Genomic DNA, 72,089 nt, shown 5'->3' with positions numbered 1-72,089 from the left:
TTATTATCTAGCAATATTGAGTACAAGATTAACAGTTTAAACATTATCTAATAGTTAGTATGGCGACTTGGTACTTTTGATGTTTTTGAGGTGAATTATAGGGAGAAAATAAACATAAGTACGGTAGAAACAAGTGCAGAACAGGAGATATTGAAGGTACATTAAAAAGGGTTCATTAATTGGATACAATCGAGTAAAAACACAAGTGAATTCATCAAAATTAATGACGTTGGCATTGGTGCAAATTTTGGGTTTCATGAATCCATCATCTTTTCAAATCATGTACCCTTCATTAGGTCTGAAACTTGGTTGTATGTCCAAATGTTGCTCTCCTCTCTAATCACAGTTCAAAGCCTGTACTTCTGGAAACACTTTCAGGGGTTTGAGCCTCTTCTGTAGAGTGTTGCAACAACAACCCATCCTATCTGTAGCAACATGACCAGCGGCCTTCATTGCTCATTTGCTTGCATATAAGACACGGAGACGCAACCCCAGCATAACCTGGAGGACAAAAAACATAAAACAAGACACTCTCGCCTCTCATTTACCGTTTATTTGGTGAAATGCTGTGAAAAATGTGTTGTTCTCGCCTGCTTCTGTTTTGCACTTCTCCCTGCCTCCTAATTTAGCCTCTTCACTCCTTTCCATACATCCTCGTGCTTTCTTCCTCTTGATCCCATCTTTACATCAATGCTCTCATCCGCCCTGCGTCCTGCACTCTCTTCTTCTTCTCCCGCTCCGAAAGCTTGTGGTCTTGCTTAATAATTGATTCCGGCTGTCACAGTGTGCTGACAAAGACAACAGCGGGGCCATTAAAAGTTCCTCGCCTGTTCTTTCTTCCTGTTTTTCCCCCCTTCGCTTCACACACACACACACTTGGGATGTTTCTCAACGTCGAGTACGCTTGCTTGGTAGCACATGTCTTCCGAGTCACTTGCTTCAGAAGCGAGGCAAGAATACTTCCTGGCATTCGGAAAACAAAGAGTGGAACAGGCGAGCAAGTGTGCAGGTGTGCGTCATATGAGAGGCCCCGCCTTACATCTTCCGCCACAGATTTGGGGAAATTGGTCCGTGCGCAAAGCATTGTGGGAATTTTAAGACCGCGGAGTCTACACATGTGCAGCCTAGAAATTTCTCGCTACGAAGTACGCCGGGCTCGGTAGATTTCCAAGTATGCTGGACATTGGAACAATCCTTCGGCGCCACTCGATGACGTAGTATGCTTGAAATAGTGGCTCTGGAGCAGCTTTACTCGACATTGAGAAACACCCATAGTCTCTTGTCCCTCCAGTGGGAATATCTCTCCCACACCGTCCCCCCACCTGACTCCTGGAACATAGTGACATCACTATGTAACACTCATGCTTCTATTGGCTAGTACTGCAACACAATGTAGGCGATATGTAAAGGGGAGGGACATCTCCGACATCTCTCAGGAGGTGACCAATCTCAACGGAGCCGGCCAGCTAACCAATCAGAGCAGACTGGGCTCTGGTTTCAGACAGAGGGTGAAAAGAGGTGCTGCAGCACAAGCAGTATGAGCAAAATAAAGAGCTTTTGAACATTGAAGCATGTAAAGATGTCACAGTAGAGGCACAACATACAAATATGAACCTGAATATAAGTATAATATGTCCTCTTAATAATTCAATTGGATTCGTATTTCTGACCAACAATACATTGCTTATAATTAAACTATCTGAATTATATATGACCTTATTATTTCAATATGTATCGCCACAGATACACACTGTGCATCCCTCTTGTTAAATTCAGATTCTCTTACTTCTCTTACAGATTCTGCTCTTCCTCTTCCCTCACTGTCTTTTGTTCTTTGGCTTCTCCTCCTCGCTTTATTCCCTCCCCGCTGTTTTCCCACATGTCGGCGCATACCAGAATACACACACACATATTTTCACTTCCACCTACATTCTAAGCGCATGTACACACACCTGCAGTGCAAACTGCATACCGGATAACACACACATGTGTATGATCCACACACACACACACACACACACACACACACACACACACACACACACACACACACACACCACACACACACACACACACACACACACACACACACACACACACACACACACACACACACACACACACACACACACACACACACACACACACACACACACACACACACACACACACACACACACACACACACACACACACACACACACACACACACACACACACACACACACTTCAGGGAAAGAGGTAACAGCACTAATCTGTCACGCTCCGTCTCTCCCATTCATTGCCGGCACTATAATCCAGCACACCTCCGATGTGATCAGCCTCCAATTAGAAATCCATCAAGCCCAAGGTGCGTTTAATTGCCTTGTCGGCGCCACACTTCCCAAAGCCGCCACCCTTCTCCCTCCCAACTCTTTGCTTGGCCCCACTCTGAGGTGTACTCCTCCCAGGCAGCAGGATGTAATTTCACATTGACGGTGCCACGCTGTTGCCTACATGGGTGTTTATCCATCAAGCGTTTGTACTAACATATTCAATACGGAGCTCCTCACTAATGAGCTCATAGATTGAGGTAGTGTCGCACAGGAGTGTTATTCTCTCTATAGCTTTGAGTCAGCACGTTTGAATCTACTACGTGCAATATTTGGTCATCAGAAATCAGAATTATTATTATTACAATATTTTGTTTCCGACTTAATAAGGGGCTCCTAAAAATTAGGTGAACACTATCTGGCTCAACTTAGCAGTATTTGGTCAAGGTTAAAAAAGGCTTGAAATGTATATTCTTCAAACAACATCTGTCCAAGCCAGAGCAAAAACACAAGAGGTTAAAACCAAGCGAAGAGGAAAGATTACGCCCATGTAAAGTTACACCTCAGACTACATCCGCTCTTATATGATTTCATTTGAAACCACATGACTTATGCTATGGTTATTCCTAGTGCCGCCTCGACTATGGTGTTTTGGAAACGGGACGGGTAGAAACCGAGACTGTTTAAATCGATGATGCAGACATCAATGTCCGCTTCTTGATTAGGTTTTACCAACTACAAAGTGACAATCTCTTCTTAAGTCAAGCTTGTATCACATTACACTTTTACTGAAGAAAACATTACCAATCATGGATGTATAAAGAGAAGTTGATACAGTTTTGGAGGCGGGTCCCCGTTCCATCCTATGAAAGTTATTCAGTAGCTTATGAAGCCAAAATGCCAAAATGTTGTACCCGTATCTGAACCCAAAAAGCATGCACACTTGTGTTTTCTTTGAGCCCCGCCTCCTATCCAAAGCTTCATGGCTCAGGCAAATGACTGGAGAGGGAAAATAACTCCTTTTTTGTTTGCGTGTTACACAACCTTTAGGAACTATTGATTTAATTAATGTATATTCAAGTGGGCAGTCCATTTACCCAAAACAAATGAAACACTGATTTACAGACGTTTCTTTCCCAATGTAAGTCAATGAGAATTGTTTGGCCCAATGACGTCAAAGACTGACACAGAAGCAGTACCACCATTTGACCATTGTGAACATTTGCTTCAACCTACCGATCATGACATTTCCCACTGAATACAAGAGCTGGACGTTAATGGGTGTTAATGGGTTTTTTGTCAGAAGGGAAAAGGGCTTTACATTAGAAATGGAAACAACCAGGGCTGAACAGGCCTTACAAAATCTTCAGTCTACATCATGTAAGCTTCATTTAAACGACGGTAAATAAGGTTTTCCCAAGAGGTTTTAATCCAGGAAAGTACATGCTATGAAGTCTGGGAGGTTATTCTGAGAGAAACTGTTTTTGCAGATGAGTCTGAGGCTCCGAATGACCTCCAATTTCAACGTTGACCACCACATTAAAATACATTTGAAAAACTCTTGGCACAGTCTAGAGCAGTTTCTGGCTTCTTGCATGTATTCCATAAACATTTCTCTGTTTACACCCTGCTACTCTAAATGAGCTGACAGGAAATTAAACTGATCCCTGACAGCTGATGTCATGTTCACTTTTAAATAAAAATATCTATTTCTCAAGCCGTCTCATAGAACTTTGCCGTGAGTACAATTTATTTTAGCAAGGATTGGGTATGATTTCGCCTGAGGCAGGGTCATTTTTGTAAATAGATGCCTGTTTATTGGAATATTCTGCAATTTGAACCCTTATTAATTGAAGTTTGTGAATAGCGTTGGACATGTCATATAACTTTATCAACAAGAACTTGTAGGCTGATTGACACCACTGTGCTGCCTATGGGGTGGGTTAGTGGTTCATTAGTAATTATTCTAAGCTAAGGTTGTTGCGTTTTAATTGTCAGTTTAGCTTAAGAAGGTTCCTAATGAATGAAATGACCAGGAAGTACCTCAGTGGCAGCCATGATAAGAGCTGTTCGAATTCTCTAGATGATAGGAAAGGAGCTTTGAAACTTCCTTTATATTCTCCTTTAGTTTAGGAAACACTGGACCTTCCTTTACCAAAGGAAAGGCGAAAATGCTGTCCCACAATACCTTGCGGCCGCAACATTTGGCCGTTCACTGAGGTACCTTTTAGGCTTTCTATTGAGTAAAAATACTACAGAAAGACTACTCCATCACCACTTACCAAACCACAGAGAATCTGCTGCTGTCAGTTTGTGTGGAGTGCACTGACTGACAAAATGCTCCGGGGGGAAACACCTTCTTGGCTCAGTAGCCAAAAGTGCTCTCTTTCAACTTTTTTATGCCTCCCTGCTGGCCGGAGGGTTTAGGTTTTTTGGGTTGCCCTGCAGCCCGTCTGTACCATTCTTGTGAAAACGATAACTCGGGACCACCTGGAGAGATTTCTTCAGATTTCAGGCACAAACATTCTCTTTGATGAAAGACTGACGCAATTCGATATTGGTGGTTAAGGGCCCTCAAACGATAACGGGTCCCAAGGTGGGTAGATCTGCGGACGGAACGCTCTGGGGGGTCAAACGGCTCCGTGTCGACGCCCGATACGCCATAGGCCCGCCTCTCAGCACCTCTCCTGCTCACCCCCGTCATTGCTGATGTGTTTCGCCAACAACAACAACAACAGTGTTCCGAGTGTTTCGAGCCAGGTCCCGGTATCTCGCAGGACAGTGCACCCAGCAGGAGCCTCCAGCAGAACCCCCCCCCACACAGCAGAGTTTCCGTTAGCCGGTAATTACCGGACTATGACCGGTAAAATATGCTGAAGACCGGCAAATCTAAATCTCTCCGGTCAAAATGTCGCTTATTGTTTAGGTGTCCTTTGACATGCAGGCAGTCATATCTTTAGCTAGAACTAGCTAGATCTGATCGATATGGACATAAATGCGAGTGAAGTCTAATCGGACAGGAGAGAGAGATCAGAGATCAGCTGCTGCTGACGGAGACACGCAGCTCTGCATGATCACCTGCAGCTCCGCCCGCTGTGATGGAGCGGTGAGCGGAGCAAAACACACACTTCAAGTTAGATCATCACACTTAGCTATTTTAATTACCTCTCAAACTACCTAAACTAGTTACAAATATGTTTATTTTTACTGTCGGGTCACTCATTACTGGATCAGCCAGCTGCATGAGACCACGGATACTGACGGGCTGTCAGGAGAGGGGGAGAAAAAGAGAGGCTCCGTGTATTGTTCTTATATTATTATATAGAGTCGTTATTCATTTGTTTTAAAGCTCAATAAATAACAAAGAAGACCTTTGACCGGCACTTTTCTAATTTTGTCCGGAAGATTTAATCTTCAACGGACATGTTGACCAGCGAAAACAAATTCTAAAAGGAAACTCTGCCGCACGGTTCCCTCGTCCCTTGGAAGAGGCGGAGAGGTGGGTGTTTTTCATCTGCTGGTGGACTACCGCAGAGATTGAACGTCCTGCTCGGGAGCCAGGCTCAGAGTTAGTGGCAGTGGGTGCGGTCCACTCTCTCTGTGAGCCGCGGTCTGTGAACGCTAATGCAGGGCCGTAGTTACGTTTCGCTGTGTTTTGTTTGATTTTAAATAAACAAAGTCTTGGCTTTCAGAATATTACACTTTTATTTCCAAAATCACACAATAAATAGACTACGATCAGACAAGGAGCACAGGGGAAGACAAGACTAAATACACAGAAGGGTAATCACAGGACAAGACACAGCTGGGCAGGGGAGGCATAAACACAAGGGCAACAGGTGAACACAATCAGACATACCAGGGAAGCTAAAGATAGGAAGGCAAACACAGGAAGCAGGATCAGACAAGACACAAGGAGGAAAACATTTCAAAAATAAAAAGGTGGAAAATGAAAACAACATAAATCCAAAACCATGACACTTGGTGATTAATTTAAGCATATCTCCCTAACTATACATGAGTTTCTTTTTTTTAAAGCTCTATTTTATTGCTTTATTGCTTCATTTACATAAAAGGACATGTCTTAATCATTGAGAAATGTATATGTTTAATGTCACTGCAAACAAACAAGTCTAATTTGAACTCCTACACATTGAAGATGATAATGCTGATTTCTCCGGTGAGGGCCACAATTCTGGATGGGTAGGCGTGGTCCCCCTTGATGCCAGGTCTAATGGAAACATCAGCTACAAATTAGGGTCATGGTGAGATGAAATAATACAAATGAACCACTACAAGAGCAGGTGCACAGACCAGTTAAATCCATTGCTGGAGGTGTAATACCTACTGGTCAGGCCCCAGTCAATCCTGTAATGGCTCTGTTAAGACACAATAAGCTCATTAGAGGTTAAAGCCTTTGTAATCTTGACACTTACTGGCTTTTAACCAGCCTACCAACACTTTAGAATCTTCATACCGGACTTATAAGCACACAAACCTAGCTCCATGAAAAATAACTTAGCTCCATAAAACAAAACTTTTAATCGACAGGGAATGTTATCTAAGCAAGAAGAGTTTTGGAAGGCTTTGACTGACTTTCTGGAAAACAAAGTGCCATTTTTACTCTTCAAGGCTTTTTGTGAGTCACCATTTTGGTAGTAAACAACACACTCATATCTGACGTACCTGACTTTCAACACTTCTGCATTCAAGGACAAGTACTGATAGGAAACAAAGGATAACATTTGCTTGTTTATGGCTTCTTACTTCTTTCTTATCTCTTCAAAAGTAAAGTCAATCTGTCAGCATGAATTGCTAGCAATGTGTTCCCTATTAATTGCATACCACTTATTTGACTATTGACACTCCCAACTACAGACAAATGATTGAAAACATTTCTTATATTACCTATAATATTCTATTATAGGTATTATCAACAATCAAAATGTGTCTTTTAGGCTGCAGCCACACCAGGACGATAACGGAAACGCACCGAATTCGTTATCAAAAAAGTATTCCGTCCACACGCAATAGGCACCAGAAACGTGTCCGTCCACACGAGAGAGCTCGAACCGCTGGAGACGCTGTAGTACATATGCCGGGCCTGTAAGTGGCGCTGTACTTCTGCCACAAAATACACCAAAAGCAGCGAAGACGACTTCTCGCGCATGCATGGTTGCCATGGTTGCCCTTCTGTTTATTCTCCGCGCTGAATTTAGCAGCAGAGGCGGGGTTTCGCCGGTCAACATGTCCGTTAAAGTTGAAATCTTCCGGACAAAATTAGAAAAGTGCCGGTCAAAGGTCTTCTCGGTTATTTATTGAGCTTTAAAACAAATGAATAACGACTCTATATAATAATATAAGAATAATACACGGAGGACGGAGCCTCTCTTTTCCTCCCCCTCTCCTGACAGCCCGTCAGTATCCGTGGTCTCATGCAGCTGGCTGATCCATAATGAGTGACCCGACAGTAAAAATAAACATATTTATAACTAGTTTAGGTAGTTTGAGAGGTAATTAAAATAGCTAAGGGTGATGATCTAACTTGAAGTGTGTGTTTTGTTCCGCTCATCGCTCCATCACAGCGGGCGGAGCTGCAGGTTATCATGCAGAGCTGCGTGTCTCCTCTCCTCTCCGATTAGACTTCACTCGCGTTTATGTCCATATCGATCAAATCTAGCTGGAAGCTCCTGCTGGGTGCACTGTCCTGCGAGATCCCGGGACCTGGCTCGAAACACTGGGGCTATTGCGTCATCGTTAGCAGGAAATGATCGTTATAGGGCGTAATCATGGAGCCGTTTGGCTTTTGGCGTTTCGTCCGCAGATCTACCCACCTTGGGACCCGTTATCGTTATCGTTTTCTGCGTTTCCATGTCGGTCTGTTAGAGAACTGTAGCAGATACGACCGTTATCATCCTCGTGTGGCTGCAGCCTTAGTGTTTTTCCATTAAAACATTTTGGTAGCCCCCCTGCTGTGTGTATTCTTACTATCAGATTCACACTGTTCTTACTATAAAAGTAATTTTTTTAATCCTTTTTTACTTTTTTTAGGTCAGTGCAAACAGGAAATAGCACAACTCTGTATTATGCAGATGTAGCAACATGTACCATCTATGCTACAGGCTAAAAATGTAGGTGGAAACATACAGCAACGTAACTCTTTGTCCCATTGGTGCATTGCAGGACAAAGCTTGACCGCCTTTAAACACACCAGGAAGGATAGAAAAGTTAATTAATTCCAACAGAATCCCTGCATGCTATATTAGGTATTAGTTATTCATTGTACCTTATTACAATATATCGAGGCTGGTTCCTTGATAATAAACATGGTTGAAATCTGAGACCATTTTAAAAGTAGCTATGAGTTAACACTCGCCATTATTCCGGAAAACCTTAATGAGTAAAAAACGTCACCAAGTTTGACCGAAACTTGCTCCACTAATTCCAGATTGGATGTTTATCATGAGTTGCATGGCAGTGAAAATGTAAAGAAAGCAGAGGAACTGGTGCAAGCTACATATATTGAGCTTATTGGACACCCGGTCGATATCAGTAAGAACCATCACTACCTCGCTGTAAAGACACCCCTAATCCATGAAAAAAATGTTTGCACTCGCTTAGGTGTGTTGAAAACGGAAGAAAGGCATTTTTTCTGAAGCATGAGTTTGGCCATTTCTTGAAGTTGCAAAGAAGTGGGAGATAGCAGATGTGCTCACCACTGTAGAACCAGAAAGTGCTCACAATATGATAGCTGCAGCAAGAATCCTAGCATACAAGCATACGCCCTTTTTCTACAATATACAGAGGGCAATCACAGCGGCTCTCTGTGAAAGCGGCTTTGTAGATGCTTTGGCTAGGTGTCGAAAAATTGAGGGACGGACAAAACTAGGCCGAGATAATCTTATCTGATTTTGTCTTGCTTGTTCGTCATGCATTTCTTTATTATTTTGAACTGGTTACATGCCTAGTAAGGTAAGGTGACTGTTTAAATAGGTTTAACAAAAGAGAAAATAATGCATTAGAAACTGTATACTCATGCTATCTCCATTAACCGCCATTGTCACCTTTACTTTTCCTTGCAGCAGTAACAACCTCCATTACCTTCTTTTTGTCTAAATATATTTGATGATAAATGTCTCCCGTGAAAAACTTCCGATTTTAAATCTTAACAATGAGAAGAAAACAGAAACACGGGGGACCTTGACAACAGGCCCACTCATAACACACAGGGTTAAGCAATCAAGTCAACATCCAGTAGTTATTTGTGCATGTGCCAAACATAGAAGGGTCCTTCTGCTCTGTTTACCTCTCTGTGGCAAGAACTCGGAAGAAAATAGGAAAAAAAAACACAATGGGTGTCAATCAAATTCTCAGCGAGACAAAGGACAAGGAGAAGTGAAGAGAAACGCAAAGTGAGTGACAGTGGCCAGGCGGAGAGTGGATTGACTGAGAGCTATTTAGAAGTATGAGAGGAAAAAGAGGGCGGGCAGGAGAGGAGGTGAGCAGAGGGGGCCAGGTGTAAGAAGAGGGAAATGATATATCAACTTCATGTTTGAGAGACTGTTAGATAAAGATTTCTGGGTTCCTGACATCCCTCTGTTTCTCCGTGGGAGGTATTCTAGGAAGTGCTGTGCCAGAAATACAAGGCTTTGGATAATAGATACAACAAATAAGGAGAATTTACCGCCTTTGCTGAAGTGAATGAAAAGGACGTGGGCACGCAAATGACAGCTCGATGAAATGCAGCGGCAGAAGAGCATGCCAGGTCCTGCTCCCGCCATTTCAAGTAAAAGCCTACAGTCGAGCAGATTTATGCGGCTGTAATGCTCATCTTCAAGAAAACTAAAGTGTTATGTGGAACAGGATGAAAAGTCTGTGGACAACAACTTTCTTAAAGACAATGAGTGTCTGCACCACATTTTGAAGTAATCTAGGAACAAATTCAACAAAACACACATTTCACCACAACATTCAACCTTATGGTGGCCATAGAGTGAAAGTCAAAGCAAAATGGTTCCTCCTCTGGGAACCATGAACATCCATGAGTCATACCATCTTTACAAAAGGCACTTTTCTGAACAGGAATGATGAGACATTTGAAAGAAGACAATGAGTCGCTGTTTACTGCAATACTGGGTTTATGTGAATTTGATAGACGCTATCAAATGTGTCTTTTGCAGCAATTACTTTGACACATGTTCTTTGTTTGTTAGGAACATATACTGGAAGGACACGTACATTGTATAATACAGATGATAATACACTGAGCAAGGACTATATATATGTGACATATAGGTCAATGTTGTCATTTTCCAGAGAAACGGAACAGGAGGACACTCATGCCGCTGTTTGGAAGGTTGCTCTACCATTAAGGTCTCTCGAAAAGCAGTTCTATATTATATACCTCAGTGATTACGCTAAATAACCACCAGGTCGTTAACATTGATATTGGAATTACACCTATTACATCAAGTGGTTGGCGATAGCGGTAATTTATTGTCCGTACTGAGCTGTTAATTCATTCATGTAGTTCAGCAGGTTTATCAGTGGTGAAGAATGCAAGGAAAGCTTTTTTATAGCACATTTCAACAAACAGGAAATGCAAAGTGCTTTACATAAGACATGGCATTAACAAATTAAACACTTGCACTAGAACGATACAATTTAAACAAATATGAATAGGGGACTGCTATATAGGGGTTTGATATATATATATATCAATAGTCCCTAGTGTTTGTATAATGTATAAAGGTGAATGGCATTTCTCCTTGTTGTCTGCTAATGTGTTTTTCGTATGTTTTGCGATGGAGGTTACCACATGTACCGCAGGTCTCCCTTGAAAAAGAGATCGTTGATCTCAATGGGATTTTTTAACCTGGTTAAATAAAGGCTACAAACAAACAAACATAAACGTGACTTGACATATGATCTTGCTCTCTAAAAAGAGCCAAAAGCTGACTACTGATTGCCCAAAGAAATGTGTAGTCTGTGCCGGTTTATTAGTGCGAATGCACTTCTATTTCAACCAAAATGTTGCCGTCGAATAACTTCAGCCTACTTTCAGCTACAGAAACCATTCAAATATCACAAATATTCAGCCTTTTCAGCACATGATGGGAAACTTTCAACTTTTTCAAAATATGTTATACTTTTTGAAATATTCAGCTTTTAAACTATTTTCTTAACATGTAACTCAATGGGCAACCTAGTCTCACGGCATTTCGTGTTATTAGTCACGAAATTAATTTAATCTATTGATTCGTGTTCACCAACACGATTTTCACCTTTTTTTCGTGTCACACAGAACGATTTTAAATGCAATGTATTTCTATTGGTAGTATGTTTCGTGCCTGCAACACGTCTTTTTGCCCGGGCGGGTCTTGGAAGACCAGAAGCTGTGTGGTTCATAAAAACATGTTCTTACTCAATATCTTACCCTAAGCCTAACCCTATCCCTTTTATTTTAAATTGTATAATGTCTGAGTTTTGAGTGAGGAAAAGAAATGGGGCTCAGAGCCTTAGAATACTGAAATCTGTATTTTATGTCATCTTTTTTTCCTTCTAATTTGTTATTATTTGGTGCAGGCACGAAACATACTACCAATATAAATACATTGCTTCTAAAATCGTTCTGTGTCAGAATAGTTAAATCTGTATTTTTTAAAATGTGTTTTTCCTTCTAATTTGTTATTATTTACATTCCTTTTAAAATCGTTCTGTGTGACACGAAAAAAATGGCGAAATCGTGTTGGTGAACACGAATCAATAGATTAATTTCGTGACTATAACACAAAATGCCGTGAGACTGTGTTGCAATGGGAGGAACCTTCAAATCCTCTTTTAACTACACCTTGCGCCAAATGCTACCTTCAGCTAGAGACTTCATTCCAACTATAAAATGATCACAAGACCTTCAGCTATAAAACGTATTCTTCAGATTATTTATATCTTTTACACTTTTTGAGATATTTAACTTAGTTTGGAGCTTGGTAAAGAGGCCTTCTTCAGATTTTAACATTAGTGTGTATTGCGCAGCTCGTTAAGGCTTAGAGTGCGTGATGTCACACCTAGAGTGGCGCAGAGCTTGAAATTCGCCTGAACAATTTTTTTTAAACCTGGCATAATTCCCAAACCTTACACTCCTTGGACATCATTTTTCATGAAAAACGTAGGAAAACCTCTCCTACAGTACGTTGAAAAATAAAACAAAATTAAACCAAAAAATTAAACAAAATGCCTCTTGAGGGCATGAAGTAGTAATAATAATAATAATAATAATAATAATAATAATAATAATAATAATAACTTGGATTTATATAGCGCCTTTCATGAGACCCAAGAAGTGACACAAACTTTCAATATGTCTCCATTAAGGCCCATTGTAAATTCAGCCTGATCTTTCCTCAGAGCAGCAGCTGCACACCTTTAGTAAATCTGCCAAAAATGCCACATTATTGACTCAAAAGTACACAAAAACCATGACTCGCGCATGCATGCACGTGCACGGTTGTGGCATGACCACCAAAACAGAAAGATATGGACACAAGATGTGTGCAAATGTATTTAGTATCCTATCCATGTGGACATCATTTAAGTGGGGGGGGGACCTCACATCCTCTCGGGGGGTCCGGGGGCATGCTCCCCCAGGAAGATTTTTTTTTAAATGTTGAAGTTAAAAGCATCAATCTGGTGCACTTTGAGAGCAACATTAAGAGATCTATGGATACATCTCTCAACACCCATATGAAACAGACCTGTAAACAGATTTATCTTTCTTTATGGATATTTTACAAATCACTCCCCTTTTAAACTAAATTAGACAAGCAGTCAGTGCCTCTGCATCAGGTACAGCAAATGTGTTGTCCCTATGTCCACCTAATATAAATTCAAACACCATGACACAATTCCATCAGATTAATGGTAAAAACTTAGAGGATATTATTCAACTTCTGAAATCCTCCTCCTGCTGCCTTGATATTATTCCAACAGGATTTTTCAAAGATGTTTTTCCTTGCATGGCCTCAGATCTACTTCATATAGTAAACACATCTCTTCACTCAGGTATTTTTCCAGAGGCCCTGAAAACTGCAGTCATTAAACCGCTCTTAAAAAAGAATAATCTAGATGCTTCAGTAATGAACAACTACAGGCCAATATCAAACCTGCCATTTCTAGGTAAAATCATTGAAAAAGTTGTATTTCAACAGTTGAGTAACTTCTTGCATTTAAATAACTGTTTGGATGTGTTCCAGTCAGGATTTCGTCCAAACCACAGCACTGAGACTGCTCTTGTAAAGGTCTTCAATGACATCCACTTAAACACAGACAGTGGCAGAACTTCAGTGTTAGTATTATTAGATCTCAGTGCTGCGTTTGACACTGTTGACCACAACATATTACTAGACCGACTAGAAAACTGGGTGGGACTTTCGGCAACAGTTCTAAATTGGTTTGAGTCCTACTTAAAGGACAGAAAAAACGTTGTTTCTATAGGTAAATACACATCTGAGTTGACAAATATGACATGTGGGGTACCTCAAGGCTCCATCTTGGGGCCTCTTCTCTTTAACATCTACATGCTACCACTGGCTCAGATAATGAAAAACAACAAAATAAGTTACCATAGCTATGCGGATGACACACAAATTTACGTAACAATTTCACCAGGAGATTATGCTCCAATTCAAACACTGAGTAAGTGCATTGAACAAATCAATGACTGGATGTGTCAGAACTTTCTCCAATTAAACAAAGATAAAACTGAGGTAATGGTTTTTGGAGCCAAGGCAGAACGTATAAAAGTTAGCGCTGAGCTTCAGTCTGCAATGTTCAAAACAACAGATGAAGCCAGAAATCTAGGTGTAGTCATGGACTCTGACCTGAGTTTCAACAGTCACATTAAAACAGTTACTAAATCAGCCTACTATCACCTAAAGAACATATCTAGGATTAAAAGACTAATGTCACAGCAGGATTTGGAAAAACTTGTCCATGCTTTTATCTTCAGTAGACTCGACTACTGCAATGGTGTCTTTACAGGCCTCACTAAAAAATCTATTAGAAAGCTGCAGCTAATTCAGAACGCCGCTGCTCGAGTCCTCACTAACACTAAGAAAGTGGATCACATCACTCCTGTTCTGAAGTCCTTACACTGGCTTCCGGTGTGTCAAAGAATAGATTTCAAAATATTGTTGCTGGTTTATAAAGCTTTGAATGGTTTAGGCCCAAAATACATGTCTGACCTACTGCTAAATTATGAACCATCCAGAACTCTCAGGTCTTCAGGGACTGGTCAGCTTTCTGTCCCCAGAGTCAGAACTAAACATGGTAAAGCAGCATTCAGTTATTATGCTCCAAATATCTGGAACAAACTCCCAGAAACCTGCAGGTCCGCTGCAACTCTTACTACTTTTAAATCCAGGCTGAAGACTTTTCTTTTTGCCGCTGCTTTTAATTGAACTATTCACATCTTAAACTGCACTGTAACTTTTAACTTTTATCCATGTATTTTTTCTTTTAATGTTTATTTTATTATCTTTTCTTTTTAATGACTGATTTTAAATGCCATTTTCATAATATCTTCCATTTTTGTAAAGCACTTTGAATTGCCTTGTGTTAAAAGGTGCTATATAAATAAACTTGCCTTGCCTTGCCTTGTATTCTTGTTATTTCTAACAACTTTTCTGTTACTGTCATATAGTATTTTATACCTGTTTTTCATTTAGTCTCTTATTTTTTTATAACTATAATGATCATATCAAGGTGTGCCTTAACCTCACAGAGCTGAGGTTATTAGAAAAAGCTCTTTATATTCGTTAGCATAGCTAGCTAACCAGATGATAATAACAACAGATCGCCACTGGGCTTACAACTAAAGACACAGCCACGGCATGTGTACACAGGGCCGTCCCATGCCAACTGGAGGCCCCACGCAAAGTTATATGATGAGGCCCTCTGTTTCGCGAGCGTCGACGGGGGGGGGGGAGCCTCGCAGCGGCGATACCACACTAATTGTGCCGCATAAGCACATAGGTGCCCCACATTTGCGGCTCGGTTGAGGCTCCCCCCGCAAGATGAGGCCCCCTCCGCAAGGTGAGGCCCCACGCAGTCTGCATGATCGGCCTGTAGGGAGGGACGGCCCTGCGTGTACAGCTCCTTATTTACTCATTTACATGCATGGACTTGTGTCTGAATATATCAAACGTATATAAGCCTAATGTATATGTCTCCCGGGTACTTTTCATACTAATGTTTTAGTGCTGCACAATACAGAAGATATGCTAGTAGGCCTATGTGTTAAAAATATTCATACATTCTTGTCATACTATGCCTTGTTGCAAATTGAATTAAAAGTAAATATGTGGGGGAAGAATGTTCAGCTGATCTAACAGAGATTATAAAATACAGCGCTATGACAAAACACTCGACAGCTGATGCAGCTGTTGCCACGTAATAATTAACGGACGTCGCTTTAATATGACCGCTCAGAGGAGAGGAGTTCTCATTTCTCTAAACGCCTGCTGCTTCCCCTCCTCTTTCCTCGGTTCCCCTCCTCGGCTCCTCCGCTCGCGTTCATATCATGTTAGCTACCAAAGTAAACAAAGCTAGGTTAGCATATTAGCTGGCAAGCTTACTGTGTTCATTAGATAGATGGATTAGATAGATCCACACTCCTACCACAACTACTACTAACGAATCTAAAACAACTAAGTTTCTCTAATATTTTGTGATTTGCATTTGATTTCGTCCAGCCAGATCCTGCCGGACAATACATGACGGGACTACCACACTGATGCATCGTCCTAAAAAGCCCCGGCTGCGATAGGCAAGATGCCGACAACGGGGAGGAATTGATGATATACCGTGTATATATGTATATTTATGTTCATTTTGTACATTTCTAAAAATAAAGTTTAATGGAAATACTTAGTAGGCCTATTCTTTCTTCCCTGAATTATTTGCTCCTATAACATATCATTCATATATAGCAAACCATGATTTGATTTCTCATCAAACAGTAGTAGTTTATTACAGGTACAAATAACTTACTCTTTGTTATGACCGGCTCGTAGGCCACAACGGAAAGACAAGGAGACATACACGAGTTTACAAAACCACAGCACATTTATTGTGGTAAATGCAGAGATAGGTGGTCGAGGGGAGAGGATCGCCAAGTTCGTCCTTCTGCAGCCGCTTTGGAGAGAGACAGGGGCCGCCGTGTGACTCCGGGCAGCTGAGCTTAATAGCAACTCAGCGTTTTTGTAGATAAAAACAGCTACAGAGACCGTTCAACTAATAAAATATTCAGCTTTTTTTGCATTTTCAGCTAAATTCAGCAACACATGTACACCGTTTACAGCATTCACACGCATTTTCAGCAGGAAATGCATTTTCAGCAGGAAATGCATTTTCTAGTTCCCTTTATCATTTAACAGTATGAGTTGATAGATCTCCGCATGCATCTCATCAATGGCTAATCCAGTTTAATTAGATTAGTTTAAGTTTCCATGAGCTGCTGTGAAGAAAACAGCTTGCAAGCAGCTAAAGATAATTATATACTATATGAGAGAGAGAAGAAACACTGGGGCTATTGGAAATAATTAAACATATCTGTAGAGAATTATTTAATCATAATGAATTTAGTCATGTCCTGGTGATCAGTGAACTTAAAGTAGTGTGCATGAGGTATTATCTGTAGATGATAAAATTGTTTATAATTATACATAATATGTTTACCAAGTACTTCAATAACTGGTAGGATCCAAACACAAACTAGAATCAATATTTAACATGATTTAAAGGCTATGCTATCGTCTCTGTGTAGCATTTCTTAGATACAGTGTTGCTTTTCAGCTAAATGCCAACATTAGTGTGTTTAGTGATCACAATGTCAACGCTAACTACCTGATTTCAAGCAGATATGATGCTGCAATATTTACATATCTTAGTTCAGCATGTTGGCATACTGACATTTGCTAATTAGCACTCAAAACAAGACTGATAGGAAAGTAATTAGTTTTGCAGGTAAGTAGTGTAAGAATGGAATTGAGATCTGGATGATGGTGCTTCTTGGTAAATTAGCGGATTACTAACATGATTGGTATTCATCCTCTGGGAACCATGAATGTAAATACCAATAATAGAGTGGTGCAGGAACGAGTCCTAAAACCTTGAAATTACTTAGAATTTACAATTTCAGGTTACCTCGTCTCCAAGTTAGCGTTTTTTGGAACGTTCATTTTACATATGGTTTGTGGTTAACACGAGCTGGAGATTTTCACATTTGATTCCACTACCAAACAATACATCAGTAAACACTCCACTTGTAAATCTCTTAACCTGTTAAGCCCGGAGCCTGTTTTTCAGGTCTCAGACTCGAAAATGACATTCCCAGAACAAACACTACCCGGAATCCTCAGCTATTGTTCCGCTTTGCCTCAAGCTCTGTGATTGGTTGACCTCCAACTGCATTCCAAATGGAAAAAAACGTTTCGTAAAAGATAAAATCATACTTTATTCAGCAGTGCTTGCTTTACTCTTTGAAAGTCATCACATGAATGCATTGTAATGAATGGTTTGGCTGCATTAAATATTACACATCTGTCGTAGTTCTTTATTTATCTACAGAGATCGGGCCTCAGAATAGACCGGAAACTATTCTTTTACCGTTCTGTTTTAATTTCACAATAAAGTTAGTAGTAATAATTTGTTTTGATATTATTGTTTTTTATTAACTACGAGACCGCTGGGTCATGTTAAGACCATCTTTTCTGTGTTGCTAAGGGTTTTTTACATCGCTTTTGTGTTACAAATATCAAAACAATAACAGAATATATCCGTCGTAAACTAAACCAGAAACAGCAGTATATTTTATTTTGTTAACACTGTAAACTTGACAGCTTTTTAACCCGCAACTCCTACTGGTTAAAGCATGTTATTACACGTTTAGAGTAATTGCAATGCAGGTAGATTGTGTTGCTTTTGTTTTAAAATGCCTTTTTCTTAATTTCTTATATTTGATGAAAACATTTAAATATTAAGAGTACATACTCTTAATATAGTGGGAAAGTGGAAGGTCAATGATATAAATAATATAGAATAGAAAATATCAAGAAGATACTGTAAGTGATCTCTACAATAAAACAGTTTAGTGCCTGATAGGAGGATGTGCAAAACAGACAAACTAATAAGGCTTGATTTAAACATTGAAGAATACTTTAGGTTAAGGTCTTCTTTTAAATAAGAAAAAAGCTTTGGGGGTATCTACAGATATTAAGCCTGACAAAGTACTTAAAGGGCCCATGTCATGGCCATTTCCACTGATCATAATTACATTGTTGAGGTATACTAAAATAGATTTATACTGTGCAATTTTCCAAACTCACATTGGTTTCGCATACAGCATCTCTGTAAAGTATGTGTATTCAGCAGTATTCACTCTCTCCACTAAACGACTCGTTGGAGCTCTTGCCCCCCCCTCCCTGTGAGCCTAGTGTGCTCCGATTGGTCAGCTCGGCCACTCTGTTCTGATTAGTCAACCACCAGAGAGGCTCCGCCCATGCTTTTTTCGGCTCGCTCTCGGAATATCAGTCTTATAATGGCGTCGGTACAGCCGTATATTTTATACGCTAACTAACCGAACTGTACCTACAACTGTTGTTATAGAAGAGTGTGACGGCCCCAGGGCCTTTGTGCAGGTGTGTTGCAGGTCTTACGATGGGGTGGAGCTGAAGAGGCTAATCAGCGCGATCACGGACACCTGGCCGGAGCCGAGGTGCTATTAAGCCCAGCTGCCCGGAGTCACACGGCGGCCCCTGTCTCTCTCCAAAGCGGCTGCAGAAGGACGAACTCGGCGATCCTCTCCCCTCGACCACCTATCTCTGCATTTACCACAATAAATGTGCCGTGGTTTTGTAAACTCGTGTATGTCTCCTTGTCTTTCCGTTGTGGCCTACGAGCCGGTCATAACAAAGAGTAAGTTATTTTTACCTGTAATAAACTACTACTGTTTGATGAGAAATCAAATCATGGTTTGCTATATATGAATGATATGTTATAGGAGCAAATAATTCAGGGAAGAAAGGATAGGCCTACTAAGTATTTCCATTCAACTTTATTTTTAGAAATGTACAAAATGAACATAAATATACATATATACACGGTATATCATCAATTCCTCCCCGTTGTCGGCATCTTGCCTATCGCAGCCGGGGCTTTTTAGGACGATGCATCAGTGTGGTAGTCCCGTCATGTATTGTCCGGCAGGATCTGGCTGGACGAAATGAAATGCAAATCACAAAATATTAGAGAAACTTAGTTGTTTTAGATTCGTTAGTAGTAGTTGTGGTAGGAGTGTGGATCTATCTAATGAACACAGTAAGCTTGCCAGCTAATATGCTAACCTAGCTTTGTTTACTTTGGTAGCTAACATGATATGAACGCTAGCTCGGAGGAACGGCAACTATAATGTAGTGTAATAAAACTACTATGAACAAAAGCTAGTGGTTCATATTAGGCTAGCAATAACGTGTTTATAATTGCAATCTTATCCGGGTAGTCTGCTACGTTTGGTCATTCATTGTAACTGGCATGAATACATTGTTTTGCGCTAGCATGTATAGCTAGCCTCGTTAGCTATACATGCAGTATGTACATGTACTGTCACAATGTACGGTAAATCACCCGGAGTATACTGTATGAGTATTCCGTGTGTGACTGCAGACATTCTCCTGCCATGACAAACATGTAAGGCCATCTGCTGACATTGTAGTTGATATATTTAAACGCTAGCAACGTCGTTAGTCCAGTAAGCTGGGCTTGTTTAGTGTAACAAAAGCTAGTGATTCATATTAGGCTAGCAAGAACGTGTTTACAATTGCAATCTTATACGGGTAGTCTGCTACATTCATTGTAGCTGGCATAACAAAAAAAAATTCCCGAGCAAACCCATGTCTAGCTCCGTTGGTTAGCTCGGTAGCATACACGCTACGCCAGCTATAATGTAATTGCGTTTCGCGACTGACCGTACGGCAAATCACCCGGAGTATACTGTCTATGAGTATTTCGTGTGTGAATGCAGACATTCTCCTGCTATGAGATACATGTATGCAAGGCCATCTGCTGATATTAGAGTTGATATATGGAAACGCTAGCAACTTAGTTAGCATAGTTAGCACTGTGTCAATGTCTTAGCAGTCCGACACAGTTTACACATTTAAACAGTCTTGTTTGATAAATACACAAATAACAATGCAAACTTACAGGTTGTGTACCCGAATCTTCCCCTGCTCCAAACGGTCCAAACAAACTAGGAATAGCATCGTCCTTCAGTTTCAAATGCTGTGCATATCCGGCCTCAAACTGGGCAATGTTTTGGAAGCTTTCGTCTGTGAAATGCCGCGCACACAGTAACGTTCTTCGAACCTCTGAAGGAACAGTGTTAAAAAGAAATTTCAACCACTGACTTCGTCGTGGTTCTTCCGTCGGTAGGACAAACAGCTCAGATTTCTCCTCACATTTCAGGAAACAGGTCCTTGGCATTGGCATGACTGGATCGATTGTGAACTGAACCAGAGCTTCCAACAGTAAATGTTAGGCTGGCAGAGGGTGCGGCCAGCGCCGCTGGGTGTGGCCATAGCTCTTCGGGATTGGTCCATTTCGTTCCGGGTACCGCATGACATCATGCGGTACCCGGAACTAAATGGAAGACTCAAATGGGCAGTGACGTATCTCCAACGAGGCGTTTTGGGGAGGTATTTTCTGTGTTAGAGTTTTACTCGCTACAGGGTGTACTTTGAGGGTTTTGAATCTGCACACCGTTTACATGCATAAAAACCTTCATAACACACAAGGGGACGGGTAATAACCGGAAAAGCATGACATGGACCCTTTAACGTCTAATATATTGCATGGTTTGTTTTGGAACTTGACAATCAACTTTCCTGCAATGTTAACTATGTTGAAGCACTTATTTTAACTGATATTATACATATTAATTATACTCTTATAAGATGTATGTAGATAGTATAAGAAATGTGCAGAATATGTTTAATGGTGGAGGTACACAGATATCGATAGATGTCTTGTAATGCACTGTTGAGGAACCTGTGACCCAAGTTTTTCATTCATTGCATAACTACACCGTAGTTGTGTATATGATATGTCAATAAACCTTAGAAAATCTTAAAATCTTGAAAGGGATGTGCAAAATAGCCATTATATACAGTTTTTAATTAACTATTAGTAGATTATTTATCTAATATATCATATTCCAATCACTTGTATATAGACTCTTATTGCACTATTTCACTTTTTACTATTTTTCTTCTTGTATTTACTTGCACTATTTTTTCTGTGTATCTGTTTTATTGTGTTGCACTGTTGGAGGAGCCTGTGACCTAAGGGGGGGGGGGGGGGACGACACACGTTCGATTCCTGTTTTGGATAGTGTGCCGTCGATGGGTTTCATTCCATTTCAAAGTGCTTTTTGACGCCCCGTGTAAACTTCGCGCACTGCCACTCCAACATCCAATCACAGAGCTTGAGGACTGATCACGGGGTTTGTCAAGCTAAGCACATGGTGTAGTCCCATAGCTGAGGATTCTGGGTAGTGTAGTGTCTTCTGCCATCCAAAAACTCAGAAAAAATATTTGTTTCTCCGAATCGAAAGGGGAAAATACAAAAGCATTGTACACAATTTAAACCAATCAATGTTGTGTAATTAACAAGGATAATCTGGTATTTTTACTGGTGATGAGTAGTGCAGATATCACTGTAAAATCAATCGACAGTAAGGAGAATACTTACTTCCGGGTGTAAAATCCTCCGTTATCCAATGGGAACGGACGCTCACATTGCTCTTTGAGTCCGTAATACAATAAAGGGGACATGATCAAATAGGAATTTAATTATCTTTTAAATAACGTTAACTAAAGGGAACAATCTATTTGACACAATAATATATAGTCTTTATATATTAAATAATCATAATGATGTAAATGTTTACACTTCTTTATTTTAATACATTAATAGGTTGTTAAATGTTAAAGGAGAGGTGTCATGGCCATTTCCACTGATCATAATTCCATTGTTGAGGTATACTAAAATAGATTTACTGTGCATTTTTCCAAACTCACATTGGTTTCTCATACAGCATCTCTGTAAACTACTTGTATTCACTGAATTTCACTCTCTGGTGATGTGCAGCCATGCGACCGAGATGTAGTTTGTTTATAGATTCACAATAGCTTTTTGCTTCTGGCGATTACATTTACGCAAATAAATAATAATCACAAAGTGGTGTTAATACAGTATGTGGAGATTATCCTGCTGAACATATGGTTTTGAGTATCATACATTGGTGTTTTCCACAGAGCTTAATTTCTGCAATATACCAAAATCTAATAGGGAAATCCCATCGCTTTTAGTTGAGTAAGCCCTTGCGATGCTAACTTCCGGGTCGGCCTACAAACATATGTCATCACTGCACCGCTCTATTAAAAAGATACAGTATTTCAGTCTGGCAGTGGTCAATCTACCGACCAACATACAGACGTTGCAATCCCCAGAACCGTGCCTATCAAGAACAAAACACAGAAATGAACTTACAATACGTTTTCTTGCTAGAGCTTTCTTTTATATTGAGAACAGAAAGGGGCAAAAATGATTTGTTGAATGTGCCAAAAATGGGGTGAAGCCTGCGAGCTAGTTCATGCAGTCAACTCGAGCACCAATCATACATTAACATGTGACGCACCTCGTCACTCTTACAACCAACCAAACACATTCTCCTAAATATGCTGCTCTATTTAAGCTGCCAGGTCTTCCTGCCTCTGCCTCGCTATGCTGCTGCTGCACTGCTGTGTTCACTTGCTATTGCTACGTTCATGCTCCTGCTGCTGTGTTTCATGTTGCTGCTGCTTGCCTGCCCCACCACCACCCCAGCTTCCACCTGTAGGCTCGGGGATAGTTATCTAATCATCACTCAATGTTCTATGTACATCTGTGGAGTGATGAGGCCCGAGTCTAGACTCCAAACTCAAACTATATGCTGCTTATAATAAACATATTAAGAAACACGTGAGTTGTCTGACTGAAACACAATTCCCGACAGCAGAAAGTAAAAAAAGCAGATCACTGGTTTGTGACGCACGCCACCATTGTCACGCAGTTTTCATTTGTCAAATCTTCACATCCAAGCTGCACCACAGGACCCGCTCAGTCAACACATTGGAGCTATCAAGTAAGAGAAAGGAGGCCTTCACTCCCACTGCTTCCTTTCCATTTGTCTTCTCAGCGTCTCCTGTTTGCATTCTGTCTGTCATTTACTCTTCACTTCTGCTGTGATTTCCATTTTGTGATCTACAGTTAGGGGAAGACTGTTTGAATAACCGGTGTCCCTGTCGGGGGGGGGGTTGAGTCATACCATCTTTACAAAAGGCACTTTTCTGAGACAAGCATAATGAGACATTTGCAAGAAGACAATGAGATGCTTTTTGCTGCAATACTGTGTTTATGTGAATTTGATAGACGCTATCAAATGTGTCTTTTGTAGCAATTACAAAGGACAAAACATGTACTGGACAGATAATAATACACTGGGTAAGGACTCCATGTGACAGTGTGAGGAACACATAGGTCAATGTTGTCATTTTCCAGATAAACAGAACAAGGAAGCACTCATGCAGCTGTTTGGAAGGTCTCTCGAAGAGCAGTTCTGTATTATATACACCTCAGTGATTACGCTAAATAACCACCAGGTCGTTAACATTGATATTGGAATTACACCTACTACATCGAGTGGTTGGCGATAGCGGTAATTTATTGTCCGTACTGAACTGTTAATTCATTCATGTAGTTCAGTTTATCAGTGGTGAAAAATGCAAGGAAAGCTTTTTTATAGCACATTTCAACAAACAGGAAATGCAAAGTGCTTTACATAAGACATCAAAGGCATTAAGAAAAGAAACACAAGAACAAAAATACATTAAAAAGTGTTTCATACACTATATAGAAGATGTATGGTGACTGCTAGTCATCCACATTTTTTTTAAATGTACGAGAAAATGTACTGATTATGTCTTTTTATTTAAGACACTAGAACCGTTAACTTCAATTTGTATTCCTAAATACGTAATCCTGTTACATGTATTCCATTTCTAGCCAAGCCTTATGTAATTGTATTAAATGCAGTGGCAAACCAAAAGGTATTAGGCCTCGAGTGCAGAGCTTGAACAGAGCTGGAATTTTCTTGAAGTGTGTTCCGGACCTATGATGGAATAAAAAATGTAAAGATTACTTTATTTCCTTATTCTATTATCTTCTACATTATTATATTGTGTTTTGACCTAGGGAACAGTTGATTGTCTAAGTTATGGACAGTTCATAACAGCAGCATCAGATCAGAAATGTATTTTGGCCCCAAACCCTGTTAGGAAAATACAACTGGACCTTACTGCCCCGTCACGATTAGTTGCGGTGTTCCACAGGGCTGTGTAATCTTCCCTCTGCTTTTCACCTTTTATACAAACAGTGTGCCTACTGGCCATTTTCCTATTGATTGTTCCTAGTGAAAGCAGGAACTAATGACAAAGGGGTACTTAAATAACAGAGTTTAACCTAGCTTAGAATAAAGACTGGAGGTAAATGCCACGGGCTAGATCCACATTCTCTTAATATGCCTACCAACACCTATACGTAACAACTTCCAATTAACATCTATGCATTATTATCCATATTATATCTCCTCTCCTTATAACTCCTAAAACTCCTGTTTTGTATGCTACATATTAAAATGAGCAAAACTACAGCCTAACACAGTTATGTTACAGAACAAGAGGAAAAACCTTTTCTGCAAATAAAAATGTTGAATATTGAACACTTTGACTGTTGAGAGTTTGTACTGTGCTTCTTCTAAGGGAGTAGCTACCGTGGTCTGCTTGAATTTCTGCAAATGTATTTAATTAATTTAAAGAGACACATTCACAGAATCAAACCCTTATTCAGTGTTCAGGGGCTGCTTATGTTGCATTTTTGTCAAAATATGTCATACTAGACGCAATATATTTAATCATATTTTGATGGGATCTATTATGGTTGGCGACCATTATAGCCTACCCAAGACTTGGAGGTGGAGTATGATTGAAGGTGGTGTTACCCTCTACTGCACCTTTGATTAACAAAGAGTTTGGACTAATTATTGTTGGGCACTAATGCATACACAGAGATACAGACAATTACACACACTTAGAAGATCATAGGGTTTTAATTGTTCTGTGTGAGTGTGTGTTTGTGTTGAGAGAGATATTTTTCCTGCTGCAGGATCCTGATAGCAACACACTTGCACCTGCCACTATGGCTTTATATGCATACACACAGCTGCTCTCATTAGTAATCCAAACACAGATTAAAGCGTGTAGACATGCTGCAAATGCATACGCACACACATAAACATGCACACACCTGCAATGTGTTTCCAAACCCACTGTTGTTTCTCTTAGCTAGTAATGAATAGCGACAGCGATTAACCACCAGGGGATTAATCAGTTCTGCATCATCAAACATAGTATGAACGCGATAATCACTATATTTTAATTTGTGTCTTTATTCTTAAAATGGAATAACACATATTATTTTTCTATTTTTGATTGTGTGAAAAATACATTCTGTGATAAGAGGCAATATACAGTAAGACATTGACAGATCTCTTCCTACACATTAATTCACTGACTTGGTGAATATTCATTGTCTTCCTGTACTTTTAGTCATTACATTGGGTTTGCCATGCAACAACCAAGTGGATGAACCACTGTTCAAATGAATATAGCAACCTCAAGTCACCCCCCTTATGAAAGTTGTTATATATCACACAGGCTCCGCCCTCTACTGGACTCTATGGGTACTACTCTCTATCATACTGTACGTGCATTCACCTACTGAGTTACGTAAACGTAGCCGGCCAATCGGGGCGAGCCTACCTTTACGGCCCGTCCACACAGCGGCGTGCATTGAAGCTTGCCGGCGGGCGTGTCTGAAACTCGACCAACAACCAATCACATTAATCTCACGCCCCTGACACACAAGCAGCGGTTTGATTGGCTAGAGCTTGTACTGTCATATGATTCGATTGGCTGACGCTTCTGCAAAAGTTGAACATTGCTCAACTTTTGCAGCGAGCCACGCCAGCAAAGCTCCGCTTCGCTTCCCACAATGCAGTTCGGCGAAAAGTGACGTCACCCCATTCAAAGTGAATGGTGAAGCTTTCAACGCACGCCGCTGTGTGGACGGGCTGTAATGCGCGCGCAGGCCCACAGTATATAAGGCGGCTACGCCCTCCGACCGTCATCCTTAAGAAAATAAGGATTAAATCAAGACGGGAGGGCAGAGGTGGACCTGTTCGCCAATCGGCGCAACAGCCACTGTGCCCTGTGGTTCTCCCTGGCCCGGTGGGACAATCCGCCCTTGGGGGTGGACGCATTTGCACACGAGCCATGGCCAAGAAAGCAGCTTTACGCCTTTCCACCGCTGCACCTTATCCCCCCCCTCCTGGAGAGGGTGAGGCGGGAACGTCTGTCAGTCATCCTAGTGGCTCCAGGTCGCCGCTTGTCGCCGTGGTACGTGGAGGTGACACAGATGATGGTGGGCCAGCCCTGGACGATTCCTCAGGTCTGGGGGGCGCTGTCTCAGGAAGCAGGTGCAATAGGGGCGTTACCCACTCTGGGCCAACCTCTCCAGGCTTGGCTCCTGAGAGGGACAGGCTGAGAATAAAACAGGAAACTCATAATGTAAGGACAAGGATCATGAGAGTACTTAGTATATTCAGGGTGCGTACGGGTGCTGGAAATCCTTGAAAATGCTTGAAATTGTACGAGGTGTTTTCAAGGTTTGAAAAGTGCTTGAATTTTGGGAATGGTGCTTGAATTTGGGATAAAGTGCTTGAAATTGTAAATGCTTTACTTCGCTTTTTAGATTATAAGAAAATAAAGAAGTCAGAGCGCGCTTAATTGCTTCGCTTTTACATAAAACAGCTCCGCTCCGGCCTTCCCGCGCAATGCGCGTGACCGGCAAGTGTTTTTGTTACGTGTGTGACCTGGGCATTCTGATGAGAGTGATAGATGACAGTATGCCAGGAGGTTGCCGTTTCAACGAGCGTTGGCTAGCAGAAGACAAATACAAGCCATGGCTAAGACGAGGGTCAAGCGAAGCCCAAGAGTAGCCTCCTGCAAAGTGTGCAACAATAACGATGCAAGAGTCTGCGCTGACGCCACACACCACACGAAAGGTATGCCAGAGTAGAGCATTTTAGATTAGGCTATCGTTGCATGTAAAATACATGACACTTTTCTCTGTGCGCGGCAAAACAAGCTCGCCAAAATGGCTTCACTAGTCTGGCAGTATTTTAAGTGTCCGAAAATGACAATAAAATAGCGGTATGCAACGTGTGTGTGAAGCAGAAATCCTGCAGCTCCACCCGCTGTGACGGACCGGTGAGCGGAGCAGAACACACATTAAGAGTTAGACCTAACACACTTAGCTATTTTATCTACCTCTGGAACAAGCTAAACTAGTTATAAATATATTTATTCTTCACTGTCGGGTCGCTCATTACTGGATCAGTGAGCTGCAGGAGATACTGACGGGCTGTCAGGAGAGAGAGAGAGGAAAAGAGAGCGATATCGGTATCGGCCGATACTGATTCCGGCGATCGGCTCCAAAATTGGCGATCGGAGCATCCCTAATAATTGTATATGATATGTTTTATAATGATTGATCATGAAAGTGTTATCAAAGCTGGTAAAGTTGCAGCTAGTTTGAATGACTTTGTACACTACAGAGTAGCTTGTGAATTTACTCCAGGTGGAACTAAAGTCTGATTTAACACTTGATTATATTTCACATCATTCATCCACATCTGTAAAGTAACTAAAGGTATTAAATACATGTAGTGGAGTCAAAGTACACCATTTACCTCTGACTTGTGTTTACTGCCAACCTAAAAGTACCTCAAAAATAGTAATCAATAATATATTGAAAAGGTTATTTGGCTGATCGTTTTATATTGGCTCAGCCAGGTTATATGGGATGCCCAGTCTACGTACAGATGGGTCACTCATTTTGAAATATTAAACTTAGTTTTCTTTTCTAACATTTTTAATTTGTCATCCTCATGTAGAATGCTATTATGAAACACACATTTGGTTGTTTATAGCATAAAGAACATCTGATTTAATGTGAGGTAGGGAAATAATCATTTGAGTATAAGTATGTGTATATAAATATGTAATTTACAACAGCTGTAAGATGCTTGAAAAGCTTGAAAATGCACCTTGAAAATGCTTGAAAAGTGCTTGAATTTGACTTTGGAAAAGGTGTAAGAACCCTGTATATTATTAAAACTAATTTCCAACATTTCAATTGTTTCTTGTTTGGAAAGATTTTTGAGAAAAAGGACAGAAAGACCAATTTCAACATAAATCCAATTTAAAAGGAATTTTTCAGCAAAATGATGTTTATCATTATGTTACAGATTTTTTGCACTTTTAATTGGTGCTTTGATTAACGAATTCGGCCACATTAAAATGGCTGGTTATCTTAATACAAAATAAACCCTTTTAATGGGTAAGCAGTCACATTGTTATGAACTGACACTTGGTACATTTTGTTTTGGACGACTGGACCTGGGAGGAATTTGCTCCTCATTTACCTGGCAGTTTTGATTACAATAAAACGTCAGTGCTCAAACACAGGCTCCGACAAACGCACACACTGTCACCGCTCCACTTACAAATGCATCAGACCAGGTTTAATTTGACTTAAGAGCCTGAGGGATTAATTTAGAGTCAGGTTATTCAGCACACATCCTCTTTCATGTGCTCAAAAATAATGAAGCTGATAATCTAAAACACCCTTTGCCCAGTGGCTATGGAAGGTTATGTGTGTATGAGTACATATATGGGATAGGGGTTGAGACAGGAGGGAAGATAGCATTTATTTCCCCAGATGCTCATTTATATACAGCATAGCAGTGCCAAACGTGTTTAGAAACAGGTATTTAGGTACACCTTGCATCTGTGGAATCTTGTAAACATCTTACCACGTCCTAAGGGCAAAACAAGCTCAGCAGCATACCTGACGGAAATGTCAAAACACCGTACCAAAATGAATTGCATTACAATTGAGCGTATATCTGTCATTCTATGTCATCCATAGGGAGCCTTAAATGTTCCCTCTGGGGAGAGTAAAACCTCCACCAATTATCATTTGGCGGATGCTTTTAGCCGCTGTGCAATAGCCTGTATTAATCCTAACATATGGTTTTGGATTGGTGTGGTGCAAAATGGTTCTTTGGGCCATTACTGAATAGTGCTGTGAAAAAACATTTCATAAAAGCTGCTTTACAATGATCCAATACTCTCACACAGATGTTGTCAGACACACATAGAGGACAGCTGAAGGATTTAGGAGGATCTATTGGCAGGATTGAAAAATTATGTTTTTTTCTTGGATGTACAAACTAAGAATGTTGTTTTCCTTAGATTAGGATGAGCCCTTCATATTTACATAGGGAACTGCTTCTCCTAAATCAATCAATCAATCAATGAAAATACTTTATTAATCCCAGGGGGGATATTACGTTTTGTAACAGTTGCACCACATAGGATAACATATTTAAATAAACATAAGTTGAGGTGGCTAGCATAGCTGTAGATTCAAACTCTTGTTTCCTAATGATTAAATGCAACACTTCCTGCATGCCATGAAGAGTTTCCTAAGGAATACCTAAGGAACAGTCACCAGGAGTTGACAGAAGAATTAACCAATTATCTTAACGTGACAAGGCTTTTACTCCTTGTCCAATGCTTCTCTTTTTTTGTTTCTCCTCTTTGAATGTTGCGCCCTATTCTTCCCCTTTTTCTCTCACCTCAATTTTTTTCCCATTTGCCTTGAGTTGAAGACAAATTAGAAGCCTGGAGAGTTATGCAAGCGTGAATAATGTAACTCAGCAGTGTATTTTTTCTATGTGCAAACACCTGCAGCTGCTAATCTGCACACAAACATTCACATGCGCCAAAATGCACCCTGGAGCTAATGCACACAATTATCCAGAGACAATGGAAACAAAGTCCTGAGCAGATTTATAAGCAGCTTTACTTGACAGTGGCACATCCTTCCCTATACGTCCCTCATCCCCTCCCTCCTGCTCCGGATCTTCCTCCAGAGACAGACAGTTGGCATTGGGTTGAAGCGAGACAAAAAGAGATAGGAGACAGAGGAGAGGAAGGAGAGGTAGGGAGGGAGACCTGAGAGGGAGATAAGCAGAGAGCCACCAAAATCAAGGGAGAAAAGGGTTGAGATTAAAAAGTGAAGCTGGCTCACCGTGTGGCTTTCTCTCCATGCAGTCTGTTGCAACATCTTGCAGCCGAGTCTATTACGATTCATTAACTTGGCTCACCGATGCTAATTGCAGCTCTGAATTCATTTACTTTTAGTTGGCACATTTTTCTGGCTCTGCTTTGCCTCATCAAATCATATCACATTGCAATGCTAAATTAGGCCAATAAGGATTCCACAATTTCTAAATTAAGCGTGCATTCATTCGTTTTCCTTTACCAGCTACTCAGTGTCACATGGGGCGTAAGCTTACTAAAGGTTGCCCATACAGTTTTTTTAATCAAAAGGGGATATTGAATGATATTCATATTATTAGCTACTATTTTCCAAAATGTTGTGTTTCAGGCAAACATTTTCCTTATATGCTCATTTTCACATTGTCCCTCTACTGTGATGTGTCTCCATGCTTTAATGTTCAAAAAGCTCTTTTTTTCTCAGTATTTTTCTCATACTGCCTGTGCTGCAGCACTTCTTTTGTTCCTCTGTCTGCTCTGATTGGTTAGCTGGTCGGCTCTGTTTTGATTGTTCCTTTGCTTTAAAGATGACCCGCCCCTTAGCCTATCACGTATAATGTGTTGGAGAGCTAGCCAATAGAAGGGTGAATGTTAAATAGTGATGTTATTATGTTACAGAAATGATATACAGTTCCATGGTCATTTCAACTATTTTTCACACTTCAGATTTTTTTCTCTGTAACATTCCCAGAATTGTTTCTAAGACATAAGATAACAATGCGTATATCCAGCCCAACCACCATCCTTCTATGCTGAGAACTTTTGAACTTTAAGTGCAAATGCAACATCAAAAACTTTCCCTATGGGTCTTTTTTTTTGCTTTACATTCTCAAATGAGCTGCACAACTTGCAGTGAAAATAATAACCAATTAAGAGCTTTCTATTTCTTTTTGATGTATTCCACAAGAGTTTTTCACAAATCATCGAATCTGTCTTTCTTTTGAGAATTATTCATGTGGTTCTTGGCTTCAAAATGAGACATTAACAGTGTGAGACAGATAAGTAAAAATAAGTGACTGACAACCCAGAATAAAATGTATTCAGTTTCATTTGGGAATGATATGGTGTGAGGTCAAAAAAACTTCTATTACATCAACGTAGAATGGATAATATCGATTTTAAAAGCAACCATACTGAGTGAAGAAAGGAAATGTGCCAGTAAAGGCCATTCATTCATTTAGATGTGATTTCTCTCTGTTCTCATTTGATGGTAATTGCAACTCATACAGAGAAGAAGTAGTGCAAAATAATAGAAAGGAACCATGAGGGTCACCAGCGAACACTTATTACTAATGTAGGCTATTCATTCAAAGATAAATAAGTAGTTAGATTTAGAATGTTTTAAAGAAGAGTATGGAAAGGCTTTGAAATAGTCCTTGTGTTGGAGACATCAGTTCTCATTAATTTGACTGAAGTTTATTTCAGCAGTGGTCATTATGTATTACCAAAGTAGGACAGTCATTCACAGAGACGGGACTGCTATAATTGAAGCACTTTCTAGTAAAACTCTGCCTCCCAAGAAAAAAGTGTAAAAAAGAATAACATATATGGCATATTGAGACGTAGTTATGGTTCTTTTCCAGATATTCGACACTTGATATCGATGAGAAACATAAAAAAGAACGACATATATTGTCTTTTAAGACGTAAATATGATAAAATAAGTTGATTTAAATTTCAGTTGCAGTAATCCGACACTTGATATTGACAAGAAATGTGAAAAAGAATGACATATATGGTAATATAAGGCGTGTTTGTGGTTCTGAAAGTAGAACAATCAATCACCGACTGCTATTTTTAAAGCAATTTCTACAAACACTCTGGCACCCAACTTAATAAGGACAGGAAATGGGATTAATTGGATACGGGGCGGGGTGGCGCAGTGGGCTGTGTGTTTGATCATCAGATCAAGGGGGCGTTGGGGAACTCCAGTTCGAAACCCGCTTCCGCCGCCACTGCGTCAGGCCGTTGTGTCCTTGGGCAAGACACTTCACCCGAATTTGCTCCTGTGGGTATTGTCCACAGTACATGTATGATATCAATGTGTACTTGTAAAGCGCCTTGAAGATGGGCGGTGTGGCGCAGTGCGCTGTGCATTGATTATCAGATCAAGGGGGCGAAACCCGCCGCCGCTGCGTCTGCGTCTGTAAAGCCGTTGTGTCCTTGGGCAAGACACTTCATCTGAATTTGCTCCTGTGGGTATTGTCCACAGTACATGACCTTACATGTATGTATGTGTAATGTGTATTTGTAAGGAGCGCTTTGAGAGTCATTGAAAAAGCGCTATAATAAATATAAGGATTATTATTATACATGATATCGACATATATGGTAAAACAAGACTTATTTATGGTTCCGCCCCATAAATTGTGATGCTCTATTTTGCAAAGAAACAATAAGAACAACATATGTTTATTGTAGTATAAGACACAGTTCTGACAACATATACGGTAATGTATTTTTGTTTGACCCCCCAAAAATGTGATATTTGATATCGAGAAGAAAAGTTAAAAAGAACAATGTGATTGTTAATATAAGACAAGTTTATTGTTCTGAAAGTAGGATTCTGCTATTGTTGAAGCACTTTAAAAAAACATCTTCCTCCCTAGAAATTGGACAACTTAATAACGCCAAGAAAAGTAAAAATGAACACTTTATATCGACAATATAAGACGTATTTATGGTTCCTCTTCAGAAATGTAACACTTTATATCGACAAAAAAAGGTAAAAAAGAACGACAAATAGGGTTATATAAGACTTATTTATGGTTTTTACATCACTCTTTTGTTATGTGACCACTGCACAATGAGCTAAAAATGTTGTGAAGTGTAACAGTATCAATCAGGTTTAAAGTGGACCTATCATGCTATATTATAATAATATAGTGTAGGACCATACCTATAAGGCATATTTATACTTTTTTTTTTTCAAAATACCAAACAGTTCATGCATTTTAGCCATGCCTCATTTTGCTCAATTTGAAAATGTTTAGCTCTGTTTTTGCAAGAACAGCACCACCTACAGGCCTGGCATATGTACTACAGCGTCTCCAGCGCTTTCGAACGGCAATGGCCGTGGCTGTTTCCTCCTGATTGGTGGAGTTGGCCCAATAGCCGTAGCGCCACTGTCCTGACGTCAGGACAGTGTTCAAATCTGGATCAGTTTTTATCAGATCCGTTGCAGCCCCTTTTTTAGAGATTTGGGTATGGAGGAAAATAGAGAGAGTTGTGTTTTCTGACACTTGGTGAGTTCCCTGGAACACCGGGGACACATATTCATGTATAAAAGACGTACAAAAGTGCATTTTGCATGATAGGTCCCCTTTAAGTTAGAGAAAGACAATACAGCAAATGTGACCTGCTCCATCGAAATCAGTCGCATTGACCCGAAGACACATTTTGAGTTGTATACACTGTTGGAAAGAGGAGATTCCTAGCTTTCTAATGATATCAGGATTGTTTTTGTACTCCAAATATTAAGAAAAATATGTCACATTATATAATGACTGTCACAGAGTCATCATTTTGAGAAAAAGGCCTTTAAAGTTTCCTCTTCTCTGGAATCCATCGATCTGATTGATTATTAGCAGAGCGAATCAGATGAATCAGTTGAAAATAAACTGTAACAGACCCTGCCGTGTTATCTATGATTACTATATGCCTTACATTCATAATTTCAGCGGGAGGGAGGGGAAGCAGCGCTGCGGAAGAGCAGATTGCGAGTGAGAGCTGTCATCTTCCCTTTACAAGCTTCAAAAATGTATTTATCGTGTGATTTTGGAAATAAAAGATTCATATTCTGAAAGCCAAGACTTTGTTTATTTAAAATCAAACAAAACACCCGAACCCCAAAACATTTTTTTTTACGCAAATCCACATTTATTTTTAAATGAGCCGTTGCGACTTCCGATTGATTTCGATAGAGCGGGTCACATATATACATTTTATGGAAAAAAAGTTGCTCATGAAAAGCCATCCTAAGGTATGATTGAAATTACATGCATTCATTATACGATCTGATTTTAGAACCAGTTCCCCATCACTGCCTTATGCCTTCAGTGCTGAAGAAGGTGAAGCTGTATGTCAGCCTAATCGCCCTCGGTTTGCAGGGATGGCTCAAATGCCAAGTCCTACGAGTAGGGAGCAATATTGCAGGCTAATAAAGTGATGGCTGCATGAACCAGCCCGAGCCATCTGCTCATAGCTCGGAGCCTGAGAGAGTGATGCTGCTGAATGAGGATTGGTCCTTGGAGATTCTGAGATGAGCCACAGTGTGCCTGTATCCTCCATCACTACATGGCCAATCTATTGGTAACAAAGGCTGCGCAAGGACAAAGTTGTCCATTCAGTTAATCCTTCAACCCCAACTAAAGAGAGTTTTCACTTTCTACCTTAGCTATCTCTTCTTGTCATGTTGTCAGGTTTCTTATCACCAGGAAACACGTCAGGTGAACCAACAAAGAGAAGAGAGTATTCAATCATGTTGTCAATGGTTAGAGGTAAAATGGGCATGAGTGAAAAAAGTAAACCGGAGTAAGGTCCTGAAAAAGGTGATTTTTGCCATAATATCAAGAAGAAAACGTGCTTCATTGATAGACCACTTTCTTTTTGTTCCAAAAACAGTATTGCTGTGAACATATCCACCCAAATTGATTGTACTCGGACAATGTTTTTCGCCATGTCTTTTAGTGAGCGAAATTCACACTACCCTTCAACTCAAAAAGACAACAAACAACAAAAAGAATGTCTTAAGTTATGGTTAACAAAAAGTTTCTTATCGCCAGAAAATAATTGAGGTGAACCAACAAAGAGAAGATAATGCTTAATCTGGTCATTGGTCGGAAGTGTTTTGGGCAGAAGTGAAAAAACTAATGTCCTGTAAAAGGTCATTTTGCCAAAATATCAAGAATTGGTAGTGAAGGTCAGACCTTGCAGTCCTTCAGCTTGCTAGCAACTACTGATTTTAGCTTAACCGGGAACAGTTTATCGGAAATTGGAGAGAACACCTTGTTAGAACAGAAAGAGGTCTGATCAAATTCCCGTTAACTAAACTGTTTCGGAATGTGTTGTTAATGGACTGAGACTACTTTCTTAAACGGTAGTTGTTTTGTCGACAAATAGAATTGCGGTTTCCATCCAACCCAAATGAATTTGTACTCAACCTGACAATAGTTTTTACCATATTTGTTTGTGAGCGAAATTAACACTGCCCTTGAACTCATAACGAATAATGTTGTAAGTTATTGTTAATTAGGACAGTTAAACTGCCTTTATTAAATCCGCCAAAGTGAACCAAAAAATAAAAGACCATGTTTATTCAGGTCACAAGTGTCTTTGGTGACTGGGAAAAAAGTTAACAGGATTAAGGTCCTGAAAAATGTCATATCTGCCAAAGAATCAAGAAGGAAATGCACTGCGTTAAGAGTCTAGATCAGACCCTGATACATTCTTTGTCTAGATGCTAGCAACAACCAGGAACTGTTTATTGGAAATCATACCTTGTGGTTGTAATAGATAGTGGGTGATCACATTCCTATCCACAAAATTGCTCCGGAATTTGTTTGTCAATGGACTGAGACCATTTTCTTTAAAGTCCATGACCAGTTTTGCTGGGTACATATCAACCCAATTGAATCGTACTCAACAGGAGAATAGTTCTCGCAACATATTTAGTAGCTGAAACTAACACTGCCCTTGAACTTGTGAAAAAAACAGTCTTGAGTCATGGTTAATTAGGATAGCTAAACTGCCTTTCTTAAAGTTCGCCAAATGGGGGAATGAATGTTGTGTTCTCAGTCCCTTAAAGCCCCCTGCTCATCAGAGGGAAGGATGCAATGCTCGCCCAGAGACAGAACCCCCCCCGTCACACCTAAGAGCATTTAGAGCTCCATCAAATTCAACACAGTCCACATGGATGCTTCTTATCCTCTAGCTCTCTGGGGCCAAACTGAGGGATAAACTGTGGTGCACATACTGTGTGTGAGAAATTCAAACAGAAAGTTGTCAGTACAGTTCAACCACTTTTATGAAGTTTAGATATGTACGCTTTGTTTCTAACTTACTCTTTTGATGTTTTAAAGGTCCCTTATTATACTGTTTTTCATCAATATATTATGTCTCTGAAGTGTTTGGCTCAAAATACCAAACAGATCATTGTAGCATCCCATAAACCCCTCTGTTTCAGCCCTGTTTCAAAAGTGCTGATTCTCTGTCTGTTACTTTAGATGAAAATAAGGAGCGACTCCCCACGCCCCTCTGAGAGATATTTGGTTGAAAAGAACACAATGGTGCTCTAGGAGGAGATTCAGGTGATAAGGTGGGGGGGTGGGTTACCTTGGTTGGTTATTGGCTAATGGTTACACAAGCCAAAAAATCGTTATGACATCATAAAGTGGCCAAAATCTGATCAGCTCATTTTCAGACAGGTTTTTATATAAATGGATCAGGACAAAAAGTGAGCAAATCTTTTTTCCTGAAACTTTCAGAGTCTCTTTACACAGAGGGGACACATGTTTATGTATAAGACATGAAAAAGTGGATTTTGCATAATAGGTGACCTTTAAAGAGAGTAGGTTCCCTACCAAATAGGGGTGTAACGGTATCCATATTCGTCCCGTACCATCACGGTTCGGACGTCACGGTTCGGTGCATGCAGTCACACGAGTGGGAGAAAAGTCTGTCATTCAGGGCAGTATCCATTACACTATATATAATCCAGGGGGCGGTATTGCGCCTAAAAGCTGTTTGCCAGCCGCCCTTAAACAACAAGAAGAAGAAGAAGAAAACACAACCAAACGAACAAAATAAAAGAAGAAGAAACGTTAGTATTGTGATTTCAGATAACACACAGGAGCTAGAAGACCCACCTGCTTCTTTTAACCTGTTACGCACCGCCCCCCCGGGCGGATAAACGCATCATTTGCAGGAAACAACATCTAAGGAATCTTAATATTTAATAAACTATGAATGTTTTATATCCATGTAACGGGAAGAAACTCAGCTAACTGATCTTTTTAATTTTTTTTTTCCAAAAAAACCCACAATGCTAACACTCAGCCTCTGAATTACCCACGAGCGAAAAAATGTAACCTATCTCTGCACCTAAACTCACTCATAACTCCCTTATTACTTATCCTAGATGCACAGCCAACCCCTCGTTTTGCATCAGCCGGAGACACAGAATCTGGGGGTGCCCACCTCAACACTCAGTGATAAACATTTGTGACGCTATAAACGAAAGCGTACATCATAACATGTGGAGCTAGGTAGCTAGAAACGCTAACATGGCTTACCTTGGTCAAAACTGGTCTTCAATGGCATTAAAACGATAAAAAAAACGATGCTGCGGTTAATCCAATGTGTCTGTGTCCTCTTTGAAATGATTTCTGATAATCCATAAGCAATAAAACTGCTTTTTAATTTCCAAATGTCAGAGCGAGAGATCGGTCCACTCTGCTGCAAAATTACATGCGCGAAGCCTCCACCTCTTCTCTTCACAACGTGTGTGTGGGGGACTCCCCCTTCGATTCTATTGGCTCTAACGGTCAGAAAGAGGTGTCAACCATCAAAATCGACCAAGGGGAGCCAGAGATATGGAAAAAAAACATTTTCACCCAAATCACCTCAGAGGTGGGGTGGTTTTGGCTAAACCTCTCTAAAAAGGTCAAATGTCACTTGTTTTGCATCAATCTTGATACAGGGTACTTATTATATGTTGTACTTTTGATTCCTAAAGCTTTTAGTCTACTAACCCATCATCCAAGGGTAGTTTTCACTATCTGTAAAAAAGAAATTTTGGACGGACACTATAATTTACAGTTTTTTACTATGTAAAATCTGAATTTTCTTTAAAATAAAAAACATCTATATTGATTCTGACACTTCTACATCCAACTCACAGATGTAACCTTGCTTTGATAAAAGAAATTATTCATATAACCCTTTTAGAAGTTAAGTTGTAGTCATTTGTTTTGGGCATGTCATTTTCGAGCCTGAAACATGAAAAACAGGCTTGGTGCTTAACAGGTTAAATCAGCTGTGTGGGAACATTTCGGGTTCCCTGTGGACTACAATAACGATGGAGTGCGAGTGGAGGATCGGACGAGGACGGTGTGCCGGTGTTGTTCGACAGCAGTGCGGTATGCTAATAGTAACACGTCAAACATACTAAATCATATCAGAAGACATCACCCAGATTTGGCAAAAGACAACAGCAGTTCAACAGCTTATCCCCGCTGTTTTTAAGAAGCCAATAGACATGAAAGCCGAGAGACCAAAATAAATAACGGAAGCTTTTGGCATATGTTTTTCCCTTATGCAATAGTGGAGGACCCCGGCTTTTATTGATTGTGATTGAAAGTGATTGAAACACTTTCTTATTATTTATTTTGTAATATTTTCAAGACATTCTTTTTAATTTTACAGCTTATTGAACCTTTTTGTTTGACATCAGCCATTATAGATAATATGGCCATCTGAGTGTGTGTGGTTTGTTGTTAACTGTGTAATAAAGTTAATTATTCAAAATGTTAAAGTTCCTTATTTTTAAACTGAAACTTGCACTACTGTTCAAAATAAATAAAAAGCAAACCTGGAATTATGCATTTGGGACTTTTTTTTGCTTTTTCTTGTTGTATCTAACCCGTACCGAACCGTGACGCCCAAACCGAGGTACGTACCGAACCGTGAATTATGTGAACCGTTACACCCCTACTACCAAAGCAACATCCATGTCAATGTCCGGTTATGCGGTGCAAAGCCCAGTTAGAGTTTAATAGAACATCCAACGTACGACAGCCGATAAATGAACCGGTAGGGGGGAAAAGAGGAAGATGGGACAGTGCAAAGCCGATGAAAAGAGGAGCAGAAAGAGGGAACAGAAGGCGAAACAGAACATCTGAAACATGGAGGATAAGCACAGAGACGGAGCGGGTGCTTTGAAAAATGTGCCCCATGCAGAGTTTGTGATGGGCTATTACTGCATGGAGCCAGGCTGATGCTGCAGTCAGACTCTGGATCGGATCCGAGAACTAATGCTAGGGCTTCTACAAAGCTGATTCTGCATTTGTCACACATTGAGATTTTGGAGAAAGTTACATACAGCAATAGACAGGAAAATCATTATTATATGTGATGTTTAAATTCCTGAAATGCCCAAATGACCCTTCAGATTCATAGAGACTAACCAAGGTCTCATGTTGCTTCTTATTGAAATAAAAACCCATTATGAACACCAGAACAACCGGAGTGCAATGAACCTTGATCCAATTTGTATTTTTAAGTATTCTCAAGTGTTTCAGTTATTAAGTTCCCACTTAGACATTGTACCGTTATTCAGCTGACTAACCTGTGCTTTCAAAAGTAAGTAAGGTGAGGGTGATAAGTCCTGTCATCATTTCGATTATTACATGGACCATTCATACCTGCTGTCTGAGGGTTGAAAAAATGCAACAATAAGAATTCATGCAGGTTGCGGAAACGGATTCACCAAATTAATATCAAATAATTTCTTAATATATTTCTTTATAATAATTTGAATATCCTCTGATGGCATTAAAGGAAGCAATGACACAGCAGTGTGAATTAAAATAGTAAAAGAGCAGGACGGCAAACCAAAACAATGTGCTGAAAGACACTAAACAAGTTAAATGTAATCCTAACCCTAACCAACACCTCAAACTTTAATTTGGAGACAATTTTCTATGGGTTTGTCATTATGAATAAACTCTGTAAAATTACACCATGACATTTTATCTATTGTTTAATTGTAGTAGTTATAGTACACTCAAATGCTTGGCCTAGAGGTATGTTCCAAATCTAAAATATGAAAATAAATAATGAATGAAATTGTGTCTCAAAACCAGGCTTCGGGATTAACGGATTGGATGCAATGGGATAACGTTATAAAAAAGAGGTAACTGTATTCACCTACAGTAATATAAAAAATATGTAATCAGTCACTGTTAAATAAATACAAATGTGGGATTACTAGCAGGATTACAATGTTACTAAAAACTGAAAAGAGCATATACTGTTTGTTGTAAAAGAGCAGATTTAATTTCTTCTCTGTAAACTGTACTGTTCTGTAGGCTAATACTTTAAGTGTGAGTCTATACGCCTACTGCCTGAATCTGCTTTATGGTTTTCTTCTTGTCTAAGGTTACATTGTTCTATTGTCTTATGATAAGAATCAGAGAGACTACAAAATAATGTTGAATAAAGTATCTAAGCCGGTGTTTTACTCTCAAATGTATCCCCAACAGACAAAAAAGGGACTAGAAGAAGCAAACAATTGGACACACATTGAGAAGGAACATCAAGAGCGAGCAAAAGATCACTCTTTAACGTGCATATTTATTTATTTGATGTGAAATATGAGCCACTACAAAGACTAAGCTTAACCAATAACTTGGATTTCTTACTGTACTCCCTGCTGTGTTGGACTGCTCGGATCAGTAAGCTGCTTTAATAACCTTGGTAGCAAAGTCACATTGTACTGATGTATTGGTCTTTGAAGCAGCTGTGTGTATGTATATCTGTGGCTTTTTGACCTGGCTTTAGGCGTAGACATTTGCTAGACAGAGCCAGGGTTTTGAAGGTTACTAAAAAGCGTTTTCCTATGCAATTTCTAGTAACCTGTAAAAAAAACACACGCTCTGCACCTTTAGAAATGATGCAAATAAAAAACATTCAGCAACTTGATGAAACATGCGCAGTGTTTACTTAAAGTGCTGCATAAACTCAACACTGCAAATACAAAATGCAGCAAGAAGCTCAGAATGCAACGGGAAACGGGGACATTAATAAGTGATGCACACTGCTGGGACCGGAGCGCTTGTGGATGTTTAGGGATTATACAGTTGGCCAACTGTCAGTATTGGCAACCCAGTCTCACGACATTTCATGTTATAGTCACAAAATTAATTTAATCTATTGATTCGTGTTCACCAACACGATTTTAGCATTTCTTTCGTGTCACACAGAACGACCACGTCTTCTTGGAAGACCAGAAGCTGTGTGGTTCATAAAAACATTTTCTTACTCAATATCTTACCCTAAGCCTAACCCTTTTATTTTAAATTGTATAATGTCGGAGTTTTTTTGCCGTCCGCAAGGAAAATAAATGGGGCAAAGAGCCTCAGAATACTGAAATGTATATATATATATTTTTTTTTCCCTTCTAATTTGTTATTATTTGGTGCAGGTACGAAACATACTACCAATAGAAATACATTGCTTCTAACATCGTTCTGTGTCAGAATACTGAAATCTGTATTTTTTTTATCTCTTTTTCCTTCAAAGTTGTTATTATTTACATTGCTTTTAAAATCGTTGTGACACAAAATAAATGCAAAAATCGTGTTGGTGAACACGAATCAATAGATTAATTTCGTGACTATAACAGTTACTCTGTTTCATATCTGTAAGTGTTTGGTCAGTATATTTGAAATGATTAGGTTAGCTAGCTAGCTTACAGCCGATCTGCAATAGTATCGGAGTAAATCGTGGGATCACATTGTTAAAAATAAAACCAATAAAACTTTCATTTTAGGTAAGTTTACAGTGACAGTTGGCCAACGTTATGATTCCCAAACATCAACAAGCGCTCCGGTCCCAGCTGTGCGCATCACTGTTTAGTGTCCCCATTTCCGTTGAGTTTTGAGCTTCTTGCAGTGTTTCGTTTATGAAGCGCTTTTTGTAAATGCTGCGCATGTGTCGGAGAAGATGTTTTTTTCATTTGCATGTGTTTTGGCACATTTGTGTTTTTCGATTTGTCATCGTTTTTGATACTTCAGGGGATTTCTCCTTTTGGAAATGTTTTGGGCCGTTGTAACGGGTTTACACTTGTCTGCCACCGTATAATACAACTAAGAACACAATACCTTTACAGCAGCAGTTTTCAGCATTGGGTAAATGAGGCTCAAACTGCATACTCACACACAGTATTATCTTTATTGCTTTTCAAATGAAGGTAATTCAGTTCACAACAAGCCTCTTTACATCCTCAAGACAAGGATTCATTTGAAAAACTCTAGTAGATGATACTTTTTAATCTTTAGTCTTTTTTCACTTACTCTGTCCTATTTTAAATTCCAACATGAATAAATGGAATCCTTTTCTGCAAAGCATGCGATGCCCAATGTCAGAGCTCCAATATCGACCCATTGAAAAATGTTAGTGTCAAATCATGTTCCCGCATATTGGATTTTTTTGGATTTAGTGCATCATTAGACACTGATTAATAGACTAACTGTCGGGATTATGAAACATCAATACATTGATATTTTGTGAAGTGACATCATTTTGAACTAGGAAGCTGAAATGTGATGAGTGCAGCTGAGGAATCAATACGCAGGAAGCTGATGGAGTGAGAGGCGACCTTTACTGAGAAGGGAGAAGGGAGGACACATGAGGAATAGAAGGGGAAGGGAAAAAAATGTATTAAAACATTGTTTTCTATAATTGATTTTAATATAAATGTATAATGTTGCATTTAATTAGCGATAACCATTACTGTTTATTGATGCTATCATGGCATGTTCGAGGACACTTTTGAAAAGTTGATGAATATGTTAGTTATTAAATGTACTTTATGCAGTTTTAAGATTTTTTATTTATATATCTGTTGGTTTTAAGTTTATTGTTGGCTTTCGTCAAGAAAAAAAATATTGTTTATTACAACTTTGATTTTACTTTCTCAATGTGACTTATTACACAATATTAGTATATTTTTGGATGTTCTTGACTAGAACATCATTCTTGACTATGTTATGACTACCTATGACTCGTGTGACCAGGTATCCCACTTTGCGAGGGACTGCATAGCATTTTATAACTTCCCGCAAATTGAGCCAAATGACTTGGGGGCTTGCCAACCTGTCACATTCGTTTTGCCTACATTACGCCCTACTGGCCAAATAAGATACCCGGATGCACTTTTTGGCGGAATATGATGGAAACTATAACGAAGAAAAGGAATCGCACCTACACAAAAAACGTATTGGAAAGTATGTACTCATGGTTGAGGTCAGTGGAGTAGATTCCCAGAGATTTTTTTTTTTTTTTTTTCTTCAAATGCTGATGGAGGTGAATATGATTTGAGCCGACACACTACATGCAACACTTTATTTACATGCCAATAGTTTCAATGGAAATAGTTTTTTTGGGGGGGATATATGGAGATGAAATTGAAGTCTTAAGTACCTTTCAGCATCGTGGTAACATGGTCACCTATAACCTTAACCCTAGACACCTCAACAAACAATAAAGTAAAGACTCATGGCAAGCTATTATAGTCCATCTAGTATCATTGGTGATCATTGTTAATTATAGCTGTGAAAGCAAGAGTGACAAAAGGGTTAAATCCTGTTTCTTGGCTTTGAACTGTTTTCTAGTTGATATCATTGTTTTTCCTGTCCTTAGCCTTTGTTTCTCTTCTCTATTAATTTCAGTTTGACTATAATGAGGCTGAGTTTATATTGTGTTGTGTTACATGTTGTGGTTGTTAGGTAAGAAGACGCCATCCAAATGCAGTTTGGATGAAAGATAATAGAAATCTTGAGGAGTACATGATGTGTGAGGGGGTTGCTGGCTCTCTCCGTGTCTCTCATTGTGCAGTCTATTGCAGCATCTTGCAAGTGGAGTCTATTAAGAGTCATTTAATTGAGCTGTATGGCAGATTGATGCTAATTGTAGCTCTGAATCCATTTACTGTCAGAGGGGAAGACAGACAGGGAGAAAGAGGGGGGGTTTAGAGAGGCTGTAGTTTCGAGGCAGAGCAAACTCTTTTCTGGAGTGTCCACCACACATTTCAAATATTATTTACATCATGTTTTTGAAGTAAATTAACTGCTAGAACGTACCGTCAACCCGCATTGGAACACGACCTGAGAGAAATAGTAACGATTGATGAAGTTGCCGGTGTGAGTACAAGGTATGCCCTTTAAAAGCTTTTCATTTTTTACCTTTAACAACCGTATAACAGAGACAATTGGGAAATGGACGCTGTGAGCAGAACAGCTCCTGGAACATCTCAGAGAAAGAGAAAGAAACAAACAGAAGTGTGTATGGTTTAAAAAACTGAAAAATATACTTAATTTGAAAGAATTTGAAGAAAATGGCAGACAGAAAGTAAAAGAAGCAAAAGGGACAGAGATACCATCCTGTCTATGAAATTAAATTTGAAAGAGCAATCATTTCATTACTAGATGTCAGTGAAAACTCTAAAGGCCATGATATGAGTAGATCACAACTGATCAAGATGGCCACAAGATTCTCTGCTCAGAGGGCCTTGCAAATGATTTTGGAAGAGAGAGAACCATTTGATGATGATGTAGAGGAAGAGGAAGAGGTTTCAGAATGTGAGGATCACATTTCTGAGAATTCTGAGTCTGACAGTGACTTTGAAGAAGAGGATAAGATTGAGCATCAGCTAGTTACAAAGAAAAGACGAGCCCCAGGACCAGCCGGTCTGCGGGCAAAAAAACAAGTAGCACTTTAATCCATTAATGTGATCTAACAAATGTAAAAGGGCAAGTATTAACCATATATGCTGTTTATATTGCTTGTAATTGAGATGAAGTAAACATCTGTTGAGTATTTGAACATAAAATAGTTCAGACCCACGAACACTGGCTGAGTAACAAAAATATGAACACCACACAAGGGTTAATGTAACTATTTTTAAAAAATGGTGTTTTTCATGTGCCCCATGTCACAGAGCCCCCTCACAGAACATTCCATTTCCACATAGCTGTGTGGGTTTGTCTGCAGCGGTCAAGGACAGAATGAGACAGACAAACAACAAGCAGTCGGTGCTTCATATTTTAAAAAGAAAGCACCTAGGGTGAAAATCTTGCCTGTGTTTTCTTCAGGAATATATTCTTTTGAGGAATCTATGTGGGCAGCTCTACAAAAATGTCAAAACTCAAAGAACATGGGATATTTCCTGCTGGAAATTACATTTGTGGTCATATACAAACATGTTACCTGTATTATCTATTCAGAAGATCATAAATGCCATGATCAATTACATAAAAAAATATTTAATCTGGTTGCTTTTTTTGATGACCTCTTCAAGTATGTACTAGGTTTTATTTGTTTCTTTAATTGTGCAAAATGAAAGAAAACCTCACGACTGAAATAACACAAAGTGCACATTTCGGGGTATTTTTTAACTAAAAGAGTGCCTAATTAGCACTTACTGTAAGTGTTATCAGTTGTTACTTTCCTTGTTCTCTGTCGGCTTCATGATTCAGCTTTTTTTCTGTAGAACAATAATACACCCTCTGAAAGTAGCCGTGGACTACTTTCTATTTAGGCGCTGCACGATTTTGAAAAGAAAACTGGTATTGTAATATTTATTTCAACTATTTAAATTGCAATTAGAAAGTACAGGAATATTCAACCTATGTTTTGTTGGCTAAAGTTAAAAAATAATTCAAAAATATTTAACAGATTTTTAGACTAGTCATGAACATAATTGACCCAAAACATGTATAAACTATAACATATATTTAAAAAAAGGCAAAACCTAAAGATTAAGCTACAATGAACTGATCTTATCTGCCTGATGTGATTTAGGCCTACTTATATGATCCTAACAAAATATGTATAAAGTCTAATGGTTGAAAATAAAAATATATACATACAGTTATGGACAGGAACTAGTTCAAAATGTACTTTAAGGGGCCCTATCCTGTTTTTTGTAGTGTGGTATATAGGTTTTGTGTGCTAATGCTCCAACACATTGTACGTGATATGGGTGGGACAATTCAGACACCCCCCTCGCAGACAATACAAAACCAGAAAAAAGAGCATATTTAAATGTAAAGCTGTTGCCACTCAGAGTGCAACTGAAATGATGATGTTTAAGGGAAAAATATATTACCTGACAGCATTGGACTACAGGCCGTTCTGATATTCTCCAGAACATTCAGATGTCTTGTCCGACACTGGACGAGTTCATTTATCAACTTTGTTCCTGTGCTGTAGAATGTAGGTTCTGAAATACATTAACTGTTTATCATGCAGCCCGATTCAATGTCCGCTTCCACAACACTATAACACTAATTTATGGCTCTTCTTCTAAGATGGCGCAGGTGATGATGGCTGCCGTGTCTTTGGTTCCCCTTACTTCTTGCACTATTTTCTATTTGTGTTTTTGTATTTTATTATATATGTATATGTTGCATTGTTGGAGGAGCTCGGGTCATATGATTTTCATTGTCATTTCTACACTGTATGTGCATATGACAATAAAACCTTTGAATCTTGAATTTTGAATCTGTGCTGACGTTATGTTTCTATGGAGAGAGTGGTTCAACCTGACTAGGCGGAAGCTCTACCCTGGAAGTCGCTCACTGCTCAAAATTGTCGCTGTGCGCTCAAATTATCTCCAATTTTGACCTTGCTAACAAGCTTGCATGCGAGGTAACAGTGGGTTACGTATTGTAACCCTAGTTCTATAAGCACAGGCGGGCCCTCTACTGGACTCTATGGGTACTACTCTTCATCAATGATACGCGAGCGTTCACAGACTGAATTTGCATAAATGTAGCCGGCCAATCAGGGCGAGCCTACCTGAATGCGCGCGCAGGCCGCACAGTATATAAGGCAGCTACATCTGCTGACTGTCATCCTACACCCTTTTCAGCGAGCGGCATAGGAAAGACAGGGCCCCTAGGTAGAGGGCTCCGCCTGTGCTTATAGAACTAGGGTTACAATACGTAACACACCGTTCTATCTCACACAGGCTCCGCCCTCTACTGGACTCTATGGGTACAGTGGGTGGAGCCCCGATGGATAAACGCCCTGTCGTCCCACAACATCGACCCACCACACTGCCCCTGACCGGCCTTTGGTTAACAGCCATCGCACCCCAACTTCCTATCACTCGTTTGTGACCGTGGAGAAGTCGGGGCCGCAGCTTACTTGGTTGGGTAGAGTCTAATTGGTCTGAATAAGCCCATAGCTCCACCCTGCAGGTGCCAGCGCAAGTGACTACACACTGCACACTACGTTTCCCAGGTCCCTAAGGAGCATGGGAAGAACGTTAGTGCACTATGTCCCCCACTCTCACACGCTTACCTCGTGTAGAGTGTGCATGGACCTTAGTGGGGAGAGTCTTCCAGCCCTGTATGGGGCTTACTGCGCACCACGTTTCCCGGATCCCTAAGGAGCATGGGAAAACACAAGTGCATTATGTCCAAGGGGGTCAGATACAGCTTACTGACCCACAGCCCCCCTCCTTTCACCAGTCCTGTGTTGCCCCAGCAAGCACAGACGATGAAAAGGAGCCAGACATGTCCAAGAAATAAAACCTTATGAAGGGGCCTGGCGTAGACAAAGACGCCGCCGTGCATATGTCCTCCACACACGCCATTGAACAAGGCTGTCGACACAGCCATACCACGTGTAGAGTGTGCACGGACCCCAGTGGGGAAGGCTCTCCCCACCTGCCCATAGGCATGTGAAATGCACTCGCAGAGCCATCCTGTCAGGCGTTTCTTGGACAGAGCTTTACCGGCCACACCATCCCCAAAGCACACACACAGCTGTTCAGTGCGCCTAATGGAAGCTGTGCGCCCTACATAACATGCCAGCGCACAAACTGGGCAGAGGAGGGGCAATTTTGCCTCCCAGTCCCCAGTATGGGGTGGAAGACTATAGCCGTCTAACTGTATAGCCCTCGACCTGAACGAACTCCTTAGGTTCTTGGGAACAAAGGAGGGGTTCGGTCTGAGTGTCGCCCCGCTACGGTCACCCCGAATCAAAAGGCAACTCGGGTGCACCGACAGAGCGGTCAGCTCGCATACTCTTTTGGCCGAAGTCAAGGCAAGCAGCAAAGCTGTTTTCAATGACAGCGCCTTCAGGGAGGAGAGCTCCAGAGGCTCAAACGGTTCTGTAACCAAAGCCTCGAGCACCAACGGCAGATCCCACTGCGGGGTGGAGACATGCACCACTGGGCGCTGTCACCTGACTCCCCGTCGCAGTCTGCAAACTGCCTGAAGCAGGGATGCCTGTCTGCTCTCTGACAGGGTGGCACGTAGTCTGCCTGCATCGAGCAAAATCCCCAGATACTCCACCTGCTGGTGAGGTATGGGACTGTTCTTCTTCCAACTTGGTTAGGTGTAGGATCAATTTGGCTGTGTGGAACATTGCCCATTTCCTGGACCTGGCTATGACTATGAGGTCGTCCATATAAAAGAAAACCCTCATGCCATGGTCGCAAAGCGGCTGAAGCGCTGTGGCAACACATTTGCTGAACGTGCGTGGGGATAGGGAGTAGCCGAACGGTAGTCTATTGTACTCGTAGGCTATCCCCTGGAAGGCAAAACGAAAATACTTTCGGTGCTTTGGAGCAATTTTGACCTGAAAGTAAGCGTCCTTTAGGTCGATGGTTGTGAACCAATCGCCCGGCTGCACCAGTTCCAGTAATTGTTAACATATGGAACTTTTTGCAGACAATGTGCTGATTCAGGATGCGAAGATCCAGAATGGGTCTGAATTCTCCTGTCTTCTGCAAGCATGGATGGACACGATACCGGCACCTTTCCCTCCTTCTCACTGTGGCGCTGCGCTCTCCCCTTTGAGGACGAGCCAGAGGCAGCATGCGGCTGAGCTGCGACTTCTCCTCATCCAGGCGTTTGAAGCGCTGCGTGACTGAATAAATCGATCCAAAGAGCCCTTCCGCAGACACGGGGGCTCCCAGGAGATCATCACGGGCCTTCTTGGAGAGAGCCGTGAGTCCCAGCCAGACGTGGCGTGATCCCACTGTGGCCAGGGACATTACACGGCCAGCTGCAGCGGCCACACTATGGATCAGATTGTTAATCTGGCCGATGCTGCGGTCCAAATAATCTGCCTGAGCCTGCGACGGTGAGGTGGGGGCATCTTGCGGCGGAGCAATCAGCGCGACGCCCAACACACCTAGATTGTTCGCAGCCGTGGCCATCTGTGAACCCAGCCGGAATATTTTATCAAAATACTCCAGCGTCTCCCTGTCACGAGGCAGCGGGGGCAGAGGCTTCTTATTTTCCGCCCATCCTGCTGCCTGTGGGAGTAGATGTGCCGCCAGGCTCTCATCGAGGGGGGGCACGCCGGGATACGCCATCTCTGTGCGGCCCTGCACCCTGAGAATCCCCACCATTTCTGCCACCGGAGCTTTTCGTTCTCAGTGGCTGTTGCCACGACGCCTCCACACACTGCCAGATATCTGGCAACGGGGACGAAACAAAAGCCGGCTGTGCCGGGCGGACCGGACTGCAAAACGTAGTGGCCTCTCCTGAAGTGATCCCACCGGTGCTGGCGTCTGAGCCGTGGAAGTGCACGACAGGCAGTGCAGGACGGTGATGGTTCCACGCTGTCTTCGGCGTGATCCGATCCCAGGCACTCAAAGCAGAGCTGGTGGGGATCGGCGCCCACTATCAAGCCAGGGCATGAAGGACAGGCACGGGTTTCTTGTAGTGGCGACTCCATGGAGGTAAGATATTTTTCCTTTCTTTTCACTTGATTTCTTAATGCTTTTCTCTCTGTGTTCCGCTCGCTGAAGAGAAAAGGATGACAGTCAGCAGGTGTAGCTGCCTTATACTGTGCGGCCTGCGCGCGCATTCAGGTAGGCTCGCCCTGATTGGCCAGCTACATTTATGCAAATTCAGTGTGTGAACGCTCACGTATCATTGATGAAGAGTAGTACCCATAGAGTCCAGTAGAGGGCGTAGCATGTGTGAGATAGAACCAAAGAAACAAAAATGAACTCACTGCCTTTACTGTAAGGCTCTACGCCCAAACTCGCGGTTAGCAAAGAGCAAATCACGTATCATTTGATTACAGCTTTACTTAAAGTGGACCTATCATGCTATATTATAATAATATAGTGTAGGACCATACCTATATAAGGCATATTTATACTTTTTTTTTTTCAAAATACCAAACAGATCATGCTTTTTAGCCATGCCTCATTTTGCTCAATTTGCACTTTTTTACCCCTGTTTTTGCAAGGGCTGATTCTGTGAGAACAGCACCACCTACAGGCCTGGCATATGTACTACAGCGTCTCCAGCGCTTTCGAACGGCAATGGCCGTGGCTGTCTCCTCCTGATTGGTGGAGTTGGCCCAATAGCCGTAGCGCCACTGTCCTGACGTCAGGACAGTGTTCAAATCTGGATCAGTTTTTATCAGATCCGTTGCAGCCCCTTTTTTAGAGATTTGGGTATGGAGGAAAATAGAGAGGGTTGTGTTTTCTGACACTTGGTGAGTTCCCTGGAACACCGGGGACACATATTCATGTATAAAAGACGTACAAAAGTGCATTTTGCATGATAGGTCCCCTTTAATATATAAGAGCTGGCTACTTTAAAAAAAATGACATTATAACTCAGCAAAAGAAGATGTTCCACATGTTTAAGTTTTATGAAAGCCTTGGATAAAGTTGGTGAAGCTTTATTTTTTTTAATCCGCAATAACAATGCCACTTCCTGGAGGTAATTGGTACTGGTCTACCCCCCGACTGTAGCGGAGACTCCCCCAGCACGGCGGTGAATAGAATTCTGACAAACAGGCGTTCTGGTCAATCAGCCGGCTTTTTGACACTGTGTCAGAGAATCAAGCTGAGTAAAAACAAGGAACAGGAGTGAGAAAGGCCAGCTACCATTTCCCCATCAGAGTTCCAAAAAAAAAAGAGTTGAGTAAAACTTGAGAAAAGCAGAGGTGAGGAGGAAAGAGATTAGAAGACAAATTCTACCGGTTTAATTTACTATCTTTCTTATCCTGTAATGACCCTGCTGCCTCTCTTATCTCTGCCAGTTGCGTTATGAATATAGACAGACCTTTAATCACTGCCTTATGTATTTAACAGCAGATAGAGCTCATCCACACAGTGTAGTGATAACAGCAGCAGAGCAGGGGCTCAGACAGCAGTGTATTTATGTTACAGTGCAGTTTTGGTGTGATTAGCACTTAGTCGTATCATGAGTTTGATCTTTTTTGTCTGTCTGATGAAGAACTTTAATAGGGTAGTTCATTTGTTGGTGGACATTTTCTACTCCACACAGTCACATTGGGAAATTTGTTTTTTTGCTACGATTGGCCTCTTCGGGGGTTCAACACCAAAAGCACAAGTTCAACTTTGTGCAGACCATTATTTCCAAAGGGCAGCTGTGTGAGCTTTCACGGATGGGAAGCCAATTAGAGGGTCAGCAGTGCCCCTGCAGTCAACATTCCAAAGTGTCCTTGGGCTAGGGACTTAGCCCCAAATACTTATTTGTTATTAACGTGTATGTAAGTCTGTTAACTGTTAATATGCTGACCTTCACATCCAAATGCATATTGGCACTGATGGGAGTTAAAGGCTATTATGCAGCCCTTTTACTGTAGAGAAGAATGGTGGGTTCATTTGGTTCGCCTCAGTAATATGAGCGTAAAACTGCTTGTACAAACCAGCACTCAGCTTTACTAAAATAAAACAAACAACTGAAACAAGGTTAAACAAAAAGGATCCCAGTTGGTTAAATAATGATAAACAGGTAAAGTATAAGTGTAAGACAAATGCAAAACTAAATCAACCAAAACTTCTACAAAAACAGCACTAAGTCAATGAGAACAAAACAAAACAGCAGCAGGTGAACCTAAAAGCAATAGTTAAATGAAGGTTAAAAATGGCTCTCCATGCGGCATCCAAACAATTCAGGTTCTGCCCTACTCACCACAGGAAAAGGTTTTAGCACCTTGCTGAGCTTCAGTAATCTGCAAGGAATCAGCACGTAAGCATACAATACTAGATTTATTTTTAAAACACATTTTATTTGTGTTTGTTTTAAAGGTAAGTTTGAGAAAACCGGCTCGAGATCGCTAGAATTTGAAAATACACAACCGGAGAAAATCTGCCACTTCCTTACAGAGCCCCTCCTCCAACACACACGAACGCGCACATGACCAATGAGGGCACGAGATAAGTTTGTGCACGGAAGGCTGACAGGCAGGTAGGCCATCCAGTTATTTTAACCGGCCCGGCTAAAATGATTGGTCGTGCTTTTTACAGTATTACGGCTTCCACAGATGACATTTTTTTATGGATTTTTTGTCAAAGCACTTAAGATATTCATTGCTATCGGGATGTTAAGAGCATTCCATGGAATATAACAAAAAGTGTATCTCGAGCCGGTTTCTCAAACTTACCTACCCTACCTTTAACTATACACACATTTTGCAAAGAGTTGGAAAAAAAACTAATACATTACAATTAATAAAAAAACAGATTTTCATGACTACAATTAAATATCATTTGAACATTGTACCCATTTAAAAACATCCTCCTTTACACACTTTAAAAACAAAAACTACACATATATTTAAAAACTTCAGTATTAGAGAGTCATTCTCCCCCAGTGAGCACAGAACCTGGCCAACAGCCCACACATCCAAAACCCCCTGCAGACGGTTGATCAGTGTGTAGTAGTATGAATGCTCCACCCTCAGACGCGCTCATACAATTGAGGGAGAATATCTCATGGACTTCCCCACTCAGTCCATCAAGACCCGAGCAGTTATACAGAAGTCCAAGGCAAGGCACGGGCCGGCGCATCTCGGTCAAAGTCATCCCTAGCCATATGAACTTTGACCCTAGGAGATAGAGGTAGGGGACAGAGGTGGAGAGGCACAACGTGTCTACGTCAATGCACTCCCCTAGGATAGGTTGAGGGAAAAGGGTAGGAAGTAAGAAGTAAGAAACAGAGGTGGAGAGGCACAACTTATCTATTTCAATGCACTCCCCTAAGATAGGTTGAGGGAAACCTGAAGATGAAAACAAACTGTAACGGACCCTGCCGTGTTATCTATGATTACTATGCCTTACTGTACATTCATAATTTCAGCCGGAGGGAGGGGTACAGCGCTGCGGAGGAGCAGATTGCGAGTGAGGTGCCTGTCATCTTCCCTTTACAAGCTTCACAAATGTATTTATCGTGTGATTTTGGAAATAAAAGTTTCATATTCTGAAAGCCAAGACTTTGTTTATATATTATACGTGGGTAGCTATGACGTCAGAAGGAGTTACCGTAATTTGCAGCGACTTGACAGACATCTGCAAAGTCCTTATAAAATGATAGAATTTAAAAGAGTCTTGAAAAAGCATGGTGATGGCAATAAATGCATTAATGAATCCCCAAAATCTACAGAATACATTTAATTTCAGTATCTCAGGTCAGTAACACTCAAAGCTAAATGTGCAATACCATGTTCAGCTATGTTACTATTTAAAATGTTATTGTTGTTACCAGTGGCGTCGCCTGGCCTGGGCATCCGGGGCTTTAGCCCCGAATGTTTTTTCTGTAGCCCCGGACAATTCTCCCTCAATAATATAATACATTAACCGTGCTTTACGTGAACCTCATCATGACACAAGAGAGGACGGCAGCACTGTAATTTCCCGTGTTCAGTGAATGCAACAGAGGCATGACACCAGACCAATCGGAGAGTTGCATGGAAATAAACGTGTGCTTGTGTCATTCAAGCTCGGCTCTGTGTGTGTGTGTGGCAATAGCGCATTTAGTGTGATAGAGGGAGAGAGAGAGGGAGAGAGGGGGAGGGAGGGACCGGTGCCAGCATGGACCATGTTGTTAGCATCTGGTTAGCTAGCTGCACTAGGACATAAGGAGCTGTTTGTTCCACAAGAAGCTGGAGGAGAGTCCTCTCCTCTCAGACTGAAAGACTCAGGTGAGCTCTAAACACTCTGAGTGTTTAGATACTTAACTTTAGTCTAAGTTATCTCAGTGGGTCTCAAACGGTTTGGTCACAAATTATTCAAAAGATTATTTCCGCGGCACACCTTCATATGATCATTATAGTTATAAAAAAAATAAGAGAATAAAGGAAAAACAGTTATGAAATACTATATGGCAGTAAAACAAGAATAGAGTTTAAAAGGGGAGTGATTAGTAAAATATCCATAAAGAAAAAGTACATCTGTTTACAGTTCTGCTTCATATGGGTGTTGAGAGAGGTATCCATAGATCTCTTCATTTTGCTCTCAAAGTGCACCAGATTGATGCATTTAACGTCAATATTTTTAAAAAAATCTTCCCGGGGGAGCATCCCCCCGGACCCCCCTAGAGGAGGTGAGCCCCCCACTCATAAAAAATACCACTTTACCCCTGCCTATATGCCGTGAGCTGATTATCGAGCCTTCATTGTAACAGTCGCGGGTGTACTGTGTGTGTGCGTGTGGGGAGTGTTGCAGTGAAAAATGCCACTGTAGTGCCGCCGCCACTGTGGGCTAAGCCCCGAATGTTTTCAGGTCCAGGCGACGCCCCTGGTTGTTATAACAGAAGATGTTTTTCTTTATATTGAAGTTAAATGCATCAATCTGGTGCACTTTGAGGGCAAAATTAAGAGATTTATGGATACAGCTCTCAACACTCATATGAAACAGAACTGTTATAATAATGAAGAGAAACTATGAAATAAGAAATAAATCAAATTAAAATGTAATTATCATATCATATATTATATAGTGTATTGTATTATTAAGTAATATCATACATTAACCCCATTATAGCAGATGCCACATTGAATGGATGAACACATTTATGCATCAATAATTACAACAGAGTATTTCTAAATACAAGTTGTAAAAATACTTATATGTATTTAATACTAATAACATAATGATTCATTTTACTTTCAGGTGATAATACTTTTCAGGGTTAGGGTTAGGTCTGGTCTGACAGCGCTTAGCTCTCTGCTGCAGAGAGAAAGAGAATTCACTGCTCTAAACAAAGTCAAAAATCAACATACAGTAGGGGGGTGGGGGATAGTGAACGGTATGGTCAATGTTTGTAAACACAATCCCCAGGATGTGGGACACTGAAAAGTCTGTTAAAAAGCCTCAGTCACTTTAATTGATTTGATTTGATGCTCATACTTTTACCTTTACAATTGTTTGCTTTAATATTATTTCTAAATACAAGTTGTAAAAATACTTATATGTATTTAATACTAATAACATAATGATTAATTTTACTTTCAGATGATAATACTTTTCAGGGTTAGGGTTAGGTCCGGTCTGACAGCGCTTAGCTCTCTGCTGCAGAGAGGAAGAGAAGATCACTGCTCTAAACAAAGTCAAAAATCGTACATCCAAACGGAATAAATATAATTAATTATTATTAATACGTTAAGTCTTGTTCATTGTTTTTCACTTTTATGAAATGTTTGATATTTCCGGCACAGACCCTTTCATACCGGCAATGCGCGATAGAAACAACAGGAACTGCGACAGCATAAATATGCGAACACAAACCTACAGACTGCTGGAGAAGAGATATCACAGGGGGGGGGTTGGGACACACACATTCCGATGGCCAATTAGTTTTAAACAAAGAGTATACTCAACATAGGGGGGTGGGGGCTGGTGAACGGTATGGTCAATGTTTGTAAACACTGTGACATTTTGACTTTATTTGATCATTTCAGTTAAAAACTAACGTTCATATTTCTCTTTTTGAGAAGAGAAATATGAATATGTTAGTGGCTGACCCAGCCCCATGGTCTGTCACAGTAGTGCGGGAAAGAGAAGTGCACTGTTTTGCCTGGCTGGACCTGTAATTTACAGGAAAGGAGTGCACGCTACTAAAGAGACACGCTACCATGGAAACCAAACAATGGTGTTGCTGTATTGAAGTCCGAGTGGAAACAGTCATATTTGGAGCGTTATGTTAGAATGAAACAGCGAGGTCGTGACTCACAAAAAAAAAGTGTTACTTCACTAACTGTAAGCTTGTCACTCAGAGTAACCTACAGTTAACTTAACTGTTGGAAAAGAAAGATCAGGGGGGGGAGAGAGCTGTGACTGATGGGCCATTAGGTGTGTAAACACACAGCTGAGAGCTGCCGTTTCATTCTGACTGTTTAAAAAACGGTAACAACGGACTATTTTTCTTAGCGGATGCATGTCAATTTAAATCAATACATACAACTATTTTTTAAATCAATAAAAACATTTTCTAAATCCATAAAAGCATTTCAATTAATATTGGGAGTCATGTCGTTACTTTGTTGAGAATGTGGCCATGTAATAAGCGGGATAATTTGCAGCGACTTGGTCATTATGTGGAAAAATAACACTCAGGGATCTTGATCTGCCTGACAAGGCTCCATTAAAATATAAATATCTTTAGTGAATTACTGAGTTTAGGCACGTTAATAACATTTTAATGAAGTTGAATACAGTATATTCATATTTGTCAGTGATTTCATGTCAATTCGGCGAACATAAACATAAATGATCGTGGTGAAGATGATGATTAAATTAGGATTAAAAATCGAGAGCCGGCTGCATTTCCTCTCGTTCGTTTTTTTCGACTAAACAACATTATTTTGTTAAATAACAACATGCTGATGTTTTGTAAATGATTACATGTCTTATTTAGCACAGACTATGATCCTATCCGTGACATATGGATCTTAACAAAGATCCGCTATACATTAGTACCAGACATACTGTACATCCAGTTTACTGTATCGAAGTTGATTTCACATGAGCTCCAGTGTGGAACCCCACAGCACCCCCTGGTGGATCAATGATCCATTGCAGCTGGCTTCACAATAATTACATTTATTTATCACGGGGGCGGTATCAAGTCAGACTGGGGGCCGGCTCTTCATCACGAACCGATCACGGACCAATCACGACCCAATCACGACCCTCGTGTTTCAAACTGTCTGAAATAAGATGCTCCATCTGTATGTATCGCTTAATCAAGTCTTTAAGACCCCTCAAAGCGCTTTACATACTACATGTCGTTCACCCATTCACACCCATTCATACAGAGCAGTGTACCTAACTCTAGAAACTAACATGCATACACATTCACACACCGTTGGCCATGCCATCGGGAGCAACTCAGGGTTAAGTATCTTGCCCAAGGATACATCGACATGTTGACTGCATGGGCTGGGATCGAACCCACTACCTTCTGGTTGAAAGACGACCGCACTCCCTCGCAGCCACAGTCGCCCCAAGACACAGAGGTGAAGAGGCACAACGTGTCTACGTCAATGCACTCCCCTAGGATAGGTTGAGGGAAAAGGGTAGGAAGTAAGAAGTAAAAAACAGAGGTGAAGAGGCACAACGTGTCTACATCAATGCACTCCCCTATCAATAAAGAAAAAGTAAATCTGTTTACAATTCTGTTTCATATGGATGTTGAGAGGTATCCATAGATCTCTTCATTTTGCGTCAATCATTATCCTGGTGTTTATTTCGCAGATAAACCTAGTAACCCCGCCCCCTTTAAGAAACCAGCTCTTTGAAAGGAAAGGAGCCATAAGATCTGGCTCCCTTCATAGAGCCATAATTCCCATCACTAGTAGTGATGTGTCGGTCGCGAACGAGCCGATTCTTTTGAACGGCTCTTTGGTACGAACGAGGGGAACCGAGTCGTACTTGGTGAGAGCCACTTCATTGAAGATTTCAAGATGTCCTCCTGCCTATTGGACTGTTTTGAATTTACTGAACGGCACACAGCAGACAATCTGGCCAAAAAGCTTCTCAATGTTGCAAAAGATTGGAAAGTGGAAGGTAAAGTGGTTTGCTGCGTAACTGACAATGCTGCTAACATTACAAAGGCTATACAAATAGCAAAATGGACCCACCTTCCATGCCTGGCACATACTATCAATTTGATTGCCAGAGATTCCCTCAAAGGCCTAAAACCCATTCTGGATAAAGTGAAAGAGGCAGTGGAATACTTTCACAGGACCACAGTGCAGAAAAACTGAAGGCCACTCAAAACCAAATGGGGATGGCAGAGCTACGACTCAAACAGGACTGCATCACAAGATGGAACTCTACATATGACATGTTGAAGAGTTTTCTGAAATCCAAGGATGCCATTATCTCCACCCTGGCCATCACAAATGCATCAGTCAGCCCTCTGTCCCTAGAAGAATGGAGCATACTGCAGGAGGTGTGCACTATCCTGGAGGCCTTTCAAGAAGTCACTGTTGAGATCAGTGCAGAAAGGTGTGTTATTAGTTAGAGTTGGTCAGCTGTAGCTTTCTATAGCATGCATGCAAAAATACCAGATAACAAATTATGAATGTTTGAGACCATTTTATTTGTATTATATAAATGATATAGATACCAATGTATATAGTATAGTGTGTCATTGTTGGTAACACTTTATAATAATTGTCTCAATATTCCCTGTTTTTTTCTCACTAGCTACGTGACTGCCTCAATGGTAATATTGCTGTCAAAGGGACTGCAGAAAGTCACAGTCAGCTACCAGAGAAGTGCAACAACACAACAAGCATCAGATTTGGGGAACTCGCTATGTGCAAACATGGCAAGTAGATTCCTCAGAATGGAATATAACCACACCCTTGGAGATGCTACGGCACTTGACCCAAGATTCAAAAAGGTGGCATTCGGGGATGCCAGAGCTGCAGATGAGGCTTTCCAGAGAATAGCAACTGCAGCAGGAAGAGTCACTCTCAGCAGCAGCGAACCCAGCCAGCAACCAGATCAACAGGAAGGAGCAGGCAGTGCTTCAGAAGGATCAGTTGTTTGGAGGTATTTCCATGACCGTGTCGCTGGTGCAGTGTCAACAAGGAATCCCACAGCAGATGCCATCATGGAGGTGCGGTCTTACCTAGAGGAGCCCCTTCTTCCAAAATCCTCAGATCCTCTCAAGTGGTGGGAAAGTCGGGCCACCTTATACCCCAGGCTCACCAAGCTCATGGCTGAAAGGCTTTGCATTGTGGCAACGTCAGTTCCGTCAGAGAGAATATTCTCCAAGACTGGACAAATAGTATCAGAGAGGAGAAATCGCCTTAAGCCCTCAAAAGTGAGGGAACTTGCCTTCCTTAATGCACATTTGCCATAGATTATGGCATAATGCATGCTCAAGCAGCAAGCAGGCCATAGGCCAGGAGCAGCTCACAGATTTTTCTCTCTTTTATTTTACTCTGTTTTTATAATACTTTAAATATTGTTCAGAAGTAGTTTTCCTATTTATTCCTAAATGTTTTTGGTGTTGTTTTTCGATTTGCACTAAAATCTGTTTTGCACCAAAGTTTATTATACTTCTTTTTTTATATTGCCAATAAAAAGGGTTCTAATATTAAGAGTTGCGTGAATTTCATTCAAGGCAAGGCAACTGTATTTAATGAGGTTAAAATGTTAACATAGGTTCAGGAGCATGGCCACGCCTAAAACTCCGCCTCAAACCACGGCCACCCCTATTTATATCCGGCAAAAGCTTCCGGCCACCGCTTGTCTCATCTTTCAAAGACTGACAGGCAGACTGTGATTCACGCTGCGCGTCGTCACGGTTCAACACAAGCAAACGCTACCACGAGAAATTCTACTCACCATGGATCCCGAACTCCTGATCAACTCGCCGGAGTCAGATGAAGATCTCTTCGACATCGGCTACCCGCCATCCTCGGGTCAGCAGACGGATCTAAGCCAAGCATCCGAACGGAGCCGCGTGCGCTCGGCAATCAGTGTCCCACACACCAGCTGCCACCGCTCCCACTCAAGCTCCCCCAACGAGATACCTCCAACTCCAGAAAGGTCCCAGGCTTCGTCTGCTCCGCCAGCGAGGGCAAACAACCGGGGCCGCAACAGGCACAGCCAGCTCCAATCTCCCCACCACCGGCAGCCTGCCTCACTCGCAGCCCCCGGCCACTCGCAGCCCCCGGCCACTCGCAGCGTCGCACTCGACAAGCCTCTCGGACGGAGCCGCGCTCCGAAATGGAGCCCGAACTACGGAGCCCGAACTACGGAGGTGGACAGTCATTCAACTTCAATGTTTCCTGAAGGAAAACGGCATCCACTTTCACCGAAATGACAACAAGGCTCGACTGTTCAACCTCTACAAAGCCTACAGTAGCACAACGGCAAGAACAACAACACGCACAGCTCTTCCCGCTCCAGAGCCAACCACCGCGCGGCGCGCGCGCACCACGGGTCGTGACGTCACAGGCCTCCGTCCTCCTCCACGGACACAGCCCGACTCACCAGCACCCCCTGGCGGGGGCCAGGTCGTATTGCCGTCTGTGCCTGCTCTCTCTGTGTCTGACATGTCGCAGCTCATGTCAACCTTTCTCTTATCCCTGTGCTCACAGGCTTCACAAAATCCCCTTGCACATACATCCCTTCATCCCTCCATCCCTTCTTCTTCTCTACCTTCAGCAGTCCACAGCTACCCAGCTTCTGCTTACCTTCCTCCTTTAGCAGCTAACCCCGTAGCAACAGCGTCCCACCCAGTAAACCAAGGGGCCATGCTACATGCTAACCCATCAGCCGACTCTTACCCAGTACCTTCCTTTCCAACTGGTCTATCTTTTCCCCCTCCCCCTCCCCCTCCCCCCCATCCCTTCCCCATCCCTTCCCCAACACCCAAATGTTTTTCCTCCCTGTGCAACCAGCTACACTCTAGCCACAGCAACACCACCCATCCAGCCAGCCTCCTTAGTCTATCGCCCTTCCCCCGTGTCCCTCGTCTTGCGCCAGCAGATTCTCCTAGGTAACTACGTAGACTTAGCTCAGCTACTACAGCCTTCAATCATCGACACTAGCCAGCCCAGGGAAATGCAGACCAACTTCGGTTTAGTCCAGCTGCGAAATCCATCACCTCAGAGGTCTAAGGACTTAACCCCTGCAGAGTTCGCCCTAGCTTTTTCCCTTTACCACGACGTCATCTGCTCAGTCTACCCCACACGCAGACCCGAGTTAGACGAGTACCTCCGCATAGAGCTCGACATGGCCTTACGCTTCGGAGGCTCAGGTTTTTACACCTACCACATCCACTTCGCTAGCCAAGCCGCCGGCCGCATCAACCAGTTCAATCAGGGAACATACTGGGGCGCTCTGGACTCCGAGCTTTACTGCCGCATCTTTGCAGCACGCGCATCCCTCTCTTGCCAATTATGCGGAGCCCCCTCCCACCCGGCCTCAGCTTGCTCAGTCAGCGCCCCACAACCCGAGCCACCCCGCTCAAGCCCCTTTCCATCAAGAGGCAACGCCTCAGTTTTCGACCGCCTATCACCCGCCGCACCCCCACCTCCCATCATCCCTAGGGCCGCATACAAACGCTCACCAGTCAACGCCCCCGTTTCAAAGGGCGCCGACAGACGCGGAAGGCCAATCCTCTACCAGGGAGGCAGGATGGTGTGTAACAACTTCAATGACTTAGGCTGCTCTCATTCTAGCTGCCGCCTCATGCACATCTGCTCCTTCTGCGGCGGCGCTCATGCCAGGAGCACCTGCCCTCACAACCCAACTACACCAGCAGATTGACTAGTACGGCACCTCAGCACACCCGTCAGGGTAAGCAACTTAGCTACAGCCTTAGTAAATCATCCAGATAGACAGTTTGTTTACTTTCTCACCCACGGCTTCTCCCACGGGTTCCACCCAGGCATAGCAATACTGCCCGACACATCTCACATCTGCCACAACCTTCAGTCTGCGTTAACAGAACCTCACACCGTCAACACCTTACTGGCTAAAGAAGTCAAAGAAGGATTCATGATAGGCCCATTCGACAGTCCCCCCTTTCCAGTGTTCCGCATCAGTCCAATAGGCATAGCTACTCGGAAATACTCCGGGAAAAAGAGGCTCATAATAGACCTGTCTTCTCCACACGGCTCAGCCATCCCGAGCATTAATAGCGTCATTCCAAGCCCAGACTTTTCGATGCAATACGCAAACATCGACCACGCCATCACCCTCATCCGCTCAGCAGGCCGCGGAGCATGGCTCTCTAAGGCAGACATCACCAGTGCATTCAAGATCTTGCCTATTCACCCAGACTTCTGGCGTTTCTTCGGAGTGTACTGGAAGGGAGCCTATTACTTCTCAGTACGCCTCACATTCGGCTGCAGAAGCAGTCCCAAAATCTTTGATTCCCTTTCAGAAGCTCCGTGCTGGATCTTGTCAAACAACCACAGACTCCCCTACGTGCTCCATCTCCTTGACGACTTCCTCATCGTCACTCCACCATCCTCACCCCCCCCGCCACGGGCTGAGCACACTCATACAAACATTTTCAGACCTTGGCATCCCTCTGTCCGAAGAGAAAACCTCAGGGCCTAAAACCTCCATCGAGTTTCTAGGCATCACCCTGGACTCAATGTCTTTCCAGGCTTCTCTACCCTCAGAGAAAGTACAGCGCATCACTCTCCTCCTGTCAAACTACTTACAGGCAGACAGATGCACGAAACGGCAGCTGTTAGCCCTCCTCGGCCACCTAAATTACGCCATCCACATAATACCTCAAGCAAAACCCTTCTTATCCAACCTGCTTAACAGAGCGGCCTCAGTTCCCTCCATCCACGATCGACTAGTTCTCGACGACGCATGCAAAATGGAAATGCACCTTTGGCAGGATTTCTTGTCCTCGTGGAACGGCATCTCTTTCTTTTATGACGACTTCATTACCAAACCAGAGGATATCCAACTCTTCACTGACGCAGCCCCCTCCATAGGCTTCGGCGGCTACTACGCAGGGAGATGGTTCGCATCCACCTGGCCCCCAGAGTTCACAGCGCTCAATTCACAGACGCTTTCTCCTTCATCCGCACTTCACGAACTATATTCCATTATCATAGCTGCCATTCTTTGGGGGCACGAATGGTCTAGGAAAGCCATACTCATCCACACCGATAACAGCGCAGTCGTCGAGATCCTTAACAAAGGCCGATCTCGCTCCCTAGCCATCATGCAGTTCCTCCGCAGACTCACCTTAATCTCCGCCAAACACCAGTTCATCCTCAAAGCAGCACACATCCCAGGTCATGAGAACGGCATCGCTGACTCTTTGTCTCGTTTCCAATTTCAGAAATTCAGAAACTCGGCCCCAGAGGCGGATCTCCATCCCATACCAGTCCCACCGTTTTCAGCCACCACATTCAACTAAACCCACAACTGGAACTACTCACACACGCTTCACGGGAAGCCATCCTCAACAGCCTTGCCCCAAGCACCTTGTCAGCCTATCTCACCGGCTGGAATTGCTTTAAGGCATATCACGGCACATACCAGCTACCATTCCCCACTCTGGACGTCATATCCGTCTGCAATTTCATCACTCACACTCATTCCATCCGCAAGTGCCGGACATCCACCATTCAGACATACTTGGCCGGAATTAACTTCTTCATTAAAATAGCCAGCGGCCAACCATGTCCCTCCACATCCCATAGCCACGTCACAATGTTTATCAAAGGCTTACGTAAGCAGGAACCCTCCGTCACAGCCAAACGACTGCCACTCACATCCGACCTTCTCAGCCTCTGCATCCGTTCCCTACGCTCAGGATACTTATCACCAACGGTCGACCTTACCCTAGAATGCATGTTCCTGCTAGCATTCTTCGGCTTCCTGCGAGGCTCTGAATTTGCACCCACTTCATCCGCCTACAACCCTCACCACCACCCCAGCCTATCCGACATATCCCTCCACACAAACGACTCTCTCATATTCACACTCCGAAGGAGTAAAACAGATCAGCTGGGAATCTCTTTCCCCATCCACATCTTCCGCCTGAACTCGTATCTCAGCCCATACGAGCCACTAACCAAATACCTCAGCGCGAGGTACGCTGCACACGCAACGCCTCAACACCCACTCTTTCTCACCGAAACAGGGAAAATGGCCACACGTTTCTGGTTCCAGAAACACTTCCACAATGTCTTGCTCATTTCGGGGATATGCTCAGAACACTATTCGAGCCATTCCTTCCGCATTGGCGCAGCGTCCACAGCAGCGAGACTGGGCATCTCCGACCAAACCATCCAGGTCCTGGGCCGCTGGTCATCCCAAGCTTACCACACTTACATCCGTAACAATCTCAATGATCTCAGACAGGCACACGCTCAACTCGGTTCCATTTAATCCGACTCTTTTGGGGGACCGTAATCAGCCCACGCAGATCATGCCGGAGACGGAACCCCCACTCTGAGTCTCCCACTGCACGGACCATAGCTCGTCCTCCCAGATCATCTCTTCACCCCCCTCATATCCTTCACATGTTACTTCAATAAACGTACAAACATCACACTGTTGTGGCGTGGTTCTTGCTAGTGAAATGAGGTTAAAATGTTAACATAGGTTCAGGAGCATGGCCACGCCTAAAACTCCGCCTCAAACCACGGCCACCCCTATTTATATCCGGCAAAAGCTTCCGGCCACCGCTTGTTTCATCTTTCAACCCACCCTCCCTCACCCTTCTACCCATACAGTTCCCCTTCCGACTCACACCGAGCGATACATCCATCCCTCCCTCCCCTCAACATCCCTACATCCCTCATCCCTACATCCCTACATCCCTTCATCCCTCAATCCCTCATCCCTACATCCCTCATCCCTCATCCCTCCATCCCTCCATCCCTCATCCCTCCATCCCTCCATCCCTCCATCCCTCCATCCCTCATCCCTACATCCCTCATCCCTCCATCCCTACATCCCTCATCCCTCATCCCTACATCCCTCATCCCTACATCCCTCATCCCTCATCCCTACATCCCTCATCCCTCCATCCCTTCATCCCAACATCCTCTGCCCATCACCATTTATATCTAAACGGTGCATATCTATATACTGCGTATACTAACATTAAATTCCAGGTATCGTCTGGGGGACCGTAATCAGCCCACGCAGATCATGCCGGAGACGGAACCCCCACTCTGAGTCTCCCACTGCACGGACCATAGCTCGTCCTCCCAGATCATCTCTTCACCCCCCTCATATCCTTCACATGTTACTTCAATAAACGTACAAACATCACACTGTTGTGGCGTGGTTCTTGCTAGTGAACTTAACACATACAGAGGGTAAATTAAAAGTAGTACATGATGATTCACTGACATGGATATGGCGCCACCTTGTGTCATGTTTACAATGCAGATTATTGACATTAGGTCTGGCAATACAGTCAATAATTATCCTGGTGATTATTTCGCAGATAAACCTAGTAACCCCGCCCCCTTTAACAAAAAGGCTCTTTAGAACGGCTCTTTGAAAGGAACGGAGCCATAAGATCCGACTCTCTTCAAAGAGCCATAAATCCCATCACTAGTCACAGTGGCTAGGTTGCCTGGAACTAGTCTATTACACCACAGTCACCCTAAGCCGCCGTTTCCGAATCCTAATTAGGGAGTTACCCTTATGCGGGTGTGCAACCATGAGGGAGAGTGGTCTGCACCAAATATAGATAATACCAGCTACCCGTGAGGCGGCAACTTTGAAAAGACAAAACCCGAAGTGCTCCTGACCTGTGCATCACATCAAACGCAGCGATTCAGGACCAGGCACCTGAGTCGAAATGGTCAAATCTATGGCAATGAAACAGAACCAGGTCTAGACATCATATTGATGTGCATACTCTAGGATTTAGGTACAACAGTCAGAGTGGTTAGGTATAAGGCAATCCAATAAGGGAAGGTTTAGATATTATATCGATGTGTATAATCTAGGACTTAGGTTTTGGCAACAAAGTCAGAGTGGATAGACATTATTTTGATAAACATGAACTAATGCTTTAAGATTCAGGTCAGGAATGCCAATAGGATTAAATGCAATTTTGTATAAAAAGAGGGTATAAATACCATCAGAAGTGCTTTGTTTTCCGGTATTCAGTAACCAAGCAAACATCATTGGTTCCCCTTACAGATGGAGCCTCTTATTTTGGACCCCAGCATACAGCTTCCTGCCGACTGCCAGCCAGTTGCCAGCCAGTTGCCTGCCAAAGACCAGTATTCAGGAATGTTAGGCCCTCCCACTATTCTCCAATTTCAGGGTTTAACCAGGAGATGGCGCTATATATTAAATAACTAAGACTTAGTTTTTCACAATAGAAAATGCAGATATTATATAAAAAACTAAAGTTAAAATCTTGTTTTTAATGCCCCAAGAGCAATAACATCTTGTCACAAGCTTTTTGGAAGAAAAAGACTGACTCAAGAGACCTGTAGTTGACTAATTACAGGCCTCAATAAAGTTCTGCCATTGGTTGTGAAAAACAACGGTGGACATAGTGGAAAGTGAAATTGACATTGTCGAATTTAATAAAAATACAAAATAATGTATCTGTGTACGTGTTTTACTATGTGATCTGCACTTATCAAACATCTAATTAAGGCGAGACACCCCAGGTGAATAGGGTATTTTTAACTTAAAGATATCAGCTAAATATTTCTCCAGTTAATTACTTACAATAAGGCAATTGTTTTTTGTATTACAAGTTTTCTGAAATAGCATGTTTAAATATCCAAATGAACCATTATCTCATGAAATATGCGCATATTTTAACACATTTCAGGAACCGAAATCTGAACTTTGGATAAAGCCAGGATCAAAATTATTGTTTCATTTTGTAGTCATATTAGTATCTAAGGCTTTTACAGAAGGGATTTTGGATATCTCTTTGTATCACTCCATAAATCAGAAAATACTGTCAACAGCCCTAAAATATCAATTTTCACCATGTTTTTAGGTATAAAATGTTATATAATTCAGGCTATGAATTATATATGACCAAACCCTTCTGTAAAAGCCTTCATAATATTGATAGGAATATAACTGGAAGGTTTGGTGTATGTAACTGCTGAGTGATTCTACAATTTAGGGTACATTCCATGTCCATTGATGTCCATTGATGATAATTATAATTATTTCTAACTATTTTCTTCAAAAATATCATATTTTGCCTATTATTGGAAAGCATGTTATAATATCACACAAACATTATGTGCATCCTATGCTTTATTTAGCTTGAAATGTGTCATGATGTTCTTAAATTGTCAGTTTTTGCTATGTCCGTTTTTCAGTTGAGGGTGTCTTGGATTCAAAATAATGAATAAAAACCATTAAAGTAAATTTAAAAAATGATTCATTTATTTCAAAAGTCTAAATACTAAAGAATAATAACATATTTTTTAATTGATTTCCCCCTTTAAATAATTTAAATATCTTAATATATGAATGTCCGCAAAAGTTCTGTCAACTATGTTACTAACAGAACTTCCCCCTTTAACTCAAAAATTGTTTGTCCCAATACCATGTCACCAGCATCACATGATGCCATGTTCCTCTTTGGCAGACATTTTGAACACACTGTGGTGATTGTCCTCTACATTTTTACAATATTTTATGTATAATAGCACATGGTCAATTAATATACTCATTGACAATCAACAATGTTACGTACATTGTTATGATTTACAATTGTTTAATGATTTTAATTCAATTATATGTGCAAATGTGATGTTAACCTGTTCAAGAAAATGACATGTGGTCATCCAGGCAAGGCCTACCATTGAAATGATGGGTCAAAATAGGGAAATTGTCAACTAGGTTACCTGTCAACTGAGTTACCCAGTACTGTAATAACTGTAGTAACTTAGTTGACAGGTAACCTAGTTGACAATTTGTACGACATGTAGACGTCATTACACATCATTATCAATGGAATTTTGCACTTCTGCCTTGAAATTAACATAGTGCTGATGGTTAATAATGTGTCCAGTCAACTATGTTATTTGCGTCAAATGTTTGACTTTCATTGTCAACTATGTTGCACCTCATTTTTTCAAATTTAAAATATCTAAAATAGTGCTTCTGATATCCTTTATAGTATAATGTATATCTACACAGGTTGGAGTTTTACATGACATCTCTTAAAACTATCAAAATGACCTGTATGGTAGTTTTATAATACAAAATATCCCTAAACTTAATGACAGTGCTGAACATATCACATGAAAAAACAAAACTTTAATACAATTATTTTTTAAACTTTAAAAAATCTTTGGATATATGGTAGAATAGACTCAAGAGCCTTTCAAATTTGATTTTACTTGAAGTGCAGGACTTAATCAAATGATTGTAATGACATCAAGTTTGTCCGTAACATAGTTGACAAACTGAGTAGTGAAAACATCCTTTCCCTTAAAATAAAAAAATATATAAAAATGTTTAAGCTTTGCAACTAGTGGATATGTTACACTGAGGAATATACTAACTTGAACCACTGATTGTTCTATCTATACATTTTATTTGGCATTAGTAAATAATTATGCACATTTACAGATATTTTACATGATATGAGTGATAACACGTGTTATAAGGGCTATTTCGCACAATAGGTGTGCCTTGAGATTTTTACTTGTCCTTTGGTGTGCCTTGGGCACAAAAGTTTGGGAACCACTGCTGTAGAGAAATGTAAACGTTCACCATCCCCCCACCCGCCTACTGTATGTTGCTTTTTGACATGTAAATGAGTAACTACCCCCCTCTGAGTGAATACCTGTTGTACCTGTCCGGGGCTAAGCCCATAGGACGATGCTCTGATGTCATCACCCTCGCACATTGGTCATATGTTTACAAAAAACGATGTTAACACTTTCTCGTTCTTAATATATGCTATATTTAGGGTCGATATGTGTTGAATTTACTTTAAAATAGCAGATCACTGTGATTCACTTCTCCGCGGCTCCTCCGTGCAGAGAGGCGTTGACAATTCACGAGCGTCTAACTCTCTCCCCCCTGTGAAGAGATATCACAGGGGGGGTTGGGACACACACATTCCGATGGCCAATTCGTTTTAAACAAAGAGTGGGGTGGGGGCTGGTGAACGGTATGGTCAATGTTTGTAAACACTGTGACATTTTGACTTTATTTGATCATTTCAGTTAAAAACTAACGTTCATATTTCATATTACTGTTTTGCCTGGCTGGACCTGTAATTTACAGGAAAGGAGTGCACGCTACTAAAGAGACACGCTACCATGGAAACCAAACAATGGTGTTGCTGTATTGAAGTCCGAGTGGAAACAGTCATATTTGGAGCGTTATGTTAGAATGAAACAGCGAGGTCGTGACTCACAAAAAAAAGTGTTACTTCACTAACTGTAAGCTTGTCACTCAGAGTAACCTACAGTTAACTTAACTGTTGGAAAAGAAAGATCAGAGTTAGGAGTGTGAACACACAGCTGAGAGCTGCCGTTTCATTCTGACTGTTTAAAAAAACGGTAACAACGGACTATTTTTCTTAGCGGATGCATGTCAATTTAAATCAATACATAGAACTATGTTTTAAATCAATAAAAATATTTTCTAAATCCATAAAAGCATTTTAATTAATATTGGGAGTCATGTCGTTACTTTGTTGAGAATGTGGCCATGTAATAAGCGGGATAATTTGCAGCGACTTGGTCATTATGGGGAAAAATAACACCCAGGGATCAAGATCCCTCCGCGACGCGGAGGGATCAGTAATTTTTAGTGAATTACTGAGTTTAGGCACGTTAATAACATTTTAATGAAGTTGAATACAGTATATTCATATTTGTCAGTGATTTCATGTCAATTCGGCGAACATAAACGATTAAATTAGGATTAAAAATCGAGAGCCGGCTGCTGTTCGTTACGGTAACCCAACTAGGACACTTGACACAGTGGCTTTTGGCAAAGCACACAAAGAAAACAAAAAAAACCGAGAGAGATGAATTATTGTTATTACAACGTGACTTCACTATTATTTAACAACTATTTTTATTGGGTTCTTTTATTTGGGGTTAAGTACATTGTCAGAATAAGTGAGAAATGGATTTAACTTCTGTTAGACAGCTATCATACTGAATAAATATTTATGCAAAAATGTATGGCATTAATAATGTATATCTAATTACATTTAAAAATGTATGGCATTAATAATGTATATCTAATTACATTAACTGTGAATGTCTTTCATTTTATTTAAAATGAAATAAAATTACATAAAACATTTTCCATAAAAAAGTTGATTCAAGAACAAATCAGTACTTTTCTTATATGACTATTATTGCTAAATTTGAAAGGTCTTTACCAGCTTTGGAATTATATATATATATATATATAGCACCTTCTGCCATCCCATCTCTACTGACATATGGATCTTAACAAAGATCCGCTATACATTAGTACCAGATATACTGTACACGGACATTTTAGTGAACCAGACCAGCTGTTTCCGCCGGGTCTTCGCTTCCCGGGCATCACGTTGTTTACAAGTGTGTTCAGATGCTAAATGACAAGTGCAAGTGACAATTGTTGTCGTCTTCTCTGTGAACGTTTTTTTCTCCGTTATTTTGCCATTTTCAGATTTAAATTTCGAGCGGAAAGCTAACCAGGAAGTAATAATTACTTAAGCGGAGAACGGAGAAAGTAAACGTTACAGCAGGCATAACAACAGCCGGTGTTTATTTTATTATAATATTCAAGAACAAATCAGTACTTTTCTTATATGACTATTATTGCTAAATTTGAAAGGTCTTTACCAGCTTTGGAATTATATATATATATATATAGCACCTTCTGCCATCCCATCTCTATATATAATATCTATCCGTGACATATGGATCTTAACAAAGATCCGCTATACATTAGTACCAGATATACTGTACACGGACATTTTAGTGAACCAGACCAGCTGTTTCCGCCGGGTCTTCGCTTCCCGGGCATCACGTTGTTTACAAGTGTGTTCAGATCGTTCAGATGCTAAATAAAGTTTAGCTTGTACTTTTGATACCCCGCCTCTCGGCACCACAACATCCAGTTTACTGTATTTCACATGAGCGATGTCGAACATTGAAAAGTCCTTATAAAATCTCTGTTATTAGATCAGTACTTTTCTTATATGACTATTATTGACTTGAACACTGAGAATGTATTTATTAACTTCAGACATTTGAAATATTTGAAATCAGATGAAAACAAACTGTAACGGACCCTGCCGTGTTATCTATGATTACTATGCCTTACTGTACATTCATAATTTCAGCCGGAGGTAGGTGGTAGGCGTTGCGGAGGAGCAGATTGCGAGTGAGGTGCCTGTTCTAAACGAACTATTCCAGCTGTTATAAAGCATTAAATAAAAAGTAAGCAAGGAATACAGAATGTTTCGTTACGTAACTTTGTTGAGAATGTGGCCATGTACATGTAATACATGGGATCATTTGCAGCGACTTGGTCATTGTGGGGAAAAATAACACCCATCCTGATCGTTTCAATGAAGTTGAATACAGAATATTCATATTTGTCAGTGATTTCATGTCAATTCGGTGAACATAAACATCAATGATGATGATTAAATTAGGATTAAAAATCGGGAGAGCCGGCTCGTTCGTTTTTTCCGACTAAACAACATCTATTATTTAGAAGTTGATTTCACATGACTCCAGTGTGGAACCCCACTGCACCCCCTGGTGGATCAATGATCCATTGCAGCTGGCTTCACAATAATTAAATGTATTTATCATGGGGGCGGTATCAAGTCTGACTGGGGGCCGGCCGGCCATCACGGAACGTGCATGAACCGATCACGAC

The sequence above is a fragment of the Trematomus bernacchii genome, unplaced genomic scaffold, assembly GCF_902827165.1.
Source record: "Trematomus bernacchii unplaced genomic scaffold, fTreBer1.1, whole genome shotgun sequence".
Classification (NCBI taxonomy): domain Eukaryota; kingdom Metazoa; phylum Chordata; class Actinopteri; order Perciformes; family Nototheniidae; genus Trematomus; species Trematomus bernacchii.
The sequence above is the reverse complement of the archived record's forward strand: the minus strand, read 5'-3'. Positions refer to the sequence as shown.